Below are 72,089 nucleotides of genomic sequence, written 5' to 3'. Positions count from 1 at the left end.
TGTGGGGCTAACTAACAACTGATTAGATTTGAGGCAAGAGTGAATACATACATAGTCCTGCAAAATGGTCAAAAGCCCCCCACTAGGGAGGTCTTTAGCCCTAGTGGAAATCTTACTACTGCTGCTCACCTATGTTGACATAGCATCAAACTGCCTTCTAAATGGCTATGTTTTTATCTACTACTCTCAATTTTCACTAAAGAGAAGCCTCTTTTTACCTGTGAATGAAGGTGAATGCAGAAACCTTTGATTGTTTAAGATCCTGAGAATAAAGATAATCAAATGCTAAGCCACAAGACATTTATATCACCCCCTTAAGGGGTACATTGCAGTAGAGTGAGTGGAACAAATATAAGAGACAGAAAATGGGGAGTAGGGATGTAAAATGTCACCGTCTAAGCACAACTCAGCCATGACAGTCATGAGCTCATAGCAGCTGTACGCAGGGGCACTGGATGTACAGAAGTCACCACCCACCCAGTGGGCTATGGGTAGGAAGGGCTCATGGGGCCTTGCTATTCACTGCTGAATTATTGGATGCCGACAGACTTGAGAGAGGCATAGTGTTCAGTTGTATACCCCTGATGAGCCCAGCAGGGTCTAATGGACAGTTTCAAACCCACGGTCACACAGTCACCAGGTCTGTACATCAGGTACCTTGACTTACTTAGCCATCTGTTGGCCTACAATTGTCTTCTAAAAGAACCAAATAAAAACTTTCATTTTGGAAAACACAATAACAAAAGTGGAAAATGCACTAAATGGACTTGACAGAAAAATATAAACCAGAATAGAAAGGTGAGAATGTGAAGACAGTTAATTGACATTATCCAGTCTAGTGAACAGACAGAAAAAACAAATGAATGAAAGTGAAGTCTTAGAATTCCTGAACACATTATCACATTGCTGAGACCCAGAAGGAAAGAAAAAAGGAGAGAAGAGACTAACTGTATCTGAAGATATAAAAGCAAAAACTCAAATTGACTGAAAAGCACAGTTTTAAGAAAAAAAATTTATTTTATTTTATGAGACTTTAATTCTAGTGAGAGACTTGACAAAAGAAGCAGCAGTTGAGTTGGAGGAGGGAGTTGATGACAGGATTGTGTATTTCAAAACTTGGTAAACTTCAGTATTTCCCATCTGGCCCTTCCCCAGGACTTCTACCCATTCCCACTGCAGGCAGGCCCCAAGCCTGGCCAGGTGGGCAAGGATTCCATGTTGGTTTATTTGTTTGTTTGTTTGTGAAGTGGACTTGCACCTTGGAAAGCTAGTTTCCTGTGGCGGTTATGATCACATTCCTTACAGGCTGCTTCTCGCCTCCCCAAGTGGCTCATTGAAAACAGATTCCAACAGTCACTTCAGAGAGCTGGGAAAGTAGTGTGGGTGTCACATCCAAGGGAGGAGCCCACAGATCACAGCTGTCCACCAGGCAGCGGGGCCTCTACTCAGTCCAGTTTCACATCCTGCAGTCACACTGAAGTCAAATGTCTAACCATTTCTTCGTCAGCGAGTAGATAACTCAAAAGCCTGGGCCACAGCAACCACTCTGAAAAGATCTTGTGAAATCATTTCTGTTTGCAAATCCCCGGGAACTCCTTATCGTTGGAGAGGCTTAAGTGAGAGCAGAAATCGCTAGATTATGATGATCGGTCTTAATGAAATTCCTCTCCTGCTGAGTCGTTCCCTGCAGACTTTTTTCATATTTCAGCCTGGGAAAGGTCTGATGCTTTCCTGTCCTGCTGGTGCCAAGAGTTAATGGAAAACATTTCAGCACAAATTCAGCCCAGGGGCCAGCCTTCTAGACCATCATTATTCTTTGCAATAATGGAGCAGTAACACAATTTTATTAATAGGCATGTTGTGTCCTCCTAAGCTGGCCATGGTTTAGGGTCCGTGTCCCTGTCCGTCTTCCTAACATGCCCCACTAAAGCTGAAATATGAGACTGGGAACTCAGATGAAAAACAAGCTTTTGCCACTAAATTATACACCCCATCTCTTCCTGTTTGCAGGGGTGTGGTGTGGGACTGGATGCCTGCTGCATCCCCCTCAAGTCCTGTTTCCAAATCTAGCCTTGGGTTTTAAGAAGCACAAGGTATAGGTAGTAAAAGAATGCATGTAAACAACGAGAAAAAAAAATCCTACAATCTTAACTGTGTGGATTTTAATATTCTGCTCACTGGAGGGACTATTATGGTCTCATCTGTCAAAATTAAATTAACCTTAAACTTGAAAATACAGCCCATTTGCCTAGGATCTGCCTCCTCCTGAACTCATTGGCTATTTAAAAGCTTTTAGGAACAAGAGCCCAGATTCTTATTTTCTTTTCTTTTAAAGGGTTTGGAATGTTAATTTTTTGTTGTTGTTGTTGTTAGCACTTTTCCATTCTGTTTGGAAACCTGTGATCAAACCACCAGTCATTGAAACAATCTCCCTGAGGTCCTCACAGAGAATATAAGAGCACCTCCCTGCCCAGGGTGCTGCTGGGTAAAGGGAGCAATTATCATCAACCAGCCTTGAGAGCCCCTGGGTAGGGCTCCTAGACAGATCCTGCATGAAAAGATGTGGAAGTCACTTGGAACAACACTGTTACGTTTTTAGGGTAGTGGCATAGCCTTGAATCTTCACCTGAAAATTATATAATTTATTCTCTCCCTCCTCTAAAGATATTTATGAAAGTATAGTCTTTAGATTCTTTTATTTAAAAAAAAAATCACCATACCCATTTTATACATAGGGCAAACTGAGGCACCCTCGGCAAGGCCGGGGGCTCATCCAACCCTCTTCTTCTCCAGCCTAGAAGATGCTAAGTGTATTGGAAGAATGGATGAGTTTTCTAATTTTCCTTGTCTCTTTCTTTTACTTGGGAATAGAAACTCAATTTGGAGTGATTTTCTCCTTCATTAAACTATAATGGTGTGGTTTGTGGGGTTCTCCAAGAAGATCATTTCAACTTAAGATCCATAATGAGTACTTGAGGTTATTTCCTCAGATGTTAGCTGGAAAGATTGCTACTCTATGGTAGGATTTCAGAACTGTCTGTGGAGCTGTGCTGTTATGGTTTGAAGTGTCTCCCAGTGCTCCTGTTGGAAAGGTGAGTCCTGAGGGACATTCAAGAGGGATGTGGCTCATTTGGTAGAGTGCTTGCCTAGAAACCCCTGGGTTCCATCCTCCGCATAAACCAGGCATGATGATCTGTGCCTGTAATCCAAGCACTCAAGGGGTAGAGGCAGCAGGATAAATTCAATCATTCTCAGCTACTTAGCAAGTTCAAGCCCAACCTGGTATACAAGAAGCCCTGTCTTTAAAAAGATAAGGTAATTAGAACAATAGGACGCTGCCCTCATGAATGGATTAATGTTGTTATCTGGCGTTGGAAAAAAACACAGCTCTCAACTCAAAAGAGATAATTTATTCTTCAGTCAATTTTGAATGGCCATGTGCTATTAGTATGTATTAAGATATTTATTTTAGGAGTAAAGAGCTCTTCAAAGGGTAGTCTCATAGCAGTGTCAGAGTTTTCAACAAAAGAAATAAAATATTAAAGAATAGCCTTTTTCTTCTCTCAATCCAACTTCTTTTCAGGTCTTCTGTATTTGCTTACTGTGCTACTGTGGCAAAGGACTACCGTCTTAGTGACTCACACATCAGGACTGTCCCACAGTTCAAGAGGCTACCTCATACTGAGGGTCTAGAGCAGCCTCGGCACTGTGTCTGGAGGGTCACTGCCCATCTTGGGTACTCCTTGACTTATAGGAGCATCACCTCAGCCTGTCTTGTCTTCACACTTCCTGTCTACAGGAGCCCATTTACACGTTTCTCTTTCTTTAAGAATGGACACCAGCCATTCTTTTGTACTTTCAGCATGAGGTTGAGGATGTAGGCTCTCACTTCCTGCTCCTGCCACCGTGCCTGCTTCTTGATGCCGTACTGTCCTGGCCGTGATGGATTCTTACCCTCTGGAACTACAAACCAACATAAACAACTTTTTCTTCTATAAGTTGATTTTGGTCATGGCATTTTATCACAACAACAGAAAAAAGCAATGTGTTGTTGGCTATTTTGTTTCTTTGGGGGCCCCCTCCCAGCTCCCAAATAAACCACACGGAGGCTTATTATTACTTATAAATGCCCGGCCTTACCTTGTTTCTTGCCAGCTTTCCTTAACTTAAATTATCCCATCTACCTTTTGCTTCTGGGATTTTCCCATCCTCTTCTGTAAATCTTACTCTTCCTCTGTGGCTTGCTGTGTAGCTGGGTGGCTGGCCCCTGGAGTCCTCCTTCTCTGGCTGCCTCTTCCTCCTTCCTTTCAGATTTCTCCTATATATCCTCTCTGCCTGCCAGCCCTGCCCATCCTTTCTCCTGCAGCTATTGGCCGTTCAGTTCTTTATTAGACCGTCAGGTGTTTTAGATAGGAAAAGTAACACAGCTTCACAGAATTAAACAAACATAACATAAACAAAAACAGTACACCTTAAAATAATATTCTACAGCAGTAATGCTCTTCTTAATAAACACTGGGTCAATAAAGCTTGAAGAGGCTGAGGCTTCCATTAAGACCAAGTAGAAATCTTCCTTGGAGAATCACACATAATTTTATTATATTTCTTATTATTTAAAAAAATTTTAAATTTAAATATATTTTGATATGCTGCAGATGATTGATTGACAAATAAAGTGCTGATCGGCTAGCAGCCAGGCAGGAAGTATAGGTGGGACAAGGAGAGAGGAGAATTCTGGGAAGTGGAAGGTTGAGGCAGGGAGATGCTGCCAGCCACCACGAGGAGAAGCATGATGTAAGATACCAGTAAGCCACGAGCCACGTGGCAACTTATAGATTAATAGAAATGGGTTAATTTAAGATATAAGAACAGACAGCAAGAAGCCCGCCACGGCCATACAGTTTATAAGTAATATAAGTCCCTGTGTGTTTACTTGGGGGACGCGAGTGGGAGAGATTTAGGCTGGGACTAAGGAAAACTTCAGCTACACTGATACTATTCTGCCCCTCCCCCAGTTCCTTCTGATCCTCTGCCTTTTCCTACCCATTCAACTTTTTCTTTCTCAAAAAACAAACAAAACCCCAATACAACAACAAAACCAAGAAAACAATAAAACCACACCCTCAAACAAGCAAACAAACAAACAAACTGTAACCAAATAAAAGTACACAAAATCTGTGGAGCCCATTATGTGCCGGTCAATTACTCCTGAACATGAGGCCTGCCCTGGAGTGGCTGATACACTCCGTGTCATTCTATTGGAGAAAACTGATTTTCCCTTTCCCAGCAGGTATTAGTGACAGTTCAGTTGTTAATCTTTATAGGTTTTCATCCATCCATCCATCCATCCATCCATCCATTTATTCATTTTTTCATTAACAAAATAAAATATAAGGTAAAACAAAAACTATCACAACCCAAGTGGGGTGAGACAAGCCAAGAGAAAGAAAAGAGCCCAAGAGAAGGCACCCACTCAAGAATCAGAGGCCCAATTGCTCACACACCCAGGAATCCCATAAAAACACTAACTGGAAGCCACAATAAACATGTGAAGGACCTGGTGCAGACTCATGTAGGCCCTGTGCATGCTGCCTTAGTCTCTCTCTCTCTCTCTCTCTCTCTCTCTCTCTCTCTCTCTCTCTCTCTCTCTTTTGTTTTTTTGGTTTTTCAAGACAGGGTTTCTCTGTGTAGCTTTGGTGCCTGTCCTGGATCTCACTCTGTAGATCAGGCTGGCCTCAAACTCACAGAGATCCTCCTGGCTCTGCCCCCCAAGTGTTGGGATTAAAGGCGTGAGCCACCACCGCCCGGCTGCTGCCTTAGTCTCTATGAGTTTGTATGAGTTTTGCTCATGTTGATTTAGAGTCTTATTTTGGTGTCCTCCTTCCCCTCTGGCTCTTAGTCTTTCTGCCTGCTCTTCTGTGGGGTTCCCTAAGTCTGAGAGGAGGGATTTGATGGAGACATCTCTCTCTCTCTCTCTCTCTCTCTCTCTCTCTCTCTCTCTCTCTGTCTCTGTCTCTGTCTCTCTCTCTCTCTCTCTCTCTCTCTCTCTCTCTCTCTCTCTCTCTCTCTCTCTCTCTGTGTGTGTGTGTGTGTGTGTGTGTGTGTGTGTTTGGTCCCATATGCTACAGAAGAAAGCTTGGAGAAGCCTTCTCACTGACAACATCACAAACTATTTGAAGTCAGATGTCACCCCTGGAATGCATCGAGTTGACAGAATCTATTCAGAAAGATTTGTCTTGGCTCTAAGATGTCTCAATGAACTAGAAATGAAAACAGCGTTGAAAATGATATTCAATAAGGAAAAACAAATGAGAGATAACATGTACAGAGTCATCAAGGAAGATGTCAGCTCCTCGGTGGAGGCTGCCTCTGCTGCCCCTCCCATGGGAAACATTTAGATAAGAGGCTGAAGAATAGTTCTGGGGACCTGATACCTTAGAGTTGGCTCATCCCTGAGACCAGGCAGTATCTTTGTGGGCCTAATTATTTTAATAGCATCTATGTATCAGTTAGCAATTAACTTATAAAAAATGTTTTTTTAGTCCAGTTCTGAAAATACCAGCCTGTCACATGGGCCTCTGTCATGGTGGCAGGAACATCATAAGGAGGAAGTAAGGAGCAGAGATAGACTGACAGGCAGAAAGAGGAGAGAAGAGATCAGAGCCTCATGATTGCCTTTGAGGGTGTGCCAGCAATGACCTAAAGGACCCAGGAAACTCCACTTTCTGCATGTTCTACCACCTCCCAGTAGAATCACCCAGGGGCCAATGGTTTGACCTGTGGGCCACTGGGGGCACTCATGCAAACCACAGCAATCTAAGACTTGGAAGTGCCTCCATGGTGGGGGGCATGAAGTCTTCATGTATGACCTCACGCAGTCCAACTCACGCAATCCATCTTCCACCCTGGGCTACAGTCAGGGTGGAAATCACCCTCACTGTTCTTAGTAATGGTGCCTGTCTGCTCATGCCCAGCTCACTAAGGTTGAGGTATAGCACACAACCTTCCAGCCTTGGTCCTATGGAGTCTGGGTCTTTTTAAGGCTGCACTGCTCTTCTCAAATTTAGTATTCTGTTTTTCATCTCTCATCCTCACAAGGATATTAGATATTATACCCCACTCACTGTCATTTGGTCAACCGTTTCTTTTCCCCAGGCCGCCATATTCTGTGTTGTTCCCATCTCTCTTACTCTCTTCTCTCACTTCTGACTTCCCAACACAACAACGGCCGTCTTGTGCTTCCCACCCAATGCTGCCGATTGGGGCTCCCCTTCTTTGTACCCTTCTCCTTGACTCACAAAAGCTTCTCCTGAGGAGACTGCTTCTTCACTAAGGACAACCTGATTTCTAGCTGGTAAAATACGTTTTATTCCTTTCTATCTTAGTTGGGGTTACTATTGCTGTAATGAAACACTATAACCAAAAGAAACTTGGGAAGGAAAGGGTTTATTTCACTCACAGTTCCATAGAACAGTTCATCATCATAGGCAGTGATGGTAGGAACTCATACAGGGCAGGAACCTGGGGGCAGAGGCTGATGCAGAAGCCTAGGAGGAGTGTTGCTTACTGACTTGTTCTTCATTGCTCAGCCTGCTTTCTTATAGAACCCAGGACCTCAGCCCAGGGATCACACCACCCACAGTGGGCTGTGGACCCTCCCCCATAAATTGCTAATTAAGAAAATGCCTTAAAGGCATGCTTGCAGCCCAGTCTTATGGGGCATTTTCTTAATTGAGGTTCCCTCCTCTCAGATGACTTTATCTTGTGTCAAACTGACATAAAACTAGCCCATACACTTTCCATGTATTATAAATTTTCCTAATCATTCTCTAAATGATGTGACTGAATAACTCAGCTTTCCTCCCCTCTGCAATGGAATTGGGATAGTATATCTGGCAATGCATATTATTTGTGGTAAGTAGAGATTACAGAGAAATGGGAGAGAAAAGAAAAAATCAACAACAAAGGAGAGCAAACAGTTATTATTATAAAACATGAAAGTGGGAAGGGTGGCTAGGGAAAGTTACTGTTTTCTCTACCTGGAATATTAAAAAAAATCCTTATCAGGAAAGAATAGTTAAATACATGAGAAAAGATAGTAATCAATAATAAAAGAAGAAACAATCCCAGCAAGTATTTGATAGATAAATTTCACAACTTACTGTTTGGAAAGATTAGTAGTATGAGGGAAAGCTTCAAGAGGACTGGAGATAGGAGGTGAAGAAAGACTGCAATGGAATGTGAGAAACAGAAAGAAAAGAATAGGTGAAAACACGTTTTTAAAAAGGGAAAATATTTTATAATACAACAGTATTTTTTGAAAAGTCAATTTTACTCTATAAAAGTATGTGAACTGCCGACAGAAACTTGAGAAGTTTGTGTCTCTGATAGAAGAACAAACCAAGTAGCAAACGAGAAGAGATGGAAGAGCTTCTTAAAGTGTCAAGTGTGGGCTAGAAACTGCCATGAAGCGTGGCAAAGAGAGCAGCGTAGGTCAGTCTTCAAGAAGACCACACCACCCGCCCCAGGCTCACCGGAAAGCCTCCCAAGCTAGTAGAAGCCCAACTGTCTAAGTACTGAGAAGGACAGGTACACCCTGTTTAAAGACTGACCAGTGACATACCGACAGCTGGGGCTTTCTCAGGATTCTTTTGGGAGACATGAGGACGTCAGTTTATCTGAAAGCATTCTCTACTTCTAGAGCTGTGCTGACTTTTGTTCAGTGATGGCGTGAAAACACTGGCTGGCAAATCTGATCATACCAGTGTCTGCTGCTATACATTTATACATGCATGCACATGTACGCACACAAATACATGTATACACGCATAGAAGCATGTACATACTCATACATGCACACACACAAGTATGTATACACACACAAGAATGTATACATATACACCTGCAAATACATGCAAGCATGTATACACATGTACACACACATACATACACACACATACACACAAGTATATATGCAAGCATGAAGTATTCACACACACATGCATACACATGGGTGTGCACCACACAAGCATGTATACACACACAAATTGACAGTTGGATGTAAGAATGACTGAATGACTGAAATTATTACCCTCGAGGACATACTTCAAGGATATTCTGTACCATGAAATGGAAAGAATACCATAAGGATTTCTGTGCTGTCAAGTGTTTGTCCCGAGGAGAAGCTCCCGAGTGGTGGTGTGAGTTGTGAGTGGACTTAGCAGATCTTTTAAAATGGAGCACAGTTTAATTCAATGGAATGACTGAAGGATGGCTATGATTTCCAGACTTGGAAATTGGTGAGCAGTGATCCGAAATGTGTTTCAGTCAGGTGGCCCACACCTGCAATCCCAGCACTCAAGAGACTGAAACAGAGACTCAGCACAGGTTCAAACCAAATGGTCTTCATATCCCATGAATTCCAGACCAGCTAGGAATACACAGTAAGACTGTGCCTCAAAAATAAACAGATGATATAAATAAATAAATAAGTAAATAAGTAAATATAAATAAATAAATAAATAAATAAATAAATAAATAAATAAAGGCGGCGGGCAAGGGAGCTCGGAAGGTCAAGGGGTTTGCTACCAAGCCTGATGACTTGAGTTTGATCTCTGTGACCCATATAGTGGAAGGAGAGAACTGACTGATGCACGTTGTCCTCTGATGTCCCCACATGTGTTGTGACATATGCACCCACACACACACACACACACACACACACACACACACACACACACACACACACACTCACACACCATAAATAAAATACAAACCAAATACTTAGTTGTAGCAGTACTTTCTCACTGGGACCATCATCTCACAATTAATGACAGAGACTTATTATTAATTATGAAAGCTCGGCTTTACCTTAGGCTTGTTCTCAGCTAGCTTTGTAACTTAAATGAACCATTTATATTAGTCTATGTTCTGCCACGAGGTGTTACCTCATTTCTATGCTGCCTATCCTCATTCCTCCAAGTCTGGCTCGCAACTCTACTTTCTTCTTCCCACAGTTCTCTCTCTGCCTGGAAGTCCTGCCTATCTCTCCTGCCTAGCTACTGGCCATTCAGCTTTTTATTACACCAATCACAGCAATACATAGTTGTAGATGAATTTCTAAATGGTCTTATTAAATAAAAAATACAGAGCCAAATATAGGGGTGAAAACCTTGGAGATTAGGGAAATAGTGAGAGCACCAACCAACCTTACCTCTTCAGCTTTGCAGCTACCAAATGCAAGCTAATTCCTGTAGCTAGAGTTTTCCTGCCTGGCCCACAGTCAGGACAAATCTCTCTCACCCGCCAGTCCCACAGCTGCTCAGACCTGACCAAGTAAACACAGAGACTTATATTGGTTACAAACTGTATGGCCGTGGCAGGCTTCTTGCTAACTGTTCTTACAGCTTAAATTAATCCATTTCTATTAATCTATACCTTGCCACATGGCTCGTGGCTTACCGGCATCTTTACATGCTGTTTCTCATCATGGCGGCTGACAGTGTCTCTCTGACTCAACCTTCCACTTCCCAGCTTTATTCTCCTCCTTGTCCCGCCTACACTTCCTGCCTGGCCACTGACCAATCAGTGATTTATTTATTGACCAATCAACAACACATTTGACATACAGACCATCCCACAACAAATTCCTGTCTAACCTGCACCTTTATTGCCTTCCTGTTCTGCCCTCTCATTGGCTTTTAGCCCAGCTACCTCACTTCCCTGTCACTGCCTGTCTGTACAGATCTCCAGGTCTCTATGGTTGGTAATGGGATTAAAGGCATGTGTTACTATGCTTGGCTTTGTTCCCTAGTGTGACCTTGAACACACAGAGACTGTCTACCAAGTGATCAGATTAAGGGCATATGCTACCACTGCCTGACTTTAGTGTTTACTTAAAAATGGCTGGCCTTTTCTCCATTGATCTCCAGGCATGCTTTATTTATTAACATACAAATAAAATATCACCACATTTCAGCACAAATAAAATATCACCACACATATTCACACAATGTACAAATATCCCACAAAATTTCCCCCTTTTGTCTAAATAAAAAGGAAAGGTTTTAATACTAATAGAATAAAATTATATATAATAAGAACAATTATCAAATAAGAATTATACTCACAATGTGCAGTTCATTTGTATTTGACAAATTTGGAGAAATTATTCCATTATCTATCCTATTTTGGTGAATCCAAAGTTTTATACCTAAACCATTTTCTATCATAATTTGTATTACCATCCTAAAAGTATTTTTTTAGACTTTAAAACATCTTCTTAGATAAATAATTTAAGATTTTATGTTTCTCAACCTTATAAACTTTACATCTTTCATGTCATTTTTTTTTAGTTTGATAACAAGGAAAACTGTGTAACTCTCTAGTCTTCAATCCCCACTGGAGACCCAAGAAGGATAAAATATTACTTGAGTAAACAGGAAGGGCAGAGCAAACAATTTCCAAAACTATAGAAATGACAAAGACATCTGGCTGCCTGGACAGTCAGTCACCCAAGGTTCCTCTGCAATGTTGTGTCATCTATCTTTGGCCTACAGGCAAAGAATATCTGACAGACTTTTCTGTGAAGCAGGAATTATGAAGGACTGTCCTATCTTGTCTTGGCAAAGTTTGGTAATCACCTTCTTTTGTGTCCTGCTTATCCACAAATTTGGACAGCATACTGTCAGCAGTTGAGGCAAAGGCAGTTTCTTTCCCAGTGACTAGCTTTGCCACATAAAAAGTAAACTCCATATGGAGGCTCTTTGATACTCATCTGCTGTGGGATGTTCTGTATGACAAATGTGTTGCTCTGATTGGTTAATAAATAAAACACTGACTGGCCAATAGCCAGGCAGGAAGCATAGGCGGGACTAACAGAAAGGATAATTGAGGGAACAGGAAGGCAGGGGGAGAGACCGCAGCCGCCGCCAGGACAAGGAAGACGTAAGGTACCAGTAAGCCACGAGCCACGTGACAAAGTATAGATTAATAGAAATGGGCTGAATATAAGAGTGAGAGCTAGACAATGATAGGCCTGAGCTAATGGCCAAACAGTTTAAATAATGTAAACGTCTGTGTGTTTGTTTTATAAGTGGGTTAAGGGACTGGTGGGGCTTGGCGGGACCTGGAGAGAAAACTCTCAAGCTATACCCATCATCCTTTTTTGAAGTAAATTGGTGCTGTCAGGAGCAGACATGTCTCATTGTCATGAGAAGCTTTATGTTATTAAAATATTTTAAATACCATATAATGTATATCTCTGAAGTGTTTAAAGACCATCTATCTATTTAAAGTATATCTACTTGACCTTGAAAACACACCTAACATGACTGTAAGTTTGATTGTTAGGGATGACTAACTACTAACCTGTCTTTCTTTATCATCCTAAATAGCTTGCAAAGACTAAAACTTTACATTACATTTTTAAATGAGCTGCGTAGGTACAATACCTTAAACAAGAGTAGAAACATACATACAGTATAACAAAAATAACCTTAAATTTTTATCAACACATAAAAATCCATACCATTGTAAAATATTTAAGAGTAATAACTGTTTTTTAGTTTAAAAGTAGATTCAACAATCTACTCTTTTATCCATCATTTCTATATTCCCCTTTTCTTTTCAGAAAGAGATCCTTGAATCTAACCTCCTTTGTTTAGGTTTTTTTTTCTTCTTTCTCTGACCATGACAGTAACAACTTTCAACTAACCTCCTCTAAACAATGTCAAACATCCACCAAATGACCAGAATCCATCCACCCCACTTCTTGGGAATGGGTGTCATGCTCTCTAGACTGCTTCCTGTTGTCTGGGGCAATGGCATCTTTAGGGTACCCTGAGAAAATTGAGATAATGGTCAAGTCCTGGGAAAACTAACTGTACCATTTGTTGCCCAGTCTCTGCGTAATGGGAAAATGTAGAGCTTATCTGAAGTCTTGGCTGGAGTAGTCTATGAGGTTGGACTGTCTCAGCTAGCAGCTTTGAAGTTGCTCAGGAAACAGAATTTTGAAGAAACTGCAACAGAGGCACTCTGAGAGGCTGGGTCATCTGGGCTACTTGTCTTCATTGGTATCTAGCCCTTTTGTTCTGAAAACACACAAACCTTTAAAGATAGCAAATATATCTGCATTAACACAAATATAGAATGTGCAGTGTGTACAAGTCAGTTAAAGATGTTTTTTATTTTATTTTTTTTTTGGTTTTTCGAGACAGGGTTTCTCTGTGTAGCTTTGTGCCTTTCCTGGAACTCACTCTGTAGACCAGGCTGGCCTTGAACTCACAAAGATCCGCCTGCCTCTGCCTCCCGAGTGCTGGGATTAAAGGCGTGCGCCACCACCGCCTGGCTGTTTTTTATTTTATATATAAGTAAGTAAAAGGCATCTGTCAACTTTATAAGTCTGTTTGGACTGTATAACTAAACTTCTATCCATGCCATATGAAAGGATGTCATGTAATAATAAGTCATGAGGACTCTGTAGCCAACAAGATTTAGCATGTTTCATCTAGTCTTAGAGCTGTTCTCATGCAGAGGGATCTGCATACATGTCATCTGTTCTGTAGTCTTTCCTCACTTCCTCCCTCATGTCTGTAGCCAAGATCCTCAGGAAGTCTCCCCCAATCAAATCTGGTCTTTATTAATTTTGAAGAAATCCATAGTTTTTTGTTTCCTGTGGAAACAAAGGCATAACTTCTTCCCCATGCAATGTATTTTTCTGACTTCCATTTTGAAGTCAAGACATTCTTAAAATATATAGGCTGGTTTAATTTAGTAATTTTTTTTATCCAGTGTCTCTCAGCAGCTATTGTTTTTTGTCCATTAGCATTTAAAAATTAAAAGTCAACAAAGAACCATACAGGATTCATATGCTCTGTGTACTTCCCATCTTTATGTGGCTTATTTTTTTAATTTTATTTTATATTACTTTACTCTTTCTTTAAAAACTTTACATTATCATTTTTAAACTATTTTTTATGGCTGTGAATACACATTTTTTTTTAAGCTTTTAAGCACATTTTAAAGCATTCTGCACCTCTCTAGAGTTTTTTTTTTCCAGTCTGGACCTGGCTTTACTAAGCACCCACAGCATTCCCTGACTGTATGAACCAAAGCTTAAATTGTTAGGCAGTGGCAGCTAGGCCCTCCACTTCCAGGCTCTGGCAGTTGGCTCTGTCTCTCTTGGTTCCCCTTGAGCCTAACCTCATGCCTGTGAGTACCAGTGGGAGCCACATTTACCTGCCCCAGCCCTGGGAATGTGTTGTGCCTGCCTGCAGCAGGAGTTTGTACCCAGTGCCAGCTGCTCACGTGCTCAGCTGAACAGCAGGGCCTCTTCAAAGAGTCATGCCTCTGTATGCTGAGCCTACCCAAGGGACTGCTTTCTCAGGCCCTATGTGGACATTCAAGCCTCCATGTTAGGTGCCATATGTAGCAGTACTTTCTCGTTGAGACCACCAGCTCACAATTAATGACACAAAGACTTACTATAAGTTATGAAAGCTTGGCCTTAGCTTAGACTTGTTCTCAACTAACTCTTATAACTTAGTTAACCCATTTATATTAATCTATGTTCTGCCACAAGGAATTACCTCATCTCCATACTGCCCATCCCGCTTCCTCTGAGCCTGGCTGGCAACTCCACCCTTATTCTTCCCATAGTTCTCTCTTTGCCTGGAAGTCCCTCCTAAACCTCCCACCTAGCTATTGACCATTCAATTTTTTATTACACCAATCAGAGCAATACATTTTCACACAGTGTACAAATATCTCACTACATTTAGTTGGGGTTTCTATTGCTGTGAAAAGACACCAGGACCACAGCAACTCTCATAAAGGAAAACATTTAATTGGGGCTTTCTTACAGTTTCAGAGGTTTAGTCCATTATCGTCATGACAGGACATGGTGTGCAGGCAGACCTGGTGCTGGAGAAGGAGCTTAGAGTCCTACATCTTGATCCACAGAGACTGTGTAACACACTGGTCATAGCTTGAGCACATATGAGACCTCATAGCCCACTCCCACAGTGCCACACTTCATCCATCAAGGCCACACTTGCTCCAACAAGGCCACACCTCCTAACAGTGCCACTCTCTATAGGCCAAGCACTCAAACGTGAGTCTGTGGTGGCCATTCCTATTCAAACCACCACCACAACCAACCTGTCAAACAAACAAAACATGTGTCATGGAAAATATTTGATACTCATGCAAAATTAGAACTTTGTACATGTCCATTGTGATCCTGAGTTAACATCTCTCTAGCAGTTAGAGAGTTACAAGACAGTGGTGATGTTTGTAGATGTGACCTAGTGACATAACTGAGTGAAACATGTCAGTGTTCTGATCATCTTCCTAAGTGCTCAGCACATGTACAGCTGGCCATAGCATTACACAGATTCATCAGGACACAAGGCAGAACTATCCATTGTAGTGGAGGCGTGTATGGACACTTCAGTGATGTGATACCATCTCAACATTAACTTCCAAACGTCTACCCAGGCATGCTGGCACATGTCTGTGATCCCACCCCTGGAAAGGAAGACTAAGAGGCCCAGGCCAGCCTGGGCTACACAGAGAGACTCACTGAGTATTGCTTTGTATCAAAGAAGGATGCCTACAGTTACCTGAGAAGAGTATTACAAGGCTCCTCTTTTTTCTGATTAGGTGTAAAAGGCCACATTTACTGGTGTGCATGCTGGTGTGTGTAAGACAGACTAGAGCAGACCAAATGAGAGGAGAGAGACTCAAAACGATGTCATTAAGTCAGATGTTAAAGAGTTTTGAAAAAAAATGTGAAACAGTAACAAGGTTTTGAAAATAGATTATTTTTATACACAAATGTGTTATTTATGGTAATGGATTTGTTAGTGTTTTAGATTAATTACTAAATGTTTTAAAATTTACGTTTCTATTCCTAAATTGGTGAATATGGATGTGCGAAGTCGCTGTATAATGATAGCAAAGATGTTAGTCTTGTAGCCCTTCTATGGTGATATTTTGTTTGTACTTTAACAAATAAAGTTTGTCTGAAGATCAGAGGGTGGAGCTAGCCACTGGACAGAGGCCAGGCAGTGGTGGCACACACCTTTGATCTCAGTACTTGGGAGGAGAAAGCAGGAAGATCAGAAGTTCAAGGCCACCCTGGGTTACACAAGATTGATCCATTCTAAGAGAGAAACAGAGCCAGGCAGTGGTGGCACACACCTTTGATCCCAGCACTTGGGAGGTTGAGACAGGAAGTGATATGGATGGGCGGAGAGAGTAGAATATAAGGCGGGAGGAGACAGGAGCTCAGCCCCTTTCAGGCTGAGGATTTGGTAGAGGTGAGAAGTCTCTCTAGTGGCTGGTTCCTTTACTGATCTTTCAGCATTTACCCCAATATCTGGCTCAGGGTTTTAAATATTAAGACCAATTAGGATTTGTGCTACACCCTCCTAGGCCAAAAGTTTCCTTTTCATTTTGGGCAGTCTCACTACACAGACCAAGGCAGTCTCAAACTCATAGTCATCCTGCCTCAGCCTCCCAAATGCACAACTATGCTTGCCAAAAGTTGTTGGATTTTTGCTTGCTTGTTTGTTTTTTAAGACAGATCTCACTGGATTGTCCAGTGGCCCAAGCTGCCCTGGAACTCCCTATGTAGCCTAGGCTAGCCTGGAAACTCCTGATGATCCTGTTGCTTCAACCCCTGTGGAGTACATATTGGTCCTGACCACAAAAGGTCAGTTTTATCTTTGGTGTCTGGGAGTTAAATTTCTTCCTGCGACCAGAGGAGAAGTTGGGCTTATCACATGGAAACAATGTACGATTTGGGATGGGGCTGGACACTGTGAATCTGGGGTCACATGGAATCAGTAGACTCAAAGGCTGGTTACAACTGGGTAATCCATCAGCCATCATGTGAACGGATAGGAGCCCAGTAAACACTGAGCACGAAGGCTCAGGCAAGTGTCCCTGGGTCTGTAGATGAAGATGAACCCCACCCACCTTTTGAAATCTGTATCCTTTCCTTTTTACAATCCATAATTGAGTGATACGTGCTTTCTGCAGTTGGGAAGGCTGAGGGTGGTCCTCGAGTTACCAGCTGGTCTCAGAATTGAGGGCAATGGTGGGAACTGTGCCCCGATTCTTTCCTCTGACTCAGTAATGATCACGTTCATGTTTTAACACTTCAGGTTTCCGAAGACTCTGAAGTGTCAGAATAACTTGTGTACTTTCTACATACAAAACCAGAGTCTGCTGCTGCTGACCAGAGTCCGTAAGCTCAACGAGGTGCCTAGATGCATGGCAGAAGTTCAGAGCCCAGTAGCTCACCACCGGATACTAAGTTCAACGATGAACTGGTGTCATGGCAATAAGCCAGCAGAAACAACCGAGTACCCAGGAATAAGTCTAAGAAGGTATAAACCAGACCTGAATGAGAAGGGGAAAAAGGTGTACAACTCAGTAAGATCTATTTATAGATCAGTATAGCATTTATGTAACGGAGAAGACAGAAACACTTGCTCTTACAAAGCAGCCATGCCACTAACTGTCTCCATGTTGATCTATAAACCACATCTAATCCTCATCAAAGTTTCAATAAAGTTTTGCGAAGTTTTTACAGGCTGATTCTGGGATTCTTTTGGAGGCCAAAAAAAAGAAAAAATCACAGCATAATATGCAGTGTTTTAAGGTAGAAGAAAATGAAGACCTGATCCTGAGAGATAGCAAATCACACTGCATGTTTTCAGTGAACAAAACAGAGAAGCATTTTGAGTACTTTCTGGACTTTTATCTCCAAATTCTGAAAATTGAGACTATTGGTTTATTTTATGCCATCTAGAAAGAGACCCAGAAGAGACCTCTTTGGTTGTGCAAGATTCTGAACTAAGTGGCTGTTGTAATTCTTTGTGTTCCCAACACAGACCCCTTTGCAAGATGGCTTTGGCTCTCTTCTCTTAAAGAGGCATAGTCTACTTGTAAGAAAACAAAACAAAACAGACAAATAAACCAAACCAAAAAACCCACAAAACGTAAAACATTTTTTTTTTACTTTTTGAAATTAAAATATAATTACATCTTTCTCTCTTTCCCTTCCTCCCTCCAATCTTTCCCATGTATACTTTGTTCTCTCTCAAATCTGTGGCCTCTGTGCCTTCAGCTGTTGTTATATATACTTCTTAATTGCATAATAGAGCCTCTTCTGTCCGTTCAGTGCTGCTCGTCTGCATGTTTTCCGGGCTGACCATTTGATATTGGATAACCAACTGGTGTGGTCATCCCTGGGGAAGACTATTTCTCCCACTTTAGCATTCACTGGCTGCCTGTAGATCTTTGTTTAGGGCTGAGGTCTTTCTCACTTTCACATCATCCTTCTTCAGGTCATGCTTAGGAAACCGTGTTGGTAAGACTTCATGGGTGTGGTGGCTTCCTTGACATTTCTAGGAGACACAATCTCATACCAAACTTTTTGTTCCACTGGTCCTTACAGTCTTTCAAAAAATTTTATTATATTATTTAATGTGTATGGGTATGCCTGTGCATTTCATCTATGTGGTACCCATGGAGGCTAGAAGAGGGCATTGGATGCCCTGAAACTGGAGTTACAGATGGCTGTGAGGCACCATGTGAGTGCTGAGAACCAACCTAGGTCCTCTGTGAGAGCAGCCAGTGCTTTTAACCACAGAGACATCTTTCCAGTCCTCTTATAATCTTTCTACTCACTCTTCCCATGTTATCCCTGAACCGTAAGTGTAGGAGTTATATTATAGATGTCCCAGTTGGGATTGACCACTACACAATCTCTTGTTCTCTGCATTTTGATTGTTTGTGATTTTCTGTATTGGTCTCTGTCTGTGGCAAGGAGACATTTTCTTGATGAGAGGTGAAATCTATATGTATCTATGGTATAAGGATAAATATTTATAATATAGTTAGGGGTTATGCTGGGATGAGAGGTGAACTCTATATGTATCTGTGGTATAAGGATAAATATTTATAATATAATTAGGGATTATGCTAGGATGAGAGGTGAACTCTATATGTATCTATGGTATAAGGATGAATATTTATAATATAGTTAGGGATTATGCTGGTTTAGTAAAGAGGCAGTTGTATATTCTCCTCCAAGATCCATGACCTCACTAGCCTTGTAGCTGGCGTGGTTTCCAGTACCAGGCATGGTTTCTCTCTTGCTCAGTGGCCCTTATGTCCCATTAGAGAGACGCTGGTCACCACTAAGGTGTGTGTATCACTGCTGAACCCTTGGGGTTACCATGCCATTCTGGTCATAGGCATCATAGCTGGTAGGACTATTGGCTGCTTCCCTCGCTTGGAAGATTTCATGGAACTTTTTGGTATTATGAAAGCTACTACTTAGAGAGGAGGCTTTGAGGTCAGAACCAAGTTGGATCCAAAGAATATGGTGTCTTCAACAACAGGGACTCACCTTCCACCTCTGGGAGACAACCAAGAGGCAGTCTATTTCTCCACTCTCTGAAGTTGGAAACATTCATTGATTTGCTTTGACCAATGGGACCTTGGTATGTTTGTGACCAAGCAGAAGTTTGAGAAGGATTTGCTCATTTGGGATCCCCTGTGTTGGCACTTTGGTGAGCGTCAGTGCCATAAGAGCCATCCGCCCAGATATCACAGACATAGGGCCTGGATGTCTCAGGCATCCAACAGATGAGCCAGTTCACCTGGAACCAACCTTCATCTCCATTACCTGCCTGCTATTGATAGCCAAGGGAGCCAGAAAAGCCAGGCAGAAAGCCCAGACCCAAATGCTGATTCACAACTTTGTGATCAGATAAATGATTAAAAACTTACGATGTGAAGCTTTGGGTAAAATGTTGTTCAGTAGAGACCTGGTAATAAAATAGCATATAATGTCCTTTCAGAAGCAGTTTTCAGAATGGATCCCCATCGGTAAGTGTTGGATTCCTACAGAAAGTGCTGTTGAGTCTTTTGAACTTGACTCACTTTTCAAAAACTCTTGGAGTCTTCTTGCTTTTTATATTTTGAGAATTAGCATGAGATTAGAGTGTCAGTCTCTTGACACAAATGGACATAGGTTTAAATCTGCTAATTTATTCACTGATTAGTCACAGTTAAGCTTTATTGATTTAATTTGTTTATTTATCGTGTCTGTGTGAGTGCATGATGTGAATGTGTTAGTGAGGTCCTGTGCTGCCATGACTGGTACGGACGTCAGAGGACAGCTCTGTGGAATTGGTTCTCTCCTACCTCTATAGGGTCCCACGGGTCCAACTCAGGACTCCAGGCTTGCACAGCAAGTGTCCCTCCCTACTGAGCTGTCTCACTGACTCCATAGTCAAGAACAGCTGTTCTTTACGAATAAATGTTCATACTGACATATGCTTAAGTCATGGGTGCGTTTATTCAGTCAATACATGTGTACAACATGCAGTAATATCAATCAGTATTATTTTTTAATGAAATTTTATAATCTTGGTCATTTGTATTTCCCCAGAGCTAGTTGTAATTACAACTGCTGTATATTATTATTATAATCATTTAAATATTATTGTTATGATGAAAGGTTTTTTTTTCTTTCCTTTTTTTCCCATGCTTTTTTGTTTTTTCTAGACAGGGTTTCTTTGTGTAGCCCTGGGTATCCTGGAACTTGCTCCATAGACTGGCCTTAAACTCAAGATCTGCCTGACTCTGCCTCCTGAGTTCTGGGATTAAAGGCATGTATCACCATCACCTGACTGATTAAGTCTTTTCTATACGATGCTTTTTTGTGGAAATCCAATGGCTCCATTCTGCTTGCTGAGCTACATGGATTGTATTTGTCTCTGATGTAGTTTAGTACCAAAGTGTCTGTGTCCAGAAATTTCCTTTTCTTTTCTTCTTCCTGCTACTCCTTAGACCTCTTTGGTCTTCCTCCTGGCTGGGTAGCTCTGGGCTCCCGTGACGGTCCATCTTCACTGTCAATTGATCGGCTTTAGAATTGCCTAGGGTGTGTCTTGAGGATGTTTCTAGAGAGGGTACCTGAGGAGGAAAATGTACTCTAAGGGTAGGTGATCCACCTCACAGGCTGGAGTCCCAGACAGGATAAAAAGCACCAGCATTCATCCTCTCTGCGTAAGGACAGATGCAATGTGACCAACGACTTTAGGTCCTGCCACCAGGCCTTTCCTGCCAAGACAGACTGCAGCTCTTCAAATCATCAGTCTAAACTGACCTGTATCCCACTCTGCCCTAATCCTCTCCCTGTTAAGTTTTAGTCATGAACACCATTCAACTCCAGCCTCAAGCTTCAGATTCTTGCACGTACCACAGAATATTCTGAAACATCTCAAATACCATTCACCCTTCAAACTTCTTCTCTTAGGTGATTCGATCCAACTCTCTCCTGGAAGCCCAGGGCCGTTGCACTGGCCTCTGTCTCCCTTTACACCCACATTAACCAGTCATAATGTCTCGAGTCTGCCTTCATCCTTCCCTGATGCTTGTCTACTGGGCCCTGCTCTGATCTTCAGCTCTTTAAAAAAAAGTTCATATATCCTGTTACAAAAGCTGCCTCCCTGTTCTCAGACTCAGTCAGAAACTCCTTGTCTTGGACATTGTGCAAAGTGAAATTCATATCAGGCATGACCTTCAAAGCTTCTATTCTGATGTTAGCCCATCTTTCAAGTTTCATTTCTGCTACTTCCCACATCATACTCTAGTGATGAGTAGCCACATACATACATATACATACACAATGCACTTATCACCCATGGACTTTGCCTCTGTATCACTTTCTTCCAGCTTTTCTCAGTTCCACCATCTTCTTTCATTGTGTGATAAAATTATCTGTACCCATATTGACTGAGAATAATCCTACTGTGTTTAGTTTCCCTAAGTGATGTCTGTGAAATTGTACCTGTCTGATGCCCTTCTACATGTTCAGTATTGCAGACAAAATTTTAGTCAACAGAAAAGCTACTTTCCCCTCCCCCCCTCTCTTTTGAGACAGAGTTTCTCTGTATAGCCCTGTCTGTCCCAGAACTTGCTATGTAAACCAGGCTGGCCTTGAACTCACAGAGATCTACCTGTCTTTGCCCCCTGAGTGCTGGGACTAAAGGTGTGAACAACTACACTCAGCCAGAAAAGCTATGTTCAAAGCTTCTTAAAAAAAAATGCTCCAAATAGGTGGAACTATTTGATGAGCGAGAAGTGACAGACAAAGCCTGAAGACTGAGGGACATCGATGTCATAAAAGAATTCTGTCTGAGAAAGGGTCACATCTCAGAGACATGGACATGGTTCTTAGTATGATTGATCAGGGATAAAATGCACAGTAAGTTTCTTATGGAATGTTGCCCTCTCCAGTATTCAGGAACTGATATCCAAGATCTTAGACACTGTAGGTACCTTAATAAGACAGATATTGAGAAAAAAAAAAGATCGTAATGTGTCCACAAAGGAGGGGCTGGAGTCAGACACTACTATTTTATCTTTGGTCACAGATGAAGATGTCTTTGATATAATTGTGTATATTTACCTGTTGACAGACTTCAGATTGCTTCAATTTGCTTTAAGAGACCCTGTCCAAACTATGCATGACATAACATGATAGAGTCTTTGAGCCATTTTAAAAACAACTCAAAACAATTGGTGAAATATTTTTTTGGAAATGCCATGCCAAAAAACAAAGGAAGTAGATACCTAGTCTGTAGGGGACTTAGGTCCCTGAAATAAGGAGTAGAAACCCTTCCATGTTCTCAGGAGCCCTCTGGCTTCCTCATTTTACACAGCGTTTGGAGGTAGCTCTCCAAAATATGAGCTGAGAGCTTCCTAGGAAAGCAAATCTTTCCCACATCCTTCCCTGCAGTTCCTCTTTAAGAGGTGTCAGCATGGCTGAAAGAATGAAGTGGCCACACATTGTCTGGCCCTGCCATTATGTGCTCAACATTTCCATAACAAAGGTGCCACTCGACTTCTCCCCGATTAATGCAGCTCGAGGGCTCTTGTCGCCTTTAATAAAACATTGTTGAAATCATTTATTTAGAGCCCCTGGTTACTAGTGGGAGAATGACCATCTTTGTGCCAAAATATAGTGTATACAGTCCACTATTTTGTAGTAGATCATTGTGTTATTTACGAAATCGATTAAACGGATGCCTTGGGGGGTATTGATGCTAACAGCACATTACTTATGTCATCGGGATAGTCAAGGGTGAACTTTGTCAACTCTCTTCCAGAAGCAATCTCTCAAACAGAGTACAGTGATGTCCAACTTAACTGGCACGCAGACAGCCCCACTTGGAGACTCGGCCCAGGCCACACTGCTTGTGTAACCTGATGCTCGCCCACCATCCTCCCTGGAGTAGCTGGGAGAAAGCCAGGTCAACTGACAACATTTCCCATGTTTCTTGGTGTGAGGGGTCAGAAAACAATGCTGGCATACTTTTCCTTTTTGTGCTTTGGAAAAGATACACAGACTGTATATTCTGGAGCTTCCAGTGTGTTCTGAGTGCTCATACAGAAAACTCCAAACTGGAAAGCTGAGAATTTGTGGCATGTTTCTGGATGTTCTTATGTCATTCTAGGATCCCGACTTTGGATCCTGTGTAACACTGTTGGGATGAGGTAAATGCACGAGCTTGGGGCAAAAAAAAAAAAAAAAAAGGACAGGACCTCCCAACTCCATGCTCTGTTCTTTCTCTTGCTTTCTATCACTGTCCATTCTCTCCAGGGTAGAAAGGGATGCTGTTCTGTCTTCCTGTGGACTCCACTAGAGGCCTGAGGTCCCCTTGGAACATGTTAGAGCTCAATGGCCTCTACACTATGTGACACTTGGGACCAGGAGCTACTCCTACCTTATGGGTGACTGTAGGACTTCTATTCAAGTGTAGAGGTGTCCTCTGAGTGGACGAATTCACTTTCCTAGGGCCATTTTCCCACTTTACATATGGGGCTTTCACGTGTACATTGCTATATATTGTTAAAAATCAACAGAGACCTTATGCTATGTCCATTGTGGTTACATACAAAAGCCTTGCTGTGTGCTCGGGTGAGCAGTGAAGCTGAACCTCTTCTATTTACTGTATGGTCACTTCAGTTCAATGAACTGCCCCCCTTGTTCCTGACCATTGTCCTACACTCCCTTAAACATTTGTCACTGAAGTGCTTCCAAAGACAAATGAACCGTCACAGAGAATCGCAACCTACTCACTGAGGAGATGGAAACAGCCTGGAGATAGATTAGACATGAAATCCAAACCCTGCCTCTCATGGGGTGGGGGTGGGGGAACTTCCTGGAAATTGTCCAGAAAAGCCAAAAAAAAAAAAAAAAAAAAAACCCAAAACCCAAAAACCTACCTTTTTCTCTCATTAATGGCCCTTCCAGGCATCTCCAAGAGACATCTGAGCCTGCCAAATGTCCAGAATTCCAAAGGCCTCCCTAGAGACTTCAAGATATTGCAGATGTCAACATCTGTAAAAATCTTTTCTGTCTGGAAGCAGAGGACTGACTGGTGGTATAAAGGCACCACACTCTTGAAAACCATTGCTCCACATCTCTGAAATGGACTGGATCTGTCCGGAGGCAGGGGGACTCCAGGCTAGAGCATCTCCTTGTTTAAGTAAGTGGGCCATGGATCAATGTTCACTTTCTTCAAGGGAGAAAGCATAAAGCCACATCTCTCCCGCCAGACTAAGCTGTGATGATTTATTCTAGGCAGATGCCTCTGACAGGACCCTGTAAAATCAAGTCGTGAGTTTATTGTAGCCGTTAATTGTCAGGCCTTTCCTGGTGCTGTGTAACTTACTACTGGGAAGAACGGGGCTTTTACCGTGACAAAGACTTAACTTCTAGTGGAGAATGTGTTAAAATAATCGGGAACCGAGAGGATTTAAATATATTTAAGCAAAAGTGCAGGAGCACTGCTAACCTGTAGTCCTTTTGTAAAAAAAAAAAAAAAAAGAAAAAAGAAAAGAAAGAAAATGAAAAATAAATAAAATCTGATTTCCCTTACAAGCCTCTAGGAATACTCTTTGTTTAGTCTCCCCCAAAAAACGCTGCTCTCGGTTTTAACATTATGCTTACTCAATCATTCAGGTGACTTCGGTCCAACCACACTCTACTCTTCCTGGGCTCCAGGCTGATGGCTTTCTGGTACCACACATGGGGGATCTTGGTTTAGGGGACATGAAGAGAAGTTTGGACTTCCTCACTAATAACTAAGGAAAAGAGAGAGGCAGGAAAAAAAAAAAAGCCTCAAAAGCAGAGGTGGGAGTAGGTGGGAAGGAGTGGGAAAGGGCACAGTTTGGCTAATCACTTTAGGCAGCAGAGAAATCTAGCTGTTTTCTCAGCACATGCTAATATCAAATAAAGAGACACCAGATCTTGCTAATCTGTCGACCCCTCAGACAAAGTTTATTTGTGGTGACTTTTAAACTCCTGACTTGCCTTCCAATCACCGAGTTTAAAATGAAAAGCTTTAAATAAACACCAGGAATAGAAGATAAATAAACTTTTTCCCCCTTGCAAGTGCCTAGCTCGCCGAGGTTCAGGCTCAAATCCCCAGAGGACAGACTGCTCTCTTTTGTGTTAATGTTTAAAAGATTTTCCAATGCCGGAGTTTATTCCTACTGCAAACATTTCTATTTACAAGGTCAAGTGTATCAGCACTCGACACAGCTTAAGAGTGTAATTATTTATGTAAGGGCGTTTGAGTGTGCATCAGGAGCTTGGCGGAAACCCAGCCTCCAGCCCACTGTTCAACAGCTCCTCAGGACAATATTACCAGTCCTGGTGATTATTTCCCTCCATGGTGTGTTTACTTTTGCACGCCTCAATGTTTTGTAACAAAATTTTGTATTTTTTTTCCAGCAAAAGTGTGAAAATGGCTTTGAAGTATTGAGTCTTGTAGGCTTCCTAGACCTATTGGTAACAGATGTTATTGGCATGTTTGATTGAATGAGAAGACAGAGAGGACACTCCTGGGGGTCAGGAGCAAAAGGGAGGGGGTGTGCAGGGTGGGTCTCTGAGTGAGGAGGTTATCCTCACACAGGAGACAATATTTTGTGAATTCTCTTCACAAATGCCAACAGTACCAGCAGAGGCCAGTTACAAATTGTTTTAGCTGCCTCATTTACAAACATCTAATTGTTCATTAAATTAAAGGCATTAGCTCACATTCTGTTTTGCACTGCACTTTAATTTCACTTGATGTCTGATGGAATCCCAGTGCCCCCTCCAGCCCCCTCCCGCCCACCACCGGGTTAACCGCAGTGTGACTGTGGGGAGCAGCCGCAGGGAAGCCACTGCTGAAACTCTTTACTGATGTGTGCATTCTTAATAAAACAACCAAAAGATACACAAAGTCATAGTTATTTAAAACACAGGACTTTAAAAATGATGTCTATAAAAATACAATGTTTAAGGCAGTTTGGAAATGCATTTATACAATGTCCATAAATTCTCTTGAAAATAAGAACGTTACTTCAAATCTGTAAAATACACTGTACATTTTTAAGACTGTTCTACACAGGGTACACTTCAAAATGGGCTTGTGTGAGTGGGTTCCTGGTGACCAATGTGTTCTATACATTTCCTGGATGGGGGTGATGTAACATTGATGCAGATTTAAAATTTTTAATTTCTTTTTAAAAATAAATTATTTCTGACGCATACAATTTATAAAAATTCTATATACAAAGTACAGCAACTGGTAAGAAACCCCAGTTTTAATACAGTTTATATACGACGTACCAGGGTGGAAGACCCTGATAGGGGCAGAGGCAATACTCAATCTCTGCATATTCAAACTTAGAATTTCTTGGTCAAAACAAAACAAAAAACAAACAAACAAAAAAGGACAACAAAACACATACCACACAGAGGTTTTCCTAGATGGCAGTACAGAGCTTTAAGATAAAAACTTGCATTGTTCAACACCATGGTAACTCTTTAGGCCAGGCTTTTGGACCCTTAATTCTAAGAAACGTGGTGTTCAGTGATCAGAACGGCGGCAGTGACACTGAGGTGGGGGTTAAGGTTATAATGTAGACGTAATTTCGGGGACCCAGACAAGGCAATCGCCGGCTCCACACCCGGCGCAAGAGTACAGGAATGAATCGGTAAGGAACTCTTCTATTTACTTACGATTGCTGTGTTTCTCAGTGGCCACAAGCAATTAAAGTCGTTACCAGTACTATGTGTCCCCTCACAGGAAAACTGTTTAAAAACAAAAAACGGCCCCTTTGCAAACCTAATTCCCTTCAACATCCCCTCCCCCAGTCCCTTGGGTCTGTGAAGACCCCCACCGTTCAGCAGAGTCCAGGCCTCCGTTGCTTTTTGCGGGGTGTCCTGAATTCTGCAGATTCCAGGCGGTAGGATAGATCAGTCGGTTATCTTTGCAGCCTGGAAACCGCACAGTGGAGGGCCAGGCATGGTGGCTGGGGTATGTGCTGGGCCCTTGTCCACCCAGGGAGAGTGTGGTCAGTGTTCCAGACCATCCCCGGCCCCTGAGCCACAGGTGCCCGGCTGGGGAACCAGCCGGATCGCGTGCACCGGCCTGCAGCAGGGGCGCAAGGGCTACAAGTGTGACCCGAGCAGCAGTAGCAGCAGCAGCAAGCAAACAAGCCGGGTCCAGGAGCCTCGGGTCGCGCAGTGTTCTCCACTGCCGCTGCTGCTACTCCTGCGCCCCGGCCCGTGGGGCAGGTCCCCGCGGCCGCCCGCCGCAGCAGCGCCGCCGCCCGGACGAGCGAGGCCGTCGTCATCGTCCAAGGGCTGCTCGCCGCCCGCCGTCCCCGCGCGCTGCTCCTCGTCATAGTCTTCGTCGTAGTAGTCGTCCAGGCCCCCATCCGAGCCACTGCTGCCGGGACCGTTGCCCGCGTCTGGGCCGAAGCACAGGCGGGCCATGTTCTCCTTGACCGACTCGCAGATGGGCCGCTCCAGCCCATCGCACACGCAGTCATTGAGCAGCGCCGCCTTGGGCACGGCCAGCATGTCCTCGATGACCGCGCGGCACTCGTCGGTGCAGCGCAGTCCGTTGAAAAGCTTGCCGCAGTAGGCCAGGTAGCGGCTGAGCGCCAGGTTGCAGCGACTGTCGCGGTCGCAGCGCCGCCGGGCCTCAGTGCAGCCCATGACCGAGCCCGCTCCCGCGCCTGGGCCCACGCCGCTGGTGCGAGGCAGGCAGGGCTCGATGGCGCGCTTGGTGGACCTGCAGTGTTCGTCCTGCGCGCAGTCGCAGTCTTCCAGCGCGGGCCCGCGGCGCGTGTGGTTGAGCTGGATGAGCGCCGAGATGCAGTGGCTCGGGCAGCGCCAGCGCGGCGAGAAGGACGCGGCCGAAGCGGGGAAGGCGCCGGCGGGCCCCGGAGTGTCAGCCCCGCCGCGCTGCGCCAGCACCGGCGCGCACGCCTCGGCGTACTGGCTGTAGGCGTAGCTGCAGTCGGGCTCGCCCTGGCACTGCAGCAGCGCCTGCCAGCAGATGAGGCGGCGGCCGTGCGCCAGCCCCGAGCCCCGCGGCGCCGAGCCCAGCAGTTGCAGCAGCGCCACCAGGCACAGCAAGGCGCCCGGAACGGTCCCCGTGCGGGCCCCGCCGCCGCCCAGCAGCGCGGCTAGCATCGCGGGCAGCAGCGGCCGCCGGACACGGTGCAGAGCGGAGATGAGGCGCGGGCGGCGTCAGTGGGGCCGCTGGAAAAGTTTGTCCGAGTCCCGCTCACTTCTGGCATGGGCGTCCTCATCCATCCATGCCCGCGGCCCGGCAGCTGGTAAAGGCGGGTGTTCGCTCCGGCAGTGCGGCCAGGGCTCCCTGAGAGGCGCGGCGACGCAGGTCCGGCTCTGGTCGGCGGCTGGAGGTGCTCAACGCCGCCCCGGAGGGCCGCGACGAGGCTGCAGGAGCGCTCGGCGCCGGGGGTGCATGGTGCTCGGCGCCTGCAGACGATCGTGCAGCTGGCGAGTCCTCGGTCCCCGGCTCAGCGGCGCGTAGCACTTCGCAACTCTCGCATCCCGCCTTCCCGCGGCCAGGCCGCCGGGTCCCCTCCCCCTCCGCCCCGGCCTGGGCCACGCTCCGGGAAGCTCTGGGCGCCGGGCGCTGGGAGGACCCCGAAACTCGGAGCGCGCGGCTCGGCTCTGGGACCTGGAGCCTGGGGAGCGGATCCGCGGAGCCCGGCTTCCGACTTGCTCGCCGCGAGGCTTTAAATACAAAAATGGGCCTGGAGCCCCCGTGTGGTGCCGCGGCGCCCCCTCATTATGCATGCATAGAAAAGCAAACAAACAAAAACATTAGCAACGCTCCTTCGGCTCGCCGAGCCCCGGCCCCGCGCGCTCCAGGCTTGCCCGCTTTCTCCTTTCTCCACTCTCCGGCGCCCTTTGCTCGGCCCCCTTCCCGGGCTTTGCGCGCTGCTATTGGTCCAGCCTGTTGTTGTTGAAACTTTTTTTTTTTTTTTTTTTTTACGAGCCGCTGGAGTGGGGTTGCAGAGTGGGGGGAGGGCGGTGGGCAGCTCACATTCAGGCATTCAAGGCTTGAAAGGAACGGCTTAGGGAGCCTGACACAGGCCCAGCTCCTCCCACTCTTCAGGAGGCTGGGATACCGAACCTCAGCTCGCGCTCAGAGCCAGCGGGCAGGGCTTAGGGCCAGCTGCCTGCATCCGGCTCAGCCACCAGCCTTTTTGTTCGCTTCCCCCGCCCCCTTTTTGTTTGGGGGGGCACTTTTATTAATTCTCACTTATCCCCCATCTTTGCATTAGAGAGAGTTCGAAAGTCACTTTAATTTTCAGGCTTCGCGTCTTTGAGTCCTGATCACCTCTGGGGGTATAGCGAAGGGAGGGGGTCCTGAGAATTTAATGCGAGACTTTAGAAACTTAGACGCAGACCGCGCGCAGGCACACGCGGACTCCTCTGTCCCTGGCTCTCCTTCTGTCTCTGTCACTGTCTCTGTCTGTCTCTGTCTGTCTCTGTCTCTCCTCTCTCTCTCTCTCTCTCTCTCTCTCTCTCTCTCTCTCTCTCTCTCTCTCTCTCTCTCACACACACACACACACACACACACACACACACACACACACACACACACCATCTTGACCATAACCATTACCACCATCGCAAGAAAGAAGAACACTTTCCACCAGGTTTTAATTCCCTGATCGGTCAGGTAAGGCACTGAGCGTCGATTCCAAACTGTGAGAAGTCCAAAGAACTGAATCCATTTCTTAATTCATGATTGTAACACAAACGGCAATGACAAATTGTAGCAATTAAACACGATGGGGATGCTGAGCGCTACCACCTGGCTGCACTCACTGCACAGAGGACTGAGGTAAACCGACCCGCTACGAGCTGTGAAATACACATTGCAGTTCCTCAGCGTGTTCAAAGCTAAGCTGCTAGGGAGCTGGCTTTGCGGTTCTAAACAGGACTCTCACAAGCTACCTTAACTGTGGCGCAACGCAGCCTTTCGCCACCAGGGGCACCGCGAGTCTGCGGCCTGTCAAAACCGCGCTTTCTTGGTGAGCCTATCAATTTCATCTGTCACAGATTTTAAGGTTAAATCGCTGCTGAAGCAAAGGGAGCCCCAGCTGCAGCGCGTTCAGAAAGTGGACTGTCCACCTCTCCAAAGAGACAGGGAATTTGAAAGGGCAAAAGTGAGGGCCCGAGCCAAGACCCAGATGGATTAACCCAGTTCTTGGAAAAAGCTCACTGCCCAGGCTGGGAAGCTGCGCCGCCTCTGTAACTGCCTCAAACCATGGTCGAGCCAGACTGAGTTATGCAGAGCCGAGCTATCTGCTTTGATTTTTGTAGCAGAAAACAAACGCAAATCTATCCTCAAACACTATCCAGGCGTGGTGAACAAGCCCATTTATCCAAGGTGGAGGCAGGAGGATCACTGCAGTTCAAGGCCTACAGGTTCTATCTAGTCAGTTTCAGGTTAGACACTTGCTAATATCCATTTTATCCTTAACAACCTGTGATTCCAAGGTCCTCAGGAGGCCAGCCCTGAGATGCATCTTCAAGTCTGTGTTTGTTTCGGCTTCTTTCAAGAGATCTCAAAACAGCCCGCAGGCGAACCTTCTGGAGACCTTGTGTTCAATTCTGGATTTCTGGCTCCTGGAGGCTCTGACAGCTGGATCCCAAGACGGCCTGGAAGTCTGCATGTTCAACAAAATGTAAGTGGGGTACTGCAACTGTTTAGCTGCTTAATGGGGACATGCTCTGACTGTCTCTGTTCTGGAGGTTATAGAATGGTTCATCTTTACTGGTCAGGTGATATCTTAGCCTTGATACACGTCTCAGTGGGAATTAAGAGAGGCCAAGACCTCTGCATCTCTTAGAAGACATCTCTTAGAAGACATCTCTACAGACCCATGGCCTTGACATGGAAGGGCGAGGAGCTGGCAGACACCACAGGCTGTGTTTCCATATACACGGACCTTCCTGGGTCACAGGCTCCCACTTGGTAAGAATACCATGTCTGTGAACACTTCACCCTCCACCTGCCTGCTCGCCCTCCACTTACTGACTTCTCAGTTCTGAACCCACCTGGCATTTTACTCCCCAAGGGCACCAAGGACAGAAGCCTCACTTTGTCTGCTGGTGGTGTCTCAGCCGGCCTATTGATGGAACAGACTGGCCTGACTAACCACCTTCTTAAAGTACTTTTTTTTTTGGTAGGTTGGTTTCTGGGGCTCACTGTTCTCCTGTTGCCTGCCCCTCTCCAGTTTATCTTTCAGTATTTTCCTTAAAACACTTTATTTTTGCATTTTATTTACGTGTATGGATGTTTGGTCTGGATGTCTGTCTGTGTACCATGTACACAAAGTACCTGCAGAGGCCAGAGAAAGCTTCAGATGCCCTAGAACTGGAGTTAGAGACTGTTGTGAGCTGCCATGGGGTGCTGGGAACTGAACCTGGGTCCTCTGCAAGAGCAGCCTGTGTTGTTAACTGTTGAGTCCAAACCATTTTGTGGTCTTTCTTCGTGCTTTTTACACAGCCTTTTACTGTTTGCTTTTTACACAGCTCTCCTGGCTCCCTCATGGGTCTTGGATGCGGGGACAGTCTCAGGCGAGGAAGCACGCACAGCGTGGGACTGTGTCTCACCTTTTCCAGGACCCTGCGACAATTCCTCCGGTCTCTCTTGTGAGTTTTCCTTTCTTAATAATCCCTTTGCCCTTTAAGCAGACCCTGTGGGCTTCTCGCTTTAGGTGGCCGTCAGCTGTTCTCCCTCCATGCGCACCAATGACACCCAGATACAGACCAGACTCTGTTTCCTTTTCTTTAGAATCTTGGGCAGGTGTTATGGGATATTTGATCACACTGTGAAACTCTGAGAGTGTTTTAATAAAATTAACCTTGGATCAGGGGGGAGAGCCAGCAACCAGTTGACAGAAATTAGCCATAGAGAGAACAAAAGAGTCAAGAATACCGACAGAGAGACACAGTAAGGAGTAGGGACAGACTTAGAGATTCCCGTCTCTTTCATTCGGGACGGTGTGGAGAGATGTTCTTTGCTGGGTCTCCAGCCAAAACTGAAAGTCAGCCGGTTGCTTCTCGACTTCTCAGTCTAGCAGGTTTCACCCCAATGTCTGACTCCTGAGTCGTAAGAAGAACAACTTAGCTAAAAACAACAGGCAGGCCTTTCTGACACTGACCAGCAGAGCATGCCAAAGGTAACTAGTCTCTGGTGCTTCCAAGGTAAGGTCATGTGAAACTCTATGGTGTCTGCCTGAGTGTCTTGAGGTGTTTGCTCTGGGGAAGCCAGTCACCATAAATAAGAAACATGATCACCACTCTGAGGAAGCCTGAGCTTTGGTGTTTAGCAGATGTGTACAGAGAAAAGAGCTTCCCGAGCACCCCCCAGATATTGCACCCATGTGAACAAAGACATCACCAGAGAGTGAAGAACCTGTCTTGCTGTTGTCTTAGTCAGTGTTCTTCTATTGCTGTGAAGAAACAGCATGACCAAGGCAACCCTTATGCAAGACAGCCTTTAACTGGGGGCTGGCCTACAGTTTCAGAGGGTTAGTCCATTATCATCATGTCTGGGAGCACAGCAGAGGTAAGCATGGTGGCAGACAGGTGTGGTGCTGGAGAAGTAGCCAAGAACTACATACATCCTAATCTGTAGGTAGAGAGAGAAGGAGAGAGACAGAGAGAGACAGTGATGACAGAGAAGGAGAGAGACACACAGGGAGAAACAAAAAGAGAGAATCAGAGACGTTGGACTTGGCATGGGCTTTTGAAGTTGAACTGAATGCATTTTTGCATTATGATCTGGCTATGAACCTATGGGGTCCAGGGAGTGGAATGTGGGGATTTGAGTAAGAATGACCCCCATTGGCTCATACATTTGAATGCTTAGTCACTAAGGAGTGTCACCATTTGAAAGGATTAGGAGGTGTGGCCTTGTTGGAGAAAATGTGTCACTGTGAGTGAACTATGGCAAGTCTGACCATGTTATTTGTTTCAGGAATATGGATGACTTTTGGGATTTTGGACTAGAAAAGCAATTAGGTGCTCTAAGTGGGCTATACTAGTCGGAACATGGAAGATAGAAGTGCTGAGCACAGTGTAAATTATGACAGCCCATCCCAAGGAGTCCCAGAGGGGAGCAATATTAGTAAGTGGCCTACAGACCTTTCTTGCGATACTTTGGTGTGGACCGTGTGTGTCTCGTCATCTTGCACACTACAAGTTCTCAAGCAGGGAAGCATCCAAGAAGCATATGTGCTTTTTCAAAACACATATGCCAAGATTAACTCCACTGTGCTTCAGTTTCTCCCTGGGTACCAAGGAATGTGGGGCTGGTGGGGGCTGGGGGTTATTTCATAAGCATATTTCTGCTAAACTAATCATTTTTGTGATTATCAAATTTTCAAAGTTCACAAATTGGTTCATTTTAAAAGTTGGAATTGTCTTTGGGGAAAATGATAACTTTCATTATTATTGATAAGCAAGCAATAAATAAATAAAAATTAAGCAAACCTCTTACTGTCTTCCACTGACCCCAGTGTTCTATTAAATTAAGGAGATGAGAAGCCTGTGGACAGGAAAGGAATAGCCAGAGAAGAAGGCCTTTAAATTGATAAATTTAAAGCTTTTCTTTTCCAATTTCAGTATTAATGGAATTTCAGTCTAAGCAGACCACAGAAGGCATGCCTGTTCATCTTCAGCTAACATTTCAGAATTACTAACTCTAAAACATTACTGTAGATGTAACCAACCGTCTTATTAAATAAGAAACACAGAGCCGATTCAGAGAAGAAAGCCAAGAGGTCAGAACTAATAGCCTTACCCTTCCTGCTTCAGCCAAGAGAGCTCTCCGAAAGGGACCTACTTCCTGTGTGTATGTCTTTATATAGTCTAGCTGTTCTGCCTTCTCATTGGTTGTAAACCAAAACACATTACTGCCTCATCACTGCCTGTCTGTAGAGACTTCCAGGTCTTCTATGGTTGGTATTGAGATTAAAGGCGTGTGTCTCCAATGCTGGCTGTATCCTTGAACACACAGAGATCTACCTAGCTCTGTCTACCAAGTGCTGGGATTAAAGGCGTGCGCTGCCACCACCGCCACGCTCTTGCTATGGCTCTAATAGCTCTGACCCCCGGGCAACTTTATTTATTAACATACAATTAAAATCACCCTTCAGTACAAATAAAATACCACCATACATTATTTCTTAAACAAGTGGGTTACAATACTGAATGTTGGGTTTGAAAGAAATTGACAACAGGAAAAGGTTGTGAATGTACAATGACCCCAACTTTATTAAAAACCAAACACCTAAGAAGCAGAGGAGGTTTGGGCAGCACTCACCATATTGAGCAAATGACTTCCCTGAAGCCTTTGCCCTGTGCATGCCAGAATGCCATGCAATGCCAATGGGTGCTGCCTGATGTACCTCAGCTCAGGTCAGGGACTGTGGTGTGCTAGGAACAGCAGTGTTTACACTGCACTCCTCTTAGAGGAACACACAGTTTAACTGTGGAAAGCAAAGACTTTTTTTATTCTTTATTTGATTTTGGGTGTTTGTGTGTGCACATATGTGGAGGCTGGAGGTCTATACCCAGTGTCTTCCTTGATCCTCCTCCACCTTACATTTTGAAACAGTGTCTCCCATTGAACCTGGAGCTCACCAGCTGATGGGTGGGCTGGCCAGTAAGCCCTGGGTATCCTCTTGCCTCTGTCCACAGTGCTGGATCATAGGTGTGCACTGCCACACCCACCTTTTAACGAGGGTGAAAGGTGACCCAAACAGCTTCTCACTCTTACATAGCAAGCATTCTACCAAATGTACTATCTCCCCAGCCTGGAAAACAGATAATGATTTTTCTACCATCACTTCTCAGCTTGTAAGTATCAACTTGTAAGTTGCTATGTCTTTGTATTGTAATATATTAGAATGTTTGGTTTTTTAAATTGCTATTTGAGTTACTGACTTGAGTTTCATTTAAAAAAAAGCTTCAGCGATTGGAATTAGGGCAGCATTTCCAACTGAGATTTCCCCAGACACACTCATGCCACTCTGTACTGTATATTTACCTGAGGAGGTTTTCTCAGCGTTGACAATTATAGAATCAACTCATCAATCAACTCTAGAAAACACCAAAGGTAATCTGCATCCCGCAGCATCAAATATTCAGCCTGGGTTTAATTTATGTGAAAAATAAACACATCCATCTCGTTATTATGCAAATTCACTTATATTTTAATAAATGGCAAAACTGTATGCATACAGTTGTTTTAAAATGAATTTCTTGGATTGATTTCTCTGCTGTCTATATCTGCACACAGTGAGGGGTCAGTTTCTTGGTCAAATAGAGATTGTAGGAGAAGTTGAGGAAGCCTGTCCTATAATGACCTAGGTTACTGTTAACCAAATCACGAATCAACACAACAGCATCCAGGCTTCAGAAAATTGCCCAAGGTTATTACTTTTGTTACAAAATATCATAGTTTAGAATATTGATTTCAAATACTTAACACCACACCATGCATTCCCACATATGCTCCCAAATACAAGCACACACAGGTACATACCTTTGCCTGCATATGCACATACACACAGGCATAGGTAGGTATGTGCCTGCATACCTGAGTCATGCATAGAAACTTGCATTTCCCCCTGGGCATCCATCTTGGCACCTTTATTCTGCCCTCTACCTCTTTGATGCGTGAACCTCATTATTGTGAGCATGGTTTTGACCTCTAGCTTTGCATGATTACAGGAGGAGTCTCCTTAGACTCCTGCTCCTGTTTGATGCACATAATCTCAACTCCTGCTTTTCTGTGTGCACATAGGGTGTGTGATGTCAGTCAGCAGCTGGCTTCCAGGCTGCCTGTGTAAGCTGGTCATGATGAGTGCCACCCACACAAGTGTACACACACTAGCCATGAGACATCTCAGTGTTGTAAAGTAAAGCACTCTAAGAACAAAATGAAGTTAGAGAACATGGTCAGATAATCTATACTAATGAAGAAGAAAACTATTTATCCATCAAACAATGACAAACATGATAAAAATCAGCAGCTTTTTCTCTTCCTGTAGAAATGTCAGCTAAGAAGGGATAGGAAGAAACTAATCATATTCAGAATGCCAATGGCAAGTATCCTACCATAAATTGCCAGAGACTTTCAATTTGAATTGGAAATAAGACGGATAGTTGATTTTATTATTATTTAATATATTCTTGGAAGTTTTAACACATGCAGTAAGGCTCTGATGATTAGATTTGAACTGGACACACCCTGAGAAGAGAATCTCAATGAGGGATTGTCTACATTGGATTGGCTTGTGGACATGTCTGTGAGGGGTTGCTTTAATCAATTAATTGATGTGGGAAGACCCAGTCCACTGTGGGCAGCACCATTCTCTAGGCAGGAGTTCCTGACCTAAGTAAGAGTGGAGAAGTCGAGCTGAGCACAAGCAAGCAGCATGCATTTGTCTGTTACTGCCTGTGGATATGATGTGATTACCTGTTTGAGATTCCTGCCCTGATTTCCCCACAACAAATGGACTGTGACATGCAACTGCCACTGATATGAACCTCTTTCTCCTAAGTCTCTTTTTCTGAGGGTATTTTATCACAGCAACAGAAACGAAACTAAGATAAAGACCAAAATGCATCTGTAGACAAATGCTGAGACAGAAGTGGAGCTGATCTCTTTCAGCAAAGGTGGCCAGCACTGTGAGTGTCCCACCACCAAAGGCGCTACTTCTCAAGGCCTTTGCAATAGCTAGCTGGTGGCTGTGATTGTCACCTCTAAAATAAGGTGTATCACCTCTAATGCTAACACTTTGCACTGTCCCTGCCCTTGCTGGCTAAACCCAGGAGCCTCCTCTCACCCCAAGGGTGTCCACAGATCAAAGCAGCTAGAAGGTCATGAAAGCATGGCTTTGGATTCTCTCCCACAGGCCATGTCTGAAAAGCCTATTACTAAGGACCTTTGGGAGTGAGAGTCACATGGGGGTCCTTAGACCTCTGGGCACAGGGCCTCAAAAGCAGTCATCGGGCCATCTCCTTTTTCCTCGCTTGCTTCTTGGCCCTGAGGGGAGGGGTCTTGCTCCTCTTGTGCTCCAGAATCCTGTGCTTCTACAGGCCCAAAACTACAGGGTAGTTAGATTGCAGGCTGAAACCTGAGAGTTATGAGCTCACACAGCCCCCTTCTTTTTAAGGTAACCCCTCTAGGCATTTGTTGTAGCAACAGCAGCTGACTAACACACATGCACATCTAATATCTGGGAAATAGCTGCTCTGGGTCGACAGCTGTGTTATTGTGTTGATTTTAAATTTTTTGATTGTTGAAAAGCAAAAGACAGGGGCACAGAGACCTGGAATTGAAAGAGGGACTGTTGAAATAAATCAGCCTATATACTTTAGGAATGTCTTAACTTTTAAAAAGTAAAAAAATATATTTGTCAAATGGAAATCAAAAATGCTTTGGAGTTTTGTTCCCACAGGAAATGAGAGGCTGTGGATTCCTCCAGGGTTAATATGGATCAGGTTTGATCAGACAAGACCTCCTGAATCCTGACAGGTGATATCTATCAAAGACCTATAGAATATTGCATTTAAAATGTTTTGTTAACTTAAGGTTTTTCATGACAATGAGACATATCTGCTCCTAGCAGCACTAATTTACTTCAGAGATGATAGGAACTGAAGAAACTCCTTGTGGAGTTTGCTTTCATTGTGTCAAGGTTAGCCACTGGGCAAAGAAACTGTTCTTGCTTTTGATGCTGACAATGTGCTGTGCAGACTGTACATTCAGGACACACAGAAAAAAAGACTGTTGAACTTTGCCTAAACAAGGCAGTGATGGGTTATGCCACTCTGTATGCTGTGAATGTGTTGCTCTGATTGGCTGATAAATAAAACATTGATTGGCCAGTAGCCAGGCAGGAAGTATAGGCAGGATAAGCAGACAAGGAGAATTCTGGGAAGAGGAAGGCTGAGTGAGGAGACGCCAGCCCATCATCCAGGGAGCAGCATGTAATGGCACACAGGTAAAGCCACAGAACACATGGCAACATATAGATTAACAGAAATGGGCTGGGTTTAAGTGTAAGAGCTAGTCAGTAGTTAGCTTGAGCTAATGGCCGAGCAGTTTTAATTAATATAAGACTCTGTGTGTTTACTTGGGTCTGAGTGGCTGTGGACCAGGTGGGACACAGGAAAACTTTCAGCCACAAATAGTGCCAAAACGTGGGGCAAGAGTTTCCTCCTAAAACCTGAGAAAGCTTAAAAAAATAAAAAGATTCTAAAATGGAGCTAAAAACAGCTTCCTACTTGTGTCTCTCAGGCAAGCCATGAGCTACAGTGTGGTGGGTTCACAGCGGCGTGTGGGCTTGAGTGCAGCATGTCCACAGACCCACTGCCTCCCAGAGTCAGCAGAGAGCAGAGAGCATGGATCCCGGAGTTGGCATGGTAAACGTGACTCTCCTGGGTACCCCCACCGTGTTGAAAAGCTGAGATGGGCGGAGTCAGCAGCCAAGGCTGCTGCTTCAGTACTAACCACTGCAGTGTAAAGCAATAGATTCACAGTAAAACAGATTCAGATGAGTTAAACCTCTAAATGGTTTATGGTGTGTGTAAACATGTATGCAGGCTTAGAAGAGAGAGGAAAAGGAATATAGACAGTCATATAAAGAAATAGTTTAAAAAAATAAAGTCTTTAAAGAGAAAGAAAGGTAATATAAAAATAAGCTATGTAAAGATAGATATTACACAGAGAATCTGGGTTATGTTGTCTTTGGGATTTTTAACTGCAGAAAAACATTTAATTATAAAGGCTGCTCAGTTAAACCAATATGTATATTTTAAAGGTATCTTGACTTCAAAATTTGTATCTAAGGATATGTTGCTTTGGAAAGGAGGCTCTGCTTTTGTTTCCACAGGAAGCAAGAGGCTATGGATTTGTTCCAGATTAAGATACATCAGGTTTGACCAGCCAAGACCCCCTGAAAGGTCTCCGGTGACACCATGGCCCAGATCATCCAACATCCAAAATCAACTTCAAGGCAACTGGTTCAGAGAATACAGTGTTACAGACTACTCCAGTCAGGACTTGACCATAATCCTAAAATTTTCTTTGTATCCCCATAAGAATACTGCCCTTTATCAGCAGGAAGTAGCCTAGAAAAGTACGCCAACATTCCCAAAAAAATGGATTATGGACGTTTGTCTTTGTATAGGTTGATGGTTACAAATTGTTATTGGTCATAGTCAATATCTTTCTAAAGGAAGAAAGGGGGAATATGATATGGATATATAGGATATAGATATGATAGAATAAAAGGGTAGATTGCTGAACCTACTTTTAAACAGCAACAACTTGTGTAAAATATTTTACATTGCTATGGATTTTAGTTTATTGATAAAAATTTGAAGTTAATTTTGTTATACTATATTTGTTTACTCTTGCTTCAGGTATTATGTTTATATAACTCATTTAAAATTGTAATGTATCATCAAGAAATACATATTAATAGTTAATCATCTATGATAATAAAACTTATAATCATGTTTGTAGGTAGGTAATCTTCAAACACTTCAAAGACCTACAGAATATGGCATTTAAAATGTTTTAAAAATTTAGATTTTCTGGACAATGAGACATGTCTGCTCCTGGCAGCACCAATTTACTTCAGAGAGGAGGATGGACATCAAAGACACTCCATATGGAGTTTATCTTCTTCTTGGCAAAAATAGCCATTTGGGAAAGAAACTGTTCTTACCTGGACTGCTTGATTGACTGGACATGCAGGACCCATAGGAAGATGACCACTGAACTTTGCTTGGCAAAATGGTCCTTCAGGTTCCTGCTTCACAGAGGAAACTGCCAGACATTCTACAGGACACTGAGAAAAGTGACTGAGAGACTCTAGGCCTGTGGGCTGAAGACAGATGCTCCAACTTTACAAAGGAACTTTGGACAACTGTTCAGGCTGCCAGCTGTCTCTGTCTACTCTCGCAAGACTCCCAAAAGTTGTTTGTGTCCTTCTCCCATTTCTCAGGTAATATTATATCCTTCTGAGGTCTTTGATGTAGTTGAAGACTAGATAGTTATAATTTCCTTAGTTAGGATAAGAGATAAGTTAGATATGAAACCTTAGACTCACAAATATAAGATAGATAGGGTATCTTCCTTAATTTTGCCAAATACAAATAGACTAGATATTGTAACTGTAATTCTTGCTAGATAACTGTTTTGTTACATGTAATTCTACTATGTTAAAGTTAAAATCTTCCTTTAAAAAAAAAACAGAAAAGGGGAAGTGCTGTGGGATGTTCTGTATGGCAAATGTGTTGCTAATTAGTCAATAAATAAAACACTGATTGGCCATTGGATAGGCAGTAAGTGTAGGCGGGACAAGGAGGAGAATAAAGCTGGGAAGTGAAAGGCTGCATCAGAGAGACACTGCCAGCCGCCACGATGAGAAACAGAATGTGAAGATGCCGGTAAGCCACGAGCCACGTGGCAAGGTATAGATTTATAGAAATGGATTAATTTAAGCTGTAAGAACAGTTAGCAAGAAGCCTGCCACGGCCATACAATTTGTAAGCAATATAAATAAGTCTCTGTGTTTACTTGGTTGGGTCTGACGGCTGTGGGACTGGCAGGTGAGAGAGATTTGTCCTGACTGTGGGCCAGGCAGGAAAACTCTAGCTACAGGGAAGTGCTGTGGGATGACCTGTATGTTGTGAATAAATAAAACACTGATTGACTAGTAGCCAGGCAGGAAGTATAGGATAGGCAGGACAAACAGAGAGGAGAGGCTAGGAGGTGGAAGTCAGGAGGAGATGCCAGCCTGCCGTCCAGGGAGCAGCATATAAAAGGCAGCAGGTAAAGTCATGCAAAACGTGGCGACATAGATTAACAGAAATGGGCTGAGTATAAGTGTAAGAGCTAGACAATGGTAGGCCTGAGCTAATGGCTGAGCAGTTTAAATAATATAAGTGTCTGTGTGTTTATTTTATAAGTGGGCTATGGGACTGCCAGGGCTTGACAGGACCCTGAGAGAAAAACTCTACCTACACTGCTCAATTCTTTTTGTGTGTGCGTGTGCGTGTGTGTGTGCGTGTGCGTGTGCGTGTGCGTGTGTCTTAGGTCTGTCAGATGTAGGCTCATCTTAGACTTCAGCCATATACCATCCCAGCTGCACTAATCAGTTTGCCGTTAAAAGATGACTGCACTGCCTTTATCATTGCTTATCTGGGGTCAAGGGTGGGTTGGGATGTGGCAAGGGAAAGCTCTAGAGGAGATGGTTTCTTCTTGTCCCAAGGCACAGTAGTTTTTGGCAGCTTGGTGACCATTAAAGAGAAGTTAAGTCCACCCTGAATGATGAATTTCCATTCTCACTAGCCTTCATTCAGCAAACACTGACCACCTCTGTGTGTCACAGCCCATCACAGATCCTACAGATCAAGCCACAGAGGAAGCCCTCCAGGTCATTTGTCCAAGGTCAGCACATTTTCTGCCCCAATTCTCACTGTGAATCTGGGGAGCATGTGAGTCCCGGTTATGAAAGCTGGAAAACTGCGGGTGTCCACAGCCTTGTCTCCCTTAGAAGCAGAAGTGAACTGGTTTCCTCTGAGGACCTTCTGGGCCTGAGTGAGAAGTTTCTGAGGTTCTCAGCTCCTTGTAAAGCATTTGAGGATGGGTATATGACAACAGGGGTTAGGACATCTCTAAAAGCTGGCAGCCATCTTCTGCCAGGGGCTCCTCAGAATTGCTCAAGAGGAAGAAAAACGTGAGTGAGGGAGAGACAAGTGCACACAGACATTTTTAAAGTAGCTAGCAACCAAGACAACACCAATTATTTAACCACACTAAAGAAACCAGCAGCCAAACCACAGATTATTTAACCGCATATCCAAGTGCCGAGCACAGCCTCAGCCAGCCATGGTCTTGTAATGTAAATATCCCCAGCAGCCGGTTCCCAAGGAGGCTAGAGCTGCAGAGCGGGACAGCGCCTCACCTGGTCCTCTCCCTGCTCCAGATGTGTGGAGCTGAGAAACTGGCTCCCAGCCAGCCAGAATTCCCCTTTTATTTACTTTCCACATTTACATTATTGTTTTTCTAAAAACAGATACGCTCTTCCTCTGCTGAGCTGAGTCTCTTGTGGGCATGTGTACACCAGGAAGCAGTTCCCAAGGAGAATTCCCTCTTTGTCATCCTGTTCCTAACTTTCCTTTTTATTCCCAATTCCTTTCTCCCTTTTTCTCTCAGTATTTTTTTTAAGTGAGTTTGGTCCTTGCTTCGGTACTCTCACTAACTAGCATGTGCAAGGTTTACCTTCAGAGAGTATTCATCAGGAAAACAGTCACTGTCTTCTTTGCTACCAGCAACAACATGATCCACAAAGGTGGAGTTTTCTCCAAGAGCCCCTCCCACAGAGAAAATCCTGTGGATATTGTGATGCACATGTTCATTTGAAGAGCCCAGCTATGTTCTTTCTAGCCACAGGAGTGGCATCTGACCCAGGGCTAGCCTTCAGGTTGGTATCTGGCAACCAATCGGATTCCTCTATTTGAGGAGCCCAATCAAGTGACAAACTGAACTTACAGGCAGCTTAGACCAAGGATGGTTTACAGGGGACAGGAAGAGGGGAGACAGCTGAGGAGGGCTCTATGGTCCAGAGTCAAGGGGGGCAACCAACAGACAGCCACATGCTGGAGGAAGGAAAGAGCCGCTGTCTCCTGCTTGGTCTCACAGACCATCTCTATTTCAGCCACTGAACTATGAGTGTTGTGGTGACCTGAGGAGGATGTGTGTGTACCAGCAGACAACAGGGCCGATGGATCAGTTAGAGCTCTCTTTTTATTCCTCTCTCAGTGAGCACCCACCTCTTCTATGAATGTGTGTTGCCATCTGGCTTTGTCCTGAGTGGAGCATGTTCATCTCATAGTCAACATGGAGCAGAGATGACCTTGGCTCCACAGTCACAGTGATGCACTAAGGTGAAGTAGTGGTGATGGGAGACTAACATTCTCCAATAGAAGAAGTGGTGAGAGAGCACGTGTCCGTCATGGTATTGGAGGAATACACATTAAACGAGGGATTTACTACACAGGATGTGGTCTGGGTACTCCAACAGTGGCTGTCTCACACCTGAGAGGTTGAGAGTCAGTAACTGTTCAGTCCTTGATGCCTCTGCAGCCCAAATCAGGCACTGATGTCCCAAGGAATTACTGGTCTTCAGGCTGTGTTGGAGTGCTGAAGATGCTGGATTTAATGCTGGCAGCAGTAACAGTACAGGTGAACTTGCCAGCAAGAGTGAGGGTAAACGGGCAAAAAGCAAGGATTCCTTCTTCCACGTCCCAGGGGCTGCCACCAGAAGACAGGGCTCAAATTTAGGGTGTGCCTTCCTGCCTCAAGTAAGCAGATTAAGAAAAGCCCTCACAGGAGTGCCCAGCAGCTTGGGTTTTAGTTGATTCCAGATGCAGTCAAGTTGACAACTAAGATTGTCCATCACAGAGGGTCACAGAACTGTCACCTGGGATTCTAGCCATTGTTCCCTCCTGCCCTCAGGTACACTCAATCTGGGTGGTGCTAGTGTGTGTAGGAAGTAGGTTAATTAAGGGAGGGACTCCATGATGTAATTCCAGTAAGGTTTTCATTCATGCTGGGGTGGGACTTTTCAATGATGCAGTCTATTTTTGTGGGGGGCGGCACCTATTATTCCATAAGAAATCCCTCACCCATATTCCTGGAAATGAATCCAGTAAACTTACTGCTCAGCAAGTTCAGCTGAGGCGAGATTGTTATTTTGGTTTGTGGCTGGTGACCCAAATGATTTGTTCATGTCCTCCCAGGAAAAGTAACAAAATGATACGGAATCAGTTTTACAAAGATGTTTCTGAATGAATTATTTTTTTTACATTAACTAAAAGGAAGGCTCAGAAACGTTCCGACAAGCCTAATTCGATTTGAGATTTGTGGATGCCAGGATAGGGTTGCTAATTACAAAAAACATTTCCACAGGTCACTTCTGCTACTCAGGTTCAGGTGGATAGCAGCCCTGCGCCCTGCCCTTGCCATCCCAGCCCCTGCCCACTGCTTTGTGGGAGTTCTGACTCCTGGGACTCAAATCTGAGCAGATTTTAGGGGTGGAGAATTAGAAGAGCCATTGAGACAAGTTTGAGATTTTAAAAAAACAACCACGTAAATATATAGACTTGGAAATCAGACAAAGACATCGATTGACAATTAAAAGAAGCACCTAGAACAGAAGGGAGCGGTCACTCATGTTCAATATTCTGAAAAAGCCTTGTAAGAGAAGTGATCATTGTGTAGAGAAAGAGCCTAGTGGTCAGTGACCTGATAGCAAGGCAGTGAAATAAACCTGATTATAGAGAACCGTAGACAGAGGGCTGGAGAGATGGCTCAGTTGTTAAAGGCTAGGCTCACAACCAAAAATATAAGAGAACCGTAGATAGAATTCAGAGTGGGGAAATTGATGGCAAGAAACTTTTTCAGGGAGGTTTCATAGAAATGAGATAGTTTTTCATGGGAACCTCCCCAGAGGCAGCTGTTATTGATATGAGAGTTGGAGACAGCCAGAATATGAACTCGGTTTTCTAGTGGGCTACTTAAACTCACTGAGATGCCAAGTATTTTAATCTTTGGGATGGAGTTTGGTCCTGAATTATTAACTAAAGTGTCAGTCTTCTAGCACCATAGCATTATGGTTAACTTAAAGCTCAGACTAATGGTCTCACTAGCCTAATGCCCAGGAGCACAGGAGCGACCATAGGGACTCAAAGTGGCTCTTAGTAGAAATTTACAAGGATCTTTTTACCATTGCAAGCTACACAGTGCCGTACAGAGATGCCCAGTTGATTGTGAGGCAATCTCTTCCCTGCCAAGATGGTCCCCTTCTAAGGAAGAAGCTCTCCCTACCCACACAGCGCATCTCAAACTCAGTGAGTCTCCCTCCGTTGTTTGATGGTTGTGGACTCCTGTACCTCTCCTGGACCCACAGGAAGATTATCTGGAAGAGAGATGTTGTGAAATAATCTTTTCGTACACTGTGAAGATTTGTCACACTGATTAGTTTAATAAAAAGCTTCACTGCCGGGGCCAGAGAGATGGCTCAGTGGTTAAGAGCATTGGCTGCTCTTCCAGAGGTCCTAAGTTCAATTCCCAGCAACCACATGGTTCACAACCATCTGTAATGAGATCTGACACTCTCTTCTGGTGTGCAGGCAGAACACTGTATACATAGTAAACAGATCTTAAAAAAACAAACAGAAAGCTTCACTGCCAATAGATAGACAGGATTTTGGGGAGCAGAGAGGATGCTGGGAAGAGAAAGGGCAGAGATGCCAAGAGTCGCCAGCCAGACACAGAGGAAGCAGGACATGTAAGAGATGAGGGAACAAGCCACTGAGTTTAAACTAGTTACCTGGAAAAAGCTACTGGAACCTTGAAGAATGTTCTGAGACCAAGAGGTTTCTGCATGTCAGCAGTTCTCAGTCTGTGGGTTGCAAACCATTTGGAGGCCAAATAGCCCTTTCACAGGAGTCTCTTAAGACCATAGAAAACAGAGATAGTTGCATCACAATTCATAACAGTAGCAAAATTACATTTATGAAGTAGCAACAAAAATAATGTTATGGTTGGAGGTCACCACAACATAAGGAACTGTATTAAAGGGTCACAGCATTAGGAAGGTTGAGAACCACTACTGTTTGTGAAGGGGTATAGTTGGATTTTTCTTTGGGCTGCCACCTCACAAATAATGACACAGAGACTAATTATTAATTATGAAAGCTCAGCCTTAGGTTAAGTTTGTTCTTAACTAGTTCTTATAACTTAAATTAACCCATATCTATTAATCTCCATTCTTTTATGTGGCTCGTTACCTCATCTCCATATTGCCCTTTCTGTTTCCTTCACATCTGGCTGGCAACTCCACCTTCCTTCCTCCCAGCATTCTCTCTCTGCCCAGGAGTCCCACCTATCTCTCCTGCCTAGCCATTGACCATTCAGGTTTTTATTACACCAATCACAGCAACACATCTTCACAGTGTACAAATATCCCACAACATTTCCCCCTTTTGGCTAAATAAAAAGAAAAGGATTTAACTCTAACACAGTAAAATTATATACAATAAGAACAATTATCAGATGAGAATTACATTACAATGTCCAGTCTATCTGTATTTGGCAAATTCAGAGAAAATATTCTATTATCTATCCTATCTTGGTAAGTCAAAAGTTTTATACCTAATTTATTTTCTATACTAACTTATATTACCAACCCAAAGCTATCTTTTCAAAATATTTTCATAAAATACTCAATCTTTTAGGTCTCTCACCTTTATATACTTTATACCTCTTATTTAAATTTATTTTCTGAATTTATTGACAAGAAAAATTATAACTATAACCATCTAGTCTTCAACCCCAAGAAGAATATATTTCCTCAGTAAGTAGGAAGTGCAGAGCAAACAACTTCCAAAACTATAGAAATGACAAAGACATCTGACTGCCTGAACAGTCACCCAAGGTTCCTCTGCAACATTGGGTCATCCACCTTTAGCCTAGAATATCTGACAGACTCTTCTGTGAATCAGGAATTATGAAGGACTGTCTTACTTTGTCTGGAAAAGTTTGGTAGTCACCTTCTTTTGTGCCCTGCTTGTCCAATTTGGGAAGCATACTATCAGCAGTTGAGGCAAGGGCAGTTTCTTTCCCAGTGACTAGCTTTGCCACATAGAAAGCAAACTCCATATGGAGGTTCTTTGACACCCATCATCCTTTTTTGAAATAAATTGGTGCTGCCAGGAGCAGGCAGGTCTCATTGCCACGAAAAGCCCTATGTTATTAAAACATTTTAAATGTCATAGTCTGTAGGTCTCTGAAGTGTTTGAAGACCACCTATCTATTTAAAATATATATCTGTTTGACCTTGAAAGCTTATCTAACATGACTATAAGTTTGATTGTTATATATGACTAACTATTAAACTTGAATTTCTTAATTATCCTAAATGGTTTATAATAATAGCTTTCAAGGACTAGACATTTACATTACATTGTTAAATGACCTGAATAGGTACAATATCTTAAACAAGAGTAGAAAAATATATATAGTATAACAAATATAACCTTAAATTTGTATCAATATATAAAAATCCATACCAATGTGTAGTCGGTTAGCTGTTCTAGCTTTGACCTGAAAGTACTACCACCATTGAGGCTTCTGGTAACTATCACGCCTACCTATGGCCTGCCCCTGAGGTGGGGCTGAGATGGTAGCTATTAAGACCTGAGATCCAGATGTGCTGGTGCTCTTGGTTCCTGTTAATCCTGAATATTGGATGGTAGACTGGGCCGAGTTCTCCAGAGAACACTGCTGGGCTGCACTTCACCTCTCCTGGACCCTGTAACCTATCCCTTTACTTGTTGTAAAACCCCCAAATAAACCTCCCTTTTAACTATGTGGAGTTGCCTTAATACTTCCACCATTACCAACGTGAAATATTTGAGTGGGTGTCATGCTCTCTACTGCTTCCTGTTGTCTGGGGCCAATGGCATCTCTAGGGAACTGAGAAAATTGAGATAATGGTCAAGTTCTGGGAGAGCTAGCTGTATCATTTGTTGTCCAGTCTCTGTGTGATGGGAAAGAGCAGGGCTTATCTGAAGTCCTGGCTGGAGTAGTCTGTGAGGCTAAAAGACCTCAGCTAGCAGCTTTGAAGTGGTTTTGGATTCAGAATTCTGAGGAAACTGCAACAGAGGCACTCTGGAAGACTGGCTCATCTGGCCTACTTGTCTTCATTGGCATCTGGTCCTTTTTGTTCTGAAAACACAGAAACTTTTAAAGGTAACATATGTATCTGCATTAACACCAGTATGGAATGTGAGGTATGCACAAGTCAGCTAAAGATGTTTTTCTGTTCTACGTTTGAGCAAGTAACAGGTATATGTCAACTTTATAAGTCCATTTGGACTGCATAACCAAACTGTAATAAAGATCTCCAACCATGTCATATGAGAGGATGGCATGGAATAATATGTCATGAGGACTCTGTAGCTAACAAAATTTATTATGTCTCATCCAGTCTCAGAGCTGTTCCCATGTCCAGGGATCAGCTTATAAGTCACCTGTCTTGTAAAGAGGCTTAGAAAATGGGGTGGCCAAGGATGTATGGTAACTGCTGTTGGTTTTGTCATGATTATAATGAAAACAGAACTTGTAAACAGAAGTCAGTATGAGGAATTGTTTGATTTGAAACTGAACTAATCAGCTTATTGCTTGTATTATATTCTCCAGGAACTTTCTACTTTCTTTTCTTTTCTTTTGGCTTCTTTGAGTGGATTCTGCACTGATTGCCTTTTCATGAGAACCTGAAATCAGATATAATCAATTTTTCTATAAAAATGTGGAGCATGTGCTGGATTTTCTGCTTGAGAGCCCAGGGCAGGTCCTGCTCATGTAATGTATCCTCTGATAACCTAGCAACAGAATGGTGCACAAATAGACACTCCACAAACGTTTGCTTTACTGGCTTGATAAATGCACTTGTGTCCACTGTCTTGTATAAACTCTTTTAGGGCTTATATTGGTTTGTCTAGTATTTTCTCCATTTTTGACTTGCAATCTGTAATATTTGCTGAAAAGCTGATTGGTAATCTCATAAAATTTAAGATTCATGTTTATGGATCACATAGCTAGATTGTCAAGAACATACAGTGCAATATAAACATGCATCTCTTGCACAATCCTTTCCTCCACTTGGGCTTTTTTTGAATGAGGTTCAAATCTAAACTGAGCAAGGCCACACAGTGTGTTAAAGTAAAACACTGTACAGTTGGAATGTATAGAAGCCCCTTGGATGGGGGAGATGGTCATTGGACAGGGTGGTTTTAAACAACCTGTTTCTTATTTCCAATCACCTGGCAAGACCATCTAAGAAAACACACTGAGCAAATGTGGTTTTCAAGCCACACACATTGTCCAGATAGAAAAACAATTTCAAACATCTCGTAGTGTTTTGGAAATTATTTTCTGGATATATCAACATACCCCCACAAAGAAAAGCAGTTGCCTAGATTTTTGGACTCTTCTCATGTGCGGATTTCTCAAAAATGGAAATAACAAGATCCTTAAATAATTATTTGGATGTGCATCACAGTTTTAAAGATGGCTTCTTGGAAGCTTTGCCCCACAATATTCAACAGATTTAATTTCATGGGGAAGTGCTGGTGTGCATGAGGCAGAAGGTTGGAAGAACCCAGGAGAAGGGCAAAGCAACTCAACAAAGAATAGGGAAGAGGGAAATGCTTGGATCTCAGAACTACAGAGTGCCACGTTTGCAAATGTTGACTTCACTGTGATCCGTAGTGTCCAGATTAGTACAGCATTGATCGCAGAGGCTCTGGTGTCATTTTCAGATGGACACAGCACACTCTACATGATCAGAGTGAAAGATACCCACAGTTAGTCTCTCCCAGTGCTTGTGAAACCTGGTGGGGCAGGCCAGCATTGCTAGTGACTACTTATTCCCATGCTTGGAAAGCTCCTGTAGGGTCTACTAACTTCTGGATCAGGACAGTCATGAAGAATGAGGGAAGCTTGGAACACTCAGCCCTAAAAGGGATGTCTCCATCAAATCCCTCCCCTCAGGGCTCGGGGAACCCACAGAAGAGTAGGCAGAAATAGTGTAAGAGTCATAGGGGATGGAGGACACCAGGAGAACGAGGCCCACTAAATTAACATGAGCAAAGTTCATATGAACTCACATGGACTGAGGCGGCATGCACAGGGCCTGCATGGTCTGCACCAGGTCCTGTGTACTTACATTATGACTTCCAGTTTAGTGCTGTTATGGGACTCCTGATTATGCAAATGAGTGGGTCTCTGATTCTTGAAACTTCTCTTGAGTCTTTTCTTCTGTTGGTTTGTTTTGTTCAGTTCTGATACATTAGTTTTGTTTTATTTTATTTTATTTTATTATTATCCCTTAGAGGCCTGCTTGTTTTAAAATTAGAGATAGAAGGGTAGTGGATGGGAGGGAAGGGAAGGAAGAACTGGGAGGAGCAGAGGGAGAGGAAACTACAGTCAAGATACATTATGTGAGGAAAAAAAATTGATTTTCAATAAAAGGAAAAAAGGAGTGCAGGGAAGTACAATTGTGCCAGTTGTTAAAAGAAATGGACTGGGAGACAGTTTTGTCATAAGCACTCATTACAGGCTCTCATTTTTATCAACGATTAATCTTTAATGAGCATCCACACTTACATGAGGTGTCGCTGGTCAAACACTCAGGAAGCCTGATGGACCTCCATCTGTACTGCATCCCTAATCTTCATCCTATTCTTTTACAGATAAAAGACCTGTAACCATTGCCTTACAGCTGGTAAACAAAGAGCTGGGGTTTGGAGTGAGAGCTGTCTGTCTCCCAATTCTTGACTCAGCATACACAACATGCTATACAGAGCTTACCTGGAGCAACTGGCACGGGGAACATAGTCTACCAGGCCCTTAAATGGTCCTCTGTCTTTATCCCCTGGCTTAATTTTGGCCAATTATTTCAACAGCAGATAAAGTGAGTTGGAAGAGTGGGCTGGCTTTGACATCAGCATGTTGAAACTGGTAACTCAACCTCAGCTCTGATACCATCATGGTGAAGTCAGCTTGGCATGGCCCCCACTCTCCAATGCCACAGTATTGTGATCTAGAACAAGCCAGGCACCATCATAGGCTATGAGAACTGAGTGTGCATGTGCTTGTGTATTTAGCAGCTGAGCAGAATGGATGGGTGAGAAGTAGGCATTCCCTGAATAGTTCCTTAGACCAGCTAAACTTGGCTCTCCACAAGAGAACGAAAATTATGTAGTTAGCTGCTTTGGATTGAGGATGGTGATTCTAATGATGTCCAATGAGATATCTCTTGTTATTTAAGCAAGAGAGGATGGAGTGGTAAAATTACTTCATAACTTTTCAAATATCCCTACACTCAACTTTTCACAAGTTTCTTGCTGAATGCTTTGAGCCATCTTGGTACATGCAGGTGTGTATCTATACCCACAGCAAATCCTGATAATATTTCCCTTTATCCTTTCTGAACTTATTTGGCACCCAGTGTTAGTGCTAATGAGGCTAGGACACTCTGTTTCTGTGTTAGGCTCTCAGATCCATGCCACTCTTCTCTCCTATGCCCTATTCCACACCACAGGGAGGTTCATTGACGCCTGAGCTGCCTTTCAGCAGGTTGGCTAAGGGAGCCACAGGAAGGAGATAGGGAGCAAGGAAGGGAGAAACCAGTGACACCCCTCTGCCTCAGCCAACATGCCACTGCCATGCTCCTGGTGCCTGATCAATGCTTACCAGGAGTTTCTCTCTATCCCTTCAGTCTCCATGTTCTCCCTGCTCTTGCTTGAAGCTGGGTTGCAGCACCCTGCCTGCTACTGCTTCTGTCATCTGCAGGAGGAGTTGTATTCCCTCTGCTTCCAGAGTTAGACCCCAAAGGTACAGGTGCATCACTTTCCCTTTGACACAGGAATATTTTGCTTGCCTGTTCATTTTGATAATGTTGGGATCAAAGGCTTCAAAGGCATACACAAAACAGATGCACAAACAAATGTTGTCTATTACCCACCTGAAGTCTTGAAAAGTTGGGATGATCTGAAAAAATTATTTTCATATCAGTGAGATGTAGATGGTGCCATCTGAACATTTGCCAGATGGAAATACTTACACATGTTTCTGTCTGGACAGTGCTGGTATAGGGCTTGCTACATAGAGGTGATATCGGATTGCCCATTGGCCAATGTTCTCCAGGAGTACTGACATTCCACTGGGATAAATAATTGTTGTCATTGTCATCATCATCACACATCAATCAACCAGTCATCATCATCATCATCATCATCATCATCATCCATCCATCCATCCATCAATCAACCAATCATCATCTATCCATCAATCAACCAATCATATCATCATCCATCCATCCATCCATCCAACCATCCATCCATCCATCAATCATCATCATCATCATCATCATCATCATCATCATCATCATCACCATCATCCTTTCAGTGGATCATATGTGTAAGGGCAGGTGAACTATATTTCCTTCTACTTTCCCTGTAGGAAGGCTGCTACTGAACTAAACAACCATTAAGAACCTTCCTGTGGTATTAGTAGTTGACTAGTCTGAGAGATCCATGGGCAGATGACCAGTGAGAGAGGAGATGTGGAAGAAGTGGTCAGTGGGAGATCCTTTTTTGTTTTCCTAAAATAACTGGTTAGGATCATCATGACAGTCTATGGCACACGTATTGTGTGAATATCCACTGACTAAAGGACATGCACACAAGCCCTTGTATATATTATTAGTCACAGTATTTCAAGATGTGCCATTAACTAGAGAGCCTTACTTGGCTGGAGTCATTGGCTGACACACAGGTGAGCCATAGCTCTTGAACAAAGCTCTTCACACTTCTCTGATGCTGCCACAGTGTCCTCTTCCTGTTAGGCTCAGAGCTAGAGGAGGCTATTGATTTCGCTTGCTGGATTCCTGTAGCAGCCCCACAGAGAGCACAGCAGTCTCCACTCACCATCAGAGAAGAAAAGGGTGGAAAAGAAAGGGAAGAACAGGGGTGAGAGAAAGAACAAGATGTCAAAGGTGGGTTGGTAAGGCCATGGCCATTTCAGATGCTGTTGCCTGAGTTAAACCCTGCTTCTCCATACCCTGTTTCTACTTCCTATCTTTTCTCACTTCCTGCTTCTCTACAAGCCCTGTTTCTACTCTTGCCTTTCCTCACTTCCTGTTTCTATACACTTCCTGCTTCTTTCCATTTTCTGTTTCCCCTTCTTGTCTCATTACCCAGCAGAGAGGCCCTTCTCTTCTGTTATTAGTACCATACAGAAGGACAGCTGAATCTTCCATTTATTTTCACTTCTCTTCTTAGATCAGAGGCAAGTTTAATTTACCCATGATCTTAGCATGCACTTGTATGTTTAAAATTTAAGCGTAGTGTCCATTTTTACCACTATCTCTCTTGAAACCCCACCAATATTATAGGCTAGTTGGATGCCATTGAGTGCTCCATTACCCAGTCAGTTCCCTTGTAATAACAATCAAAGGTCAAATATATAGTCTATCTGGTTTTTTGCCAAGTGGTACCTTTGGCTATCACATTAATTTGTTTCAAAGAATGGACAAAATTGGATGTCTCAGCAGGCCTGGAAATTATATTTCAGGCATTTCTCTTTCAGCAGTGTTGAAACACCAAACCTGGTGATAAACTGAATTTTAAAACAGTTACAGAAGGATGTTCTCTCTGCTCTCTCCTGACTCTCCCCTTTAAGGAAGTTTCTGACCTTAGAGAAGAGAATATCAGTAAATAACATTCTGAAAACACAAGGCATGCTTGTGGTTAAGGAGTTTAAAACTGTAAATGCTGAGCCGGGCGGTGGTGGCGCACGCCTTTAATCCCAGCACTCGGGAGGCAGAGCCAGGCGGATCTCTGTGAGTTCGAGGCCAGCCTGGGCTACCAAGTGAGTTCCAGGAGAGGCGCAAAGCTACACAGAGAAACCCTGTCTCGAAAAAAACCAAAAAAAAAAAAAAAAAAAAAAAAAAACCTGTAAATGCTGGTTTTTGGTGGAGTCTGCAGAGCACTCAGTAGAGGTCCTCGTATACCAATGTGTCACGCATGCCGATCTTGCCCCCTTCCTCTCTTTCTCTGGCTTCAGCTCTCCCCGTGTTCTCTTTTTTCATGCTACAAAGATAAATTTGAAGAAAATATAAAGCTGCTTTTCTCCCCCAAGACCATTTTATGCCTTAGAGCTAGAGTTCTGAGGTCCTGTCTAGAAGTGAAGCCCTCCAGAACTGCTTCCAAATTAGTGACTTGTGCATTCTGGATTCAGTTTTACTAAGTGAGTTGCAACACAGAGCTGTTTGATTTATTTGTGATTCCACCCAGCTGCCACTCCCCCAGTGGACAAATACTGAATAATGACTACCTAGATTTTTTTTTTCCAGAAAATGGAGAGTTCCTAACCAGTTCCTGGAATGTTCACAGAGTCCTAAAACAACTCAAATGATAACTAAGCAGCAATGTTCTTACCCTAAAAACAAAAGTTCACTTTTAAGATTTGCTGAGCAGTTTAATATTAAAATGACTTGGTCATTTCACATTCAAGTTGTTAATAATTTGAGCTCTGAAGTCAATTCCTGCTTTTGAATGAAGTCTATATGTCTTTATTTCTAGTTACCTAATGTTTACAGTACAATTGAAGATTGATTCCAACCCATGGGTTTTCTTGTAGCTTGAATTTTCCTGCCTTGCCCACAGTTAGGACAAATCTTTGTCACCCGCCAGTCCCACAGCCGCTCAGACCCAACCAAGTAAACACAGAGACTTATATTGCTTACAAACTGTATGGCCGTGGCAGGCTTCTTGCTAACTGTTCTTACAGCTTAAATTATTCCATTTCCATAAATCTATACCTTGCCACATGGCTCATGGCTTACCGGCATCTTCACATGCTGCTTGTCATGGCGGTGGCTGGCAGTGACTCCTTCTGCCTTCCTGTTCTCTCTTTTCTCCTCTCTGTTAGTCCCGCCTATACTTCCTACCTAGCCACTGGCCAATCAGTGTTTTATTTATTGACCCATCAGAGCAATTTGATATACAGACCATCCCACAGCACTTCCCCTTTCTTTCTTTTTTTTTTTTTTTAGAAGAGGAAGGTTTTAACTTTTACACATCTCCAAAGCCAGCTTGGTATATTTGGGAATTTGGGCGTAGCTTCTCTTACTACTTCCTGCTGGAGGGGGGCACTGTATCTTATGGGGATACAAAGAAAATTTTAGGATTATGGAGTAGTCCGTGAGGGTGTATCGTCTGAGCCAGTTGCCTTGAAATGGTTCTGGATGTTGGATCATCTGGGCCATGGTGTCATTGGAGACCTTTCAGGGGGTCTTGGCTGGTCAAACCTGATGTATCTTAATCTGGAACAAATCCATAGCCTCTGGCTTTCTGTGGAAACAAAAGCAGAGCCTCCTTTCCAAAACAACATATCCTTAGATCCAAATTTTGAAGTCAAGGTACCTTTAAAATATACATTTTGGCATAACTCAACAGCTTTTTCAATCAAATGTTTTTCTTTAGTTACGAATATCACAGAGAACATAATCCAGATTCTCTGTGTGGTAGCCATCTTTACGTGACTTATTTTTTATATTACCTTGAACCTATTGCTTTAAACTGCAGCATTCTAAGACTGAAATGGCACTGTGGCTGGTGGCTCCGCCCACTTCAGCTTCCCAACATGGCAGTGGTACATTTTCTACCAGCTCTGGGAGCCATCAACTTTCAGAAATAGTGGGTCTATGCTTCTATCAAAGCAGTGTGTAGTCCAGAAACTTGTTTTTTTGTTTTGTACTAGCAAAGGTTAAATCCACAATGCAGCTTAATGTGCCACTTGCAGAGGCCTCATTCCCGCCATACTGCAGGTCGAGCATGCAGGCCAGGAACCCGCCATAGTAGATAGTCTGCGGCTAACTTGAGAGAAACAACTAGGAACTGTTTTTAGCTCCATTTTAGAATCTTTTTACTCAGGTTTTAGGTGGAAACTCTTGCCAACATGTTGGGCACCATTTGTAGCTTGAATTTTCCTGCCTTTCCCACAGTCAGGACAAATCTTTGTCACCCGCCAGTCCCACAGCCGCTCAGACCCAACCAAGTAAACACAGAGACTTATATTGCTTACAAACTGTATGGCCGTGGCAGACTTCTTGCTAACTGTTCTTACAGCTTAAATTATTCCATTTCCATAAATCTATACCTTGCCATGTGGCTCATGGCTTACTGGCATCTTCACATGCTGCTTGTCATGGCGGTGGCTGGCAGTGACTCCTTCTGCCTTCCTGTTCTCTCTTTTCTCCTCTCTGTTAGTCCTGCCTATACTTCCTACCTAGCCACTGGCCAATCAGTGTTTTATTTATTGACCAATCAGAGCAATTTGACATACAGACCATCCCACAGCATTTTCTAATTGATTTCTTATTAGAAAAGTAACTTCTCTGACCTGGTGGATGTATGTAAGCCTTAAATACACATGCTCTCAAACAGATAAACACACACACACACACACACACACACACACACACACACACACACACACAATCACACATACATCCACATACACCTCACATACACACAGACTCACACATACATACACATGCTCATACACAAATACACACATACATGCACACCTTACACACATACTCTCTCACACACACACTCTCACAGACACACATTCACACACACACACACACACACACACACACACACACACACACACACATACACACCCATACTCGTATACTCACCTCCCTAGAAAATACAGGACTCACAGAACTGAAGACAGCACCTGCCCAAGTTACAGACTATTCTGAAGCTAAGATCACTTCAATCCTCAGAAACACAGACGTTCCCAGAAGTCCTTGCAATTCTGCTGATGGCTTTTCAGAACCATGCTTGATCTTCAGACCAGAGCATCAGCGTTCTCTTTGACTTAAGGTAGATTTTCATGTTTTGAACATATATCCCCCCAGTACACCATTGGATTAATAAGTATAAAATATTTTTGACTATGTATATGACCACACACTTACCATATGATCCCATGATTGATGGCTATTGGTTCTTTATCAACAAAATAATCTCAACATCATCTAACCTCGTTAACCCAGAGACTATGATGACCCTTGGGTGTGAACACTCAGTAAGTCTGCTGCATATCTGTGTAACAAACAGTGTTCTAACCAATATGATTATTCCCAGGAGGTGACAGCGAGAGGGAAGGAGAAGGTTGGAGATTAAGGAAGGCACTGACAGTCCTCTGTACACAACAGCCAAGTATGACTCTGAGAGGAACACTGGGGAACGATTCCTGATCCTCCAAGTTTAGATGAGACTCTGAGACTTCAGGGTCATGCTTGTGAGCCATGTTGGTATGCTTGTTAGATCTGACTGTAGCTCCTCCATGCCGGGATCTCATTGTACTAGCCCTAGAGGTCAAGGGGTAGCATGTACTAGTCTGCAGTGTCTGACCTCTTCCTTGTACACAGAAAGTTTTCTAAATGTGAGGAGCTGGTAGTGGGTGAAAAAGAGCAGACTGGAATAAACCCAAGGGGAGGATTAGGTTTCCCAAAAGATTCACAGAGCGTTGGGCCATGGCAAAGAGGAGTGTTGGAGAGGGCGGGACAGAGAGTCAAAGTTGACAGATTTAGCCTAGATATGTTTTCTGAGGATATAATTGACTTAGGATACTTCTTACATTGAAGGAAATCTGATCATCCTTGTATCAAGGATGTGTGTAGCCAGGTTGAAAGCCAACGTATCATCATACTCTTTCCTGGTTCGGATGCAGGAGAGAAAGCATAGCTCCCAGCCAGGCAAAGTGCAGCGGGTAGAGACTGTCAGCAACACGAGCCCGCGTCCACATCAAAGGAAGGAGAGACTGGGGGAGCATAGGAGCTGATGCAGGAGGTACAGGCAGACATCTGTCCGTCCTACAGTGAGGAGAGAGCAACCCAGAGAAAGAGCTGAAAATGAAGCTCAAAGAGACGGACTGCTGTCCCTCCAGCCTGTCCGTCTGCAAACTCTCCTTCACTTGAATCTATTTCACAATTTTATGCCTCTGCTTCAGCTGAGAAACTGAAACTCTTCGCGGAGTCTCACGAGTTCTGGTGATACCTCAGCTGTCCTTTCGGCTTTCGATTCGCAGCCGTCTAAATGCCTCTCCCTGCTGACAGCTCCACATCGCCCACTCACATAAAAAGACTCACCGGGAGAATAAATCATGTCTTCTCTCGTCAATGGTAATTTGTATTTACTGTGTGATCTTCAGGTTGGCTTTCCTGGGTCAAAAATAACTTGTTAGGTTTTTTTGCTTTTTCCACCCTCTGTGTTTAGCTTGGAGAGACTTGCAGATTTTGAAGTTCAGCTCTTTCTGTAAGATGTTCAAGAATGATGAAACTTCACTCTTCTTAAACCAGTCAGCTTTCCCATCTTAAGGTGGCACAATCTGTGGTTTGTTTGACCCAAGTTCTCATGGAAAGACCACCACTTTCATTTTGACAGTCTTGTTTTGTGAGAGGTAAAAATTAAAAACATCTTCAAGAGATGCTCTGTTTCTCCATCCCCTGATTCCCTATACACAGCCCCTAGACCAATGCTTGCTGTCCATATAAAAACCACATTTTAAAAGAACGTGCAAGTTATGTTAGTGATGTCTTGTCAACTGATCAAATGCTTACGCTCCAGCCATCACAACAGGTCCCATGACCTTTAGTGAACCCTAATGTGGCATCAGAATCTGCTCTGGCCAGCCATCCCCTCACAGCCTTTCTTTGTTACTTTAGCATTTTCTTCTAATCAGGTTAGAGTTATGTGCTCAGAGCACCTTTCATTTCTGCCTTTAAAATCCTAATAAATGGCCGAGGGTACATTTTACAACATGACGAGTGTTATTTCACAATGTTTCACTAGCCACAATCCTCAAGTCACAGTTAAGAAATCCAGATGCCTGGCTGTGGGTGTTGTTGCAGCTGTTTTGTGGGAAATCAAGAAAGTGCACCTCGTTTGGGCAAAAAGAGAACATATCTCATACCTACAGATTCGTAGCAGATGTCTCCTCCGTAACAGTGTTAACAATGTGTACTCTCGCTGTGATCCTGAATTCAGATACAAGGTGTCTTGTAATTTGTCAAGTGCTTTGGTTTTTCCTGGGAGGGCAGATTCTCTTTTGGATTGGCTATGACATGCTCCAAAGTTACTTTTTTCTTCCTGATAGTTGAAGTATGAAATTGGACTGAAAGAAATTCTCTTCAATGCACTTCATTGGTTAGATGTATGAGATGAGTTCACACACTGTTTTGTGTGGTCAACACCACTTGAAGGCAGTCATATTGTTGTATCCAGAATTTAATGCCCGGAACCCTCCAGAGTGGCAAAAATGTAAGGATGCTGCAGTCCTTAGATGATAAAGTGGAGGAGTTGCACATGGCCTGCACACACACACCTGAATCCTTTGAGTAACTTCTGGATTATTTCTATTTCCTAATCATGTAAATGGCTGTGTAATGAGTTACTCAGAAAATAATCACAAAATCTTGTTTCTGCTTCTCAGTGCAGGTAAAATTTTATTTCTTAAATACTTTCCAAATAACAGTGATTAAACCCACAGGTGTGGAACCTACAGGCACAGGTGGTGAACTGTTCAAACTAATAACAAAATCACAACCTTCTTGTCTTAGGATCACATTCTTTTTTAAAAATATTTCTCCATTTAAAAAAGTCATATACTTTACGATATTATATGTTTACTGATATCTTATACTCAAACACTTTTGACAATAAACAGCCCCACCTTGTAAATTTTGTATATAAAGTATTTTATTTGTATTTGCTGTGGTTAAAGTACCCTCTGAGGTCCCTGTGCTAAAGGCCTGGACCATAAGCAGTGACATTATTGGAAGATGGTGGGAAGCTTGAGGAGTCTTCTGGCCCTGACAGGGTACCTTTGAGGGGATATTGAGGCCCAGCCACCACTATCTTCTTTCACATTCCACCTATGGGGTGAATGGTTTTGCCATTGTGCTGTCTCTCCACAGGTGCAGATGGAGTGGGGGGCCCTATCACAGTCCGACACCCACAACACTGTGAGACTAAACAACTCTTCTTTCTACAAACTTGTGTTTATCAAGTGCCTGTCGTGATTAACTGTCTTCACTGTGGTGTGGAGTCACAACTTTTCTTGTGGCCATTCCTTCTGATAAAATTAGTAAGAGAATGTTGAAACTGGAGATTTAAGACTCTGATGTGTTACAATAGTTCACATTGCTAGGATCTTGACTGAAAAGTCAAGGTGAGAATGCCTTCAGCGGTAGAGTAATGAAAACTGAATTCCAGAGAGGGAGAAACAGTTTCAAGATGTTGGTGACATCATCTAAAGTCAACCGAGTCTTAAATCTTTCTAGTTGAGATTGCTAAGGCCTGGGTATCCAGAATTCCATCAGTGCTGAAAATTCCTTCATCAGATTAGAAGTTAAGCCAGAGGGGTGGGAGCATGTCTCAGGTGACAGAGCACTTGCTTAGCATGCTCAAAACTCTGGGCTGGATCTCCAGCACAACATAAATAGGGCACAGGGGTGTGGGCCTCTAATCCCAGCACTAGAGAGGCAGAGACATGAGGATGAGGAAAATCCAAGGGTACCCAGGACTACTTAGCAAGTCTGAGGCCAGCTTGGGATACATGAGACCCTGTCTCAAAAATCAAACTAGTAAACAAATAAATCCTTCCTCATTCTGCCATTTGCCTCCTACTTCTGCTGTTTAAACCCAGGTTTATGGACCTCAGAATGGCTTTACCAGCCCCCACCCCCACAATGATATAAACTGAAAAGCTTGCATCCACCTTGGAAAGATGGATCTACTTTGCATCCATCTGGATAAAGTCAACAGGCAGAGCAGGAATTTTGGAGTCATGAGACAGTGCCCCGAGGTGGTGCAGAACCCAGGCAAGCTGGAAGTACTCTCTTAAGTAGAGCTATATGGTGCTTGGAATAGCCACAGAAGTTGGGAAGAGCACTGACATAGGGTGGGAGTGGGGTAGTGTCTCTGTAACTCAAGAAAGAATGGTGGGTTCTGGGAAGAGGTTCTACAGCAAGGCAGGATGGGAGCAGGGGCCCTCGTCTACTCTACCAAGGAGCTGTAGTTAATTTCCTACAGAACCAGGGTCCCGGGAGTGTTTGGAACAGGGGACAGGCCAAACTGTGTGTGCTGTAAGATGCTCTAGCAAGTTCATGCCTTTCTTTGACAGTGATCAGGGATCAGCTAACTTATCCGAAGGGGAAGACTCTGTCTGTCTTCAGGAGGTAATCAGAAAACCACTTTATAAAACCCCATCGGAGCAGCATCCAGCAGGTTCAGAACATGTAATGCAATTCTTCTCATAAATGACACGTTCTGTCCCGTAGTGGCTGACTTGTGAAATCCTCTGTTCTTTTCTTTTAAAGATATTGCAATTGATCAGAGCTTTTATTGTATTCATAGGATTAATTCCTTTATGTAAACAGCCAGCTCCTCCAATTTGCAGGTTCAGAGCCAACCAACTATGGATCGAAAATAGTTCTAAAAAGTTAATACTGGGGAATAGGCTTGGAGGGGAGCTGTGAAAGAGTCAGCCTGATGTGTGTGGTGGAAAGTCAACAGAAACCGAGTCTCAAAATAAGGTAAAGAAGAGGGCTGACACACAAGATGGTCCTCTGACCTCTACATGTGTACCATGGCAGGCACCTACATGTGCAGGGACTTTGATACATGCACACTGGTACACACACAAAACTCAGGAGGATGTTTGTACTAAACATAGAATACTTCTCATCGTTCTCTATAATAGTTTATTGCTATTTTCATGACATTTGCATTATTTTAGGTATTATAAATAGTCCAGAGATACTTCAAAGTACATAGAAGGTGGTGCCAGCCAGGCTAGCCCAAACAATAAGCTCCAGAGCAATCAATGAGAGGCCCTGTTTCAAAAGAGTCAGGTGGAGAGAGAGATCAAGAACGATGCCTGATGTTGACCTCTAGTATCCACATGCACACCTACATGTGCCTGTGCACACACATGTACAACACACACACACACACACACACACACACACACACACACACACACACACACACACACACTGCTGGAATATTATTCACATCACGGTGTTGTTCGGCTTCTCTTGCCTGGACTGATTCCGGGACCTTCAGGCTATCACTGCTCAGGTGTTTTCCCCTGTGGAGTCTGCATGGTCAACACCTTGTACTTTCCAGGAGTAGAAGACTTTGACCATGTCATGGAGAAACTATTCAAATGTATAAAATATAGAACAGATTCCTTTAAAAATATTTATTTTATTTCTATTTTAAGTATATGAGTCTGTGAACCATTTATGTCTGTGAACCACTTTTTGTATCTAGTGCCTGAGAAGGCCAGAGGAGGGTGTCGAGTTCCCTGGGACTGGAGTTACAGGTGGTTGTGAGCCACCTTGTAGGTGCTGGGAACTAAACCAGGGTCCTCTGTAAGAGCAGCCAGTGCTCCTAACTGCTGATTCATTACTCTATTTCCTATAAAACAGACTTTTAATCAATTGAGATCAGCTGAAGCTGTTCTGAGCAGCTCCTTCTTGATCTCCTGAAACATGCAGCATTCCAAAGCGTGTGTGCCCCATAGCCTAGATACCTGGGTTCAGAATGCTGTTTAAACCTGTGGTTGTTTGAATAAGAATGACCTCGGTAGGCTCATTTATTTGAGTGCTTAGTTGTCAAGAATGGCACTATTTGAGAAGAATTAGAAGGGTTAGGAGGTGTGGCCTTGTTTGAGGAATTGTGTCACTGGGGGTGGGCTTTGAGGTTTCAAAAGCCCATGTCAGCCCCAGTTCCTCTCTTGGCCTGAGAATCAGGATGTATCTCTCACCTACTACTCCAGCACCACGAGTGCTGCCATGCTCCCCATCATGATGATAATGGACTCAACTTCTGAAACTGTATGTGAGCCCACAATTAAATATTTTCTTTTGTAAGAGTTGCCTTGGTCGTGGTGTCCAAACTGACAGGTTTTGTGTGTCAACTTGACACAAACTAGAGTCATCAGAGTAGAAGGAGCCTCCGCTGAGGAAATGTCTCCATGAGATCCAGCTGTAAGGCATTTTCTCATTTAGTGTTCAATGGGGGAGGGCCCAGACTATGGTGGGTGGTGCCATCCCTGGGCTGCTAGTCCTGGGTACTATAAGAAAGCAGGCCAAGTAAGCCAGGGGAAGCAAGCCAGTAAACAGTACCCTCCATGGCCTCTTGTTGGGGGATATTTGTACTCTGTGTGAAGATGTGTTGCTGTGACTGGTGTAATAAAGAGCTGAATGGCCAGTAGCTAGGCAGGAGAGACTAGGCAGGGTTTCTGGGGAGAAAGAGGACTCTGAGGAAAGGGAGTCAGGTAGATACCAACAGACTCGGAGCAAGTTGTACATGCCATACTGAAGAAAGGTAAAAGTCATTTGTCAGAGTGTGCACTAACAGAAGCAGGTTAGTTTGAGTTACATGAAGTAGTTGGGAACAAGTCTAAACTAAAGGCCAAGATTTCATAACTAATAATAAGTCTCCATGTCATTGTTTGCAGGCTAATGGTCTTGATGAGAAAGTAGAACGGCAGCCTCTGCACCAGCTCTGCCTCCAGACTCCAGCCCTGCTTGAGTTCCTGTCCTGACTTCCTCCAACAACAGATTATGATGTGGATGTGTAAGCAGAATAAACCCTTTCCTCCCCAACCTGCTTTTTGGTCATGGTGTTTGTCGCAGAACTAGAAACCCCAACTAATGTAATGCAATAGAACAAGGATTAAAATAAAACTTAAGATTACAGAAAGGAAAAAGAAACTTTTTAATTAAAAGAGATCCCCCACAAATATAAAGAGAATAACATGTCTGTGTCCAAAGGTCAACTCAGTGGTCCACTGTGAGATGCAGGCTGTGACATTTGAGTAATTAGTGGAAAGTCTTCATCGATGCTCTAATTACCGCACTTTTCAGAAAGGCTCACTCTGGCTCCACCATGCACATCCAGATGACTGTGTCCTACAGTTTGTGGGGACAACAGCTCCCACAACAGTCACAGTTCCCATGGCAGAGCTGGCGCCAGCCAGCTTTAGTTTGTTAGGGAAGAGGTCCTACTTTCCATGTGTGTTTAAATAGTACAGACACATAATATTAAAAAAACAGAAGCTCTGACTATGTAATATGATGCTAAGCCTTTGCAAAATAGGCAGAGATCCAAATATTTTTCTCTGCTAAAAGAGTTTAAAATAGGTTTACAGGGGAACCTTGGCTGGAGAAGCTACCACAGGGGATTGGTGAGCTAAAAAGTTTGATCTGGGGATGGTCTGTGTTTCTAAGAGACAAATACAAGGGGCTCTTAAGACTGACTGTGATCTGAAGGGAGGCTGGATCTGTGAGCAAATTCTCCAATTGAGAATTTGTATGTATGGGGTGTGGTGGGGGGTTCTTATTGTGTGTGTATGGGGTAGGGTGGGGGTTCTTGTATGTGTCCCAGGTGAAGTGGGATGGGGTGAGGGGATCTTGTTTTTGAAGCTTTGGACCTGGATTATGGAATCCAGTCATGTATCATATACCCAGACTTTCTTAGCTGTCCTTCGGACTCCAGAACTCTTTGTGAGTGGGAGAATTAATCTCGGGAATACTAGCAACAGTGTGTTTGTTGGAGATTTGCCTCTATGGTGGTCCTGTGATAGGAAGACCATGATGCCTTAAATCTTTAAAGCAATTACATCCTTTGGGGGCCAGAAAAGCAAGCTGGCCATAGCAGACAGATTTTGCAACATCTCAAGTCCTTCCCAGTTGCTCCCAACCCGCTTACACCTGCCTCAGTTTCCTTGTCCTGAAGTCTGAGTCTGTGTGCTAGCCAGTCCAGCTGACTTCTTTCATCTTGGAGTCTGGCAATGCCCCACCCCAGGTGGACCAGAGCTAAGCATTTTCACCCAATTCACAGATTCTCACAGCAGACCTCTAAAAAACAACTCCCCTGGTCAAGTTTACTGCGAAGTCCTTCTGAAGTAGCCTTTAGACACCTCTTTGGCAGAAAGGAAAAACAAAACAAAACAAAAATACTCCTAAAATACTCAGAAAGAGATAAAAATGACTACTATTTGATACCCACTTTCAGGAACTTCAGCCAACTTTGTCAGCATATGGGGCTAACAGGGATATATATATGAGCCTCATGCAGTGAGTAGGTCCTAGGCACTCTGCATGAAGAGTGGGGAGTTGCACTTCTCTGGAAGACCAGGAATACTCAGTGACTCTCAGAATTTTTCAGGGACCCACAATTGGTGTTCGTATTCATAATCTATTACTGCAGCAACAAATCACCATCAGATTAGTGTATAACAACATGCAAGTGTTTAGTTCTCAGCATGTTACAATATCATCTGTCTAGAATGAGGAGGTCAGAGGACTGCAGTCCCCACCATATTTGGGGGGTTGGCTGTGGTGTTTTGAATGAGAATGGTTCATATGTTTAAGTACTTGGTTCCCAGTGGGTGGAACTGTTTGGGAAGGATTAAAAGTGTGGCCTTGTTGGAGGAGGTGTGTCACTGGGAGTGGGTGAGCTTTGAGGTTTCTAAAGACTCTTCGTCTTTTTGAGTTAGCTCCTCCTTGTAGGTGGAGATCTGAGCTTGCCACTGCTGCTGCAGCCACCTGCTGCCATGCCTTTACTCTGCTCTTGTGAACTCTAACTCTCTGGAACCATAAACCCAATTAGACTCTGTCCTTTATAAGTTGCCTTGGTCATGGTATTGTATCACAGTGATAGAAAAATAACAAAGACATTGGCAAAGTTCAGTTTCACGGGTCATATTTGTAAGGCCACGGTTCCAATTTCCTTCCTGGCAACTGTCTGGAGCCTCCCGCAGCTCCCAAAGTCTCTCTACATTTCCTTACAGCTCAGAAATAGGAACAGTGTGACAATTTCTACCAGGCACGTCTCTTGCTGTCCCTTCTTCTGTCATCCTCCTCCGCTCTTTAGGATCCTGACTACAGAGAATTCAACCTCCCAATCCAGGGAAGCCTCATTATTTCAAGGTCATATGATTATCAGCTTTCATCATATAATACAAACACACGCATGGCCCACAGGGATAAAGTTCATGGGACCAAAGCCCCCCTAGCCTGTATCCTTATGATGTCCTGACATGGGGTGGTGGGATTCTCAAACTACACTTTCATTGAACACCTTCTAGGCTCTCAGTACCCACAAAGTTTTATCAGTCAAAGCACACTGGAATAGATGTGTGTTCTTAGCTCTCCATATCCCCTGCAACAAGTTACCTCAAACTGTGAGTAGAACCTAAGTCTCTTGGTAGGTTGGAAGCTGGTGTATCTCCTTGTCTGGTCAAGGCACAAGCACAATGCATTCTTCTTGACTGGTAAAGGGACATGGGGTGTCTACGTAAGGCAGGCCTGCTTCAGCCATTCTCCACAGAAAGACCAGGGCATCTCCTGACTCACAAAGCCCCAGATTGTGTGGACAGAGAAATTCCCAAGTCCTGGTCTGTTGCAGAGATTTGAAACTGATATCATATGCCCAGACTCAGACGTTAGATTGTTTGTGTGTGTACTGATAGGTAACTGACTGACTGATTTTGGAGGCAGAGGCTCACTGTGTAGATCAGGTTGGCCTGGAACTTGCTATTTAGCCTAGTTTGGCCTTGAACTCACGATTCTCCCACCCCAGTCTCCCAAGTGCTGGGATCTGAGGCCTATAGCTGCATACATAATTGCACTTTTTGGGGTGCATATTTGTGGGGTACAGTTTGATAATTTGATGTATGTATGCAATGTGTAATGATGAAACTGAAGTAATTAGCTCTGCTGTCTCGTGCATGTCATTTCTCCATGTTGGGGAGATTCACACTTTTGCAGTTATTTAGAAACACACTGTGAATTGCTAAGGGCTGACCCTTCTGCATAGATGTTTGGCTTGTAGTTGAATTGGAGGCTAACATCCAAAGCTTTCACCTTAGCATCGTAATCGATGACTTTTCTTGGAAAAATAAATAGCCAGACTTGTGTTCCTCGGGCTATGGAATGGTGAATGTCCCTATAGATGGGACAAGTTCCCTCAGGCTGTTGCTGACTCATATTATCTTTATATACTCTAGTATCCCAACTGGAGTTTGCAGTTTCCAGTATTTAGTTTGTGTATAAAGGTCTTTCCAGAACTGCTGCAATTGGAGGGAGGAACTGAACGTCATGTAGCAATTTCCAACATTTTGTCAGATGTGATAGTGAAGAGTGCCTTTATTAATTTTAGGGGTAGGATTCTCAGAGGTGAAATAGTGTGGCCTGGTCCCCAGTCCTTCAAGATTCTTCTGGGTAGTACCAAGATGTGCTGACTTTGGTGCCTGGCAGGGAGTTCCCAGGCCTGTTTAATGGCTGCAGTTCTGATCAGCCAGATCTCCATTTGCAGAGGAACTTATCTAAATCTTACTTCAACAGATAAGCAGAGGAGCTTCAAAAGGTTTATAAATCAGGCTGGAACTCTGCCAACACACTAGACAGTGCGCTCCAACAAAACAGAAGAAGTACAGTCCTCCACAGTGTTTTCCTGGGTGCAGAGCCAGGCTGGAGAAATGTCTCTACTCTGACCAGATTAACATCATTTGGCCTGACGTCAGCTCCCCCCACCCTAGCCTGTGTTGCAAGACACTCTTTGGGATCCTGATGTGTTAACTGTTAGGCATGGGTTTATTGCAGGCACATCTTTTCCCTCACATCTGAACGCTGATGCTGGTTACAGGCTGACATTTTTGGAAAAGCAGTCCCTTGCTCATTCACACTAGCAAGGTCTCCACAGTGATGAGCTGAGAAGCTATAGATGCAGAGACAAGGGAGGAGTCTGCTCACAAAAGCAACAGTGTCCTGAGCAGGGAGGCAGGAATGCACCTTCTCCATCTCAGCCTGGGTGTCTCAGAGCACAGTGTAGTGACTCATCAGTCATAGATGGGCAGGGGGAAGGCCTGGGGCTCTTGACACAGCTCTCTGTAGGCGTGATGGATGTGGAGAAACCCTACCCTTCCCAGGGGGTCAGGTGGCACCAGCCAGACAAAGAGTGCAAACAATTCGGTCTTGAAAAAGAACCCCCCTTTCCTCCTCCCTCTCCCTCTCCCTCTCCCTCTCCCTCTTTTCCTCTCTCTCCCTCTCTCTAGTTCTCTCATTCTCTGTGTCAAAAAGTTACAGTATCCAGCCGTTCCTTATTAAGTGAGAAGTCTGTGCAAAAAAAAAAAAAAAAAGAAGAAGAAGAAGAAGTAGCTTGTGCATAGACATATAGAAATATTCATTGGGTAGACACAGCTTTTTCCATGGTGCAGACATGCCTGGAGAAGTAAGTAAATGGCATTCCTGTTTGCTGTAGAGTTAGAAATTAGCTGCTGTCCGGATTTCAAAGGGAGATGCTATCCTAGCCTGTGATCACCCAAGGTCTCCGAAGACTTTCTTGTAGAGACTGTGAATGAAAAAAAGAGAGAGCAAGGGGAGGTGGACCGAAGAAGTGCTGTGTATGAGCACTGTGTGCTGCTGCCGAGTGGTTCCTGTCCTTCTGTGGCTTCCTTGGCTTTTGACATCTTTGGGAAGTGGTCCCAATTGGGTCTGGATTAATTTGAGTCTTTGATAAAATATGTAACAAACACACCTCTCCTTCTCTCCAATCCTGGCCCCAAGAAGTTTCAGAAATGTTTATACAATTGCTTAATCACCAGACACTGTGGGCAACCGTGTTCCTTAGGCACAGTGCAGAAGTCTGACCTGTTGCATCCCGGGATGCGTCTGATGCTGCTGAATGTTTAGAGGAAGGAGTCTTCCCTTTTCATTCATCTCCACTCCCAGGCTGGACCACAGAGGCCTTGGAGCAGTCTGCTTCAAGACAAGAGTTCAGGGAAAGTCAAGATGGCCACTTGTGCCTACCACACACTGCCAGTGTGCTGGCTTTACCACACCTGCACACCCTTGGTGGGCCAGGTTGGCTGACGTGTCTTGAACAAACAAGGACTACAGAAAAGAGCCAGCCCTTGATAGCGGACAGGAAGTTCAGAGCTGCAATGACAAACCAAAGCTTCCAACCTCTGAAGCTCTGCTGGCCCACAAAACTTCATCCTTAGCCCCATAGAAACTTTTAGAGGGTACCTTGATGTTTGCTTTCAAACCTTATTTTTCTATCGTTCCTAGTCACAGAGAACTACCAAACAGACAACTGTGTGTGGTAGGAAGATCTTTGCTGATGCAATGATCAATGCTCAACTCAAAATCAATTTCTGCCTTCATACCCAGACCACCCCTCTCTGCCCAACCAAGAAGGATGGAAGGTGACGATATTCATAGTCTAGGTGACCTGTTCACCCCTACCAGCATGCCACTCAATCACATATTGCTCCTGGGATTTTAGATGTGTGGCTCATTTTCTTTTTCTTTCTTTCTTTCTTTCTTTCTTTCTCTTTTTTTCTTTTTTCTTTTCTTTTTTTTTGTTTTTTGTTTTTTCGAGACAGGGTTTTTCTGTGTAGTTTTGGTGCCTGTCCTGGATCTCACTCTGTAGATCCGCCCAACTCTGCCTCCCAAGTGCTGGAATTAAAGGCATGTGCCACCGCCGCCTGGCGTGGCTCATTTTTAATAGGAATTTGGACTGTGTTAGGTTTATGGGGAGGAGTCAGACCATGTTAAAGGAGAGCCCTTCTGAAAACAGACTGACTCAGTTGGATGAGTGGAGGAACTATGCGGCACCCATACATTCACCTCTTCCTGTCCAGAATCTCCTCACTTGGTTTTGGACCTTGCAGCTCATGCTGTTTGGTGTTAAGTGTTGATTCCAAACACCACATTTTTTGTACTTGCACCTAAAAGGACAGAGCAATAGCATGCAAAGGCATGGGCTGTGGAATGGCTGGCTGTGCGAACTCACTGATGTCTTTCTGGGCCTCTCTCTGTAGTCAGTTGGGCTGAATCTTACACAGTGTAAATAGCACATTGCCTTAGCTTATCATGAGAATCTGAAAAGTAATCTTTTTCTCTTCACCTTTTCCCTCTTTATTTCTTTTTTTCTGGAATGCCCTCATATCTGACCTTAAAGAATTTGCTTTATCTTTTTTGTTTTCATTCTTAAGTCTTTTATTATTGCTTACTTTTTTGGAGGTAGTAAAAATGCCATCTTTGGCCTGCTTGTGACCATGCACAGAATGCCAATGATACTATTTAATTTCTCTGATCTATAAGTTGGTGATAACACTTGTAATCTGTTCATAGTTAGCCAAGCAGCTGCTCAGTGCCTTGCTTGTTCTCATTTTGAGGTTTTGGAGGTTGAACTAGAACCTGTGAACACTCAACAAGTATTCTAGCCCTGGGCTCCCGCCCCAGACATCAGCACGGCCTTCTTTACACAAATAACCCAGATATTATGTCCAGGTAGCTTGCAGAGGTCTCTCAATCTCGACATTCCTAGCCCAGTGGATAATAATAATAATAATAATAATAATAATAATAATAATGTTATTTTCCTCCTTATTGATTGCTCTAATGTGAGCACAAGTATGAACTCTAGAAATGGAGATGGAAGTTGTAAGAGGAGAAAGGTTTTGGCCCTTGCTTTGGTGGACACAGCACCTGGAGAGTCTGCAGCCATCTTGAATCTATGAGGTGATGTGTACAAGAATGGAAACCAGTGTGCTAGCAATGGTGGGAGGGATGCTGGGAAAGAGCCTGGGTCTTGAGTGACATTACAGAATTGCTGAATGAGACTTTGGCTGTTTGTTTTCATTTTCTTCTCTATGAAACAGTTAATGTTTAAGCAACTAACTAGTTTAAATAGTTTCTTAGCTGTAACTAAAGGCATCACCACTTCTGGAACCACATGAAGATTTGGAAATGACCCTGCAGAGAACTCAGCAAGCACTAGCCATCCAGTACACATTGGGAGTGCTTGATCATTCACGGCAGGGAGGAAAACAAGGGCTGGCACCGGGACCCTTAAGTCCCACACGGAGGTTATAAGGGTCTCCTGATCACACAAGGTTATCATCTTAAAGCTGTTGCAATGTTGCTGAAAAAGAAACAGCAGTAAACAGACCATTCTACAGGCACAGTTGGATCTTCTCTCTGGCTCCCAAGCCATTCGTCACCTTCCCTGGCTGTGAGCTCACCAGCTTTTCTTTTCTTTTGACTAAATTTGCTGACTTGTAGATCTGTCCATGGAAAAGGACATCGAGACAGAGCCTGTCCTTTATTCAATAGTGTTTGTGGATGACTTGTCTAGAAACCTTAGCTGAGAGCCAGCATGGTTCCTCCAGATACAGTCAGCACTTAAGGCCTTGTGCTGGGTGCTGAAAGCAAAGTCAAACAAACCAGTGCCTGTGATCGTGGGGCTCAGAGAACCCAGCAGAGAAGATGCGTGAACAAATATGTGCGGAAAGCTCTCGCTGTCACCCAGCAGTATGATCTTGGGAATGACCAAGCCCGAACAACACAGGGTTTGCTAACAACAATGGCTTCAGTAACTACATCCCATGTTTCCAGGCTCTGTCCTAAGGGTTTTAGATATGTTGTCTCCTACACTCTTCATCTATTTACTTACTTATCTGCCTCTTTATAGCTCAGGTCTTACAATATCATCCAAGCTTCTCGCTCAGCCTCCCTGGAGCTGTGACTTCAGGTACACACTGTGGTGGTTTTTATTACAGTTCTGTGTGGTCAGTCCCATTGTTACAGCAGCTTTGGAGATAAGTCCACCGAGACCTAAATGGGCACCATGTGGAGCAGCTGGAACTCATGCCTGAATTCTTCTAATTACAAAACTCATTATCGTAACTAAATCACTGAAGAGATTTGAGCCCGAAAGGAGGAAACAGAAAAGAGGAATGAAGAGAGTGGGGAAGAAGAGGAAGAAGAAGAAGAAGAAGAAGAAGAAGAAGAAGAAGAAGAAGAAGAAGAAGAAGAAGAAGAAGAAGAAGTAGAAGAAGAAGAAGAAGAAGCCCTCTGACAGGAATAGCCCTCAGCAGAAGCCCAGATTCATAGAGAAG

At 43.7% G+C, this 72,089-nt stretch overlaps 1 protein-coding gene across 1 annotated transcript; it reads right to left on the bottom strand.

Annotated features, from left to right (window-relative positions):
* Positions 1-26,325: 26,325 nt before the first annotated feature.
* Gas1 (growth arrest specific 1) lies at positions 26,326-31,103 on the bottom strand. The gene has a single exon (XM_052727492.1). It carries the CDS (start codon positions 28,565-28,567, stop codon positions 27,536-27,538), a length of 1,032 nt encoding a protein of 343 aa, XP_052583452.1. The 5' UTR covers positions 28,568-31,103; the 3' UTR covers positions 26,326-27,535.
* Between the last annotated feature and the right edge of the window lie 40,986 nt (positions 31,104-72,089).

This window comes from Peromyscus californicus, unplaced genomic scaffold (genome assembly GCF_007827085.1).
Source record: "Peromyscus californicus insignis strain IS unplaced genomic scaffold, ASM782708v3 Scaffold_8__1_contigs__length_139910024, whole genome shotgun sequence".
NCBI classification, from domain to species: domain Eukaryota; kingdom Metazoa; phylum Chordata; class Mammalia; order Rodentia; family Cricetidae; genus Peromyscus; species Peromyscus californicus.
Note: the sequence above shows the minus strand (reverse complement) of the source record. Positions and strands in the feature narration are given on the sequence as shown.

Coding starts and splice junctions, on each gene's coding strand:
- Gas1 (XM_052727492.1), bottom strand. CDS start 28,567: ATGCTAGCCGCGCTGCTGGGCGGCGGCGGGGCCCGCACGGGGACCGTT.